The following is a 72089-nucleotide window of genomic DNA, read 5'->3' as shown; positions in this document are numbered from 1 at the left end:
CCAGGGGTGGGATTCTACTGGTTAGACCGGTTCAGGGGAACCGGTAGCTCCGACTATCAACTGGGAGTGAACTGGTTTGCTTTGACTTTGAAGTGGGCCTGTCAGCCCGCCCCTGCGCTATGCTCACCTACCGTATTTTTTGGAGTATAAGACGCACCGGAGTATAAGATGCACCAAGTTTTTGAAGAGGCAAATTAAAAAAAAGTTTTTTGCACTCTGCAGACCTCCCAAAACGGCCTGGTTTTTTTGCGAAAATGGGCCCATTTTTTGTCAAAAAAAGGGCATGCGTAGGCTTTAGGAGGCTTATAGAGTGCTCCTGTGGGGTGGGGGCCAAAATTGAGCAAACAATGGCCCATTTTCCGCTCATTTTTGCCCTCCCCAGCCCCCAGGAGCACTCTGGAAGCCTCGTGAGGCTCTGCAAGGCTATTTTGGTGAAGGGGTTTCAAGAGGCAAAAAAATGTTGTATTCAGTGTATAAGACGCACCCAGATTTTCAGCCTCATTTTTGAGGGGAAAATGTCCCTCTTATACTCCAAAAATACAGTATATTTCCTTTTCTGAAGCCCAGCTGATCGGCGTGGCAGAGTGGATTGAAACAGCCTCAGCTGTTTTCCTCACCAGCAGTAATGCAAAAGGTGAGTTTTTTTGTAAACTGTGCATGCAGCATGCGAAGCGAGTGATAAGTGAACGGGTGGTTAAACCGGTAGGATCCCACCCCTGCTGCGTAAGACCTTTTTTTGCCACAGTTGTTAAGTGAATTATGCAGCTATTAAGTGAATCTGCTTCCCCCATTAACTTGGCTTGTAGGAAGCCAGCAGGGAAAGTTGCAAGTGGCAATGATATGACCCCAACAAGCAGCAACTGTCATACAAGCCAATTGCCATGTGCCTGAATTTGGATCACATGATTGAATTGAATTGAATTTATTATATTTCTATGCCGCCCTATTCCCAGAAGAGACTCAGGGCGGCTCACAACCCAAGTCGGGTGGGGGGGGGGAGGGATACAAATGAAAAAAAGACATGGACAAAACAATACCACAATTTAAAAACACTCAACAGCCACACCATTCGAGCGGGGACAGGAACTCATCAGCCCCAGGCCCGTCGGAACAGCCAGGTTTTAAGGGCTTTGCGGAAAGCCTGAAGAGAGGTGAGGGTCCGAATCTCCACGGGGAGCTCGTTCCAGAGGGCCAGAGCAGCCACAGAGAAGGCCCTCCTCCGGGTGGTCGCCAGTCGGCATTGGCCAGTGGATGGAATTCGGAGGAGGCCTAGTCTGTGGGATCTAATCGGTCTATTGGAGGTAATTGGCAGCATGATCTTAGGGATGCTGTGACAGCTGTAAGTTTAAGGATTGGTTGCAAGTCACCTTTTTCAGTGCGGTTGTAACTTGGGTCACTAAACAAATGGTTGTTAAGTCGACAGCTACTAGCATACTGTTTTTAGCTTACAGGATGGAAACTACAACAGCGGTGTGCCGTCATTTCAATGCACAAGAAACTGAATGGCATTTGAATATTCAGCTCCATCCTCATTTGTGTCTGTGGCCAGCTATTCTTGTGTGTCAACTAGATTCAAGCACACGCACACACACAATTTAATACCAGTCGGCAGTTGAGAAATGAAAAGAATGCCATAGCTTGTTTTAAAGTCTTATTAAAAGATGCAGTGGTGGTGGCGCAGTGGTTAGAGTGCAGTACTGCAGGCTACTTCTGCTGACTGCTGGCTGCCTGCAATTTGGCAGTTCAAATCTCAGATTGACTCAGCCTTCCAGCCTTCCGAGGTGGGCAAAATGAGAACTCAAATTGTTGGGGGGCAATATGCTGACTCTGTAAACTGCTTAGAGAGGGGTGTAAAGCAATATGTAAGTCTAAATGCTATTGCTATTAGTGCATTGTTAGCTGTTGTATAAATATAATGGGAAAGTCAACAGTTAATGTATCTTGCAAGCTATTTAACTGAAACCTGAATCATGATAGCCACCAAATGCTGATAAAACCTTTGCAATGGACATCTGGAATTGCCTAACTTTCAGGTTTTTTTTTTAAATGACCACCCGTGACTAAAAGAACATCTGGTGTAGAAACAGTTTGCAAATTGCTTTTTTCTGAAACCAAATATTTGAACATATTGCTGTATATTATAAAAGGGGCATCCACCTTCGTATCCTCCATTCCTGTAATCTCCAGCCAGCATAGCCACTGAAGGATTATAGGCGTGAAAATAAAATGAACAGGGGCACAAAGCTGAGGAAAGATGGCTTAAGAGAATTTTAGGTTTAAAATTTGAAAATACTGGTGAAGTACATATAATGCAGGGGTGAAATTCAGCAGGTTCTGGAGAACCGGTAGTGGAAATTTTGAGTAGTTTGGAGAACCGGCAAATACCACCTCTGGCTGGCCCCAAAATGGGGAGGGAATGAGGATTTTGCAGTATCCTTCCCCTGCCACGCCCACCAAGCCACGCCCACAGAACCAGTTAGTAAAAAAAATTGAATTTCACCACTGATATAATGTAACCCTAAATTTGAATTGGCTGAAAAAAAATCCTGTTGGACCTGGGTACTTGAGAGACCGCCTGCTGCCAATTACCTCCCAAAGACCCATTAGATCACACAGATTAGGCCTCCTCCGGGTTCCGTCTACTAGCCAATGTCATCTGGCTATTACCCGGGGGAGGGTCTTCTCTGTGGCGGCTCCGGCCCTTTGGAACGAGCTCCCCACAGAGATTTGGACCCTCACCTCTTTCCAGGCCTTCCGAAAAGCCATTAAAACCTGGCTGTGTCGGCAGGCCTGGGGTCGATGAGTTCCCTTCCCCTCTCGAATCGTGTGGCTGTTGGTTGTTTTTAAATGCCCTGTATTTTTTGTTGTAGTTTTTGTGTTTCCCTTCCCCTCCTTTGGGTTTGTGTGCCACCCTGAGTCCCGCTGGGAATAGGGTGGCATATAAATAAAATGAACCTTGAACCTTGAACCTTGAACCTGTGCTCAGATAATGAATTATATCTGAGAAAACCATGAGGTCATCTTTATTATGCTTGGAAGTCCAGAATCTTGGAAAGAAGGAATCAAAGCAGTGGTGAGTTGCTCTTACTGTCGCTACCCGTGTACATTGCAGTCTGTTGATGCATGTGCTGGATGTGCACTGTGCATGCATGTACAATCCACTGCCCCTGGGACAACCAGCTGCTTGTTGGGGCTTCTGCACGCTGTGCACGTACATCAGGGGTGGGTTTCTCGCCCCGTTCAAACCGGTTCGGTTGGAACGGGGCCGGCGGCGTCCTCGTGCACGCGCGCAGTGCACGCATGCGTACTAGTGCCTGTGCAATGCTCCAGCTGCTCCTGGAGGATCGCACAGGCACTGTATGCGTCCTGCGCATGCGTGGAAGCGCAGAACTCGTCAAAACCGGGTAAGAAACACGGGCGGGCGGGTGGACCCTTCGGCGTTCCCGGAAGTTACTTACTTCCGGGTTCGCCGACCAACCGGTTCGTGGGGACTGCCGCGAACCGCCTGAAACCCACCCCTGGCGTACACACACTTTGCTGTTTGCCATAAAACAGCTCTAGAGCGTGGGCGAGTGGGCCAAATGAGCCACCGTACCGGTACGCTCTCAGCTGCGCCCGGCCACTACCGGTATGGCTGTACCAGGCCGTACCGGCAGCAACCCACTTCTGAATCAAACCAAGTTTATCTAACCTGGTTCCTTTTTTTTTTAACCAATCTGGTTGAAATCATGGAGCTGATTTCCTGTGTTTGACCCTTGGCCTCGGTGAAGGTATTGATCTGTTGCACTCATGAGCCCATGAAGCAGGCAGGAAAATATTGATTTGGTCTTATTTTGCTATCTTCTAACAGTTTGCAGCTATAGAAGTGTGTAAATATGAAATAGAATGCATTTTAACCACTTGACCTGGTACGATGGTTGCATTGTGGATTTAGGAAGCCAGGTTAGATGATCCTCTAAGTATAATGGAGTTAGGGATGGCAAGGTAGGTTAGGTCTAAACAGTCAAGATGGCGGCCACAACCATGTGACTGAAGCCCCACCCCTATTTTACTGATCCCTGAAGGACCAGCCTCTCTTTGGCTGTTTTAGCCAATAGGAACGATGGGGCGGGATTCCTATTTCACAGTTGCAGCCACCATCTTGATATTTTTTTTCTCCCTTCCGTAGATGCCCTTGGATGCAACCACTCTAACTAATGCTTCTCTTGTTGAATTGACATTGGAATGCTGAGACACACTCACATTTGCAATTGTTCCCAAAGCTAGCCTTTGAAATGCATCTGGATTTGTCTACATTGTGTGTGTGTGTGTGTGTGTGTGTGTGTGTGTGTGTGTGTGTGTGTGTGTGTGTGTGATGTCAAAGCACTTGGTATGCCCAAATATGGGAGGCAGCATACTGCTTCCCTTTTTGCCTTTCAGCTCCATTCTAGGAGCCTTCCAGGCAGGAAACCCTATAACAGGCATACCAGGTGCTTTGACATAACACTTACTTGTTTCCTTGGCTCAGCTGATAAGGGAGGAGAGCTTGTGGCTTAGTGGCTAATACAACTGCCTAACATGTAAAAACTGCCCAGGTTCAAATCCCAGTAAGGGTATGGCTAGCTGATGAGAGCTAAATAGCTTGAAATAGATCTATACTAGTCTCCCTTTATTTATTTATCATCACAAATGCAACACACACATACACACATTGTCCATCCTGCAATATTTACACCACCCTGGATTGCATATGGTAAGTAATGGTGGGGCCTCTTAGCAAAATGACGTTGTGGCTGTTGCTTAAGCTCTTAACAGCAAAATGATTGCCTGTATGAATAAAAAGGAATGTTTATGTGGTTTTTCAGGAGCTTTTAGCTTAGCCAATGAGTTTGGCTATCCACTGCATGGCTTCCCAATGGATTCTTAAAATAACAGCTAGGTTTTTCTATTTTCTGTTAAGGATATTTTCTTAGCAAAGCATAAGAATAGCCAGGGGTGGGCTGCTACAGGTTCGCCCGGGTTTGGGGGAACCCATAGCTAACGTTATGGCCAGTTTGGAGAACCTCCAAATCTCACCCCTGGCTTCCATCTCTCCCACCCTATTCCGCTCCTCTCAGGAGTCTCCACGCAGCCCATTTTGGATGCAAGTTATCCAAAGGTGGCGCAGTGGTTAAATGCAGCACTGCAGGCTACTTCAGCTGACTGCAGTTCTGCAGTTCGGCTGTTCAAATCTCACCGGCTCAGGGTTGACTCAGCCTTCCATCCTTCCGAGGTGGGTAAAATGAGGACCTGGATTGTTGTTGGGGGCAATATGCTGACTCTGTAAACCGCTTAGAGAGGGCTGAAAGCCCTATGAAGTGGTATATAAGTCTAACTGCTATTGCTATTTCAGGGGCCGCACAGAAGCTCAGGGAGGGGGGAAAACTGGCCTCCCGGAAGGCCTCCAGAGCCCGGGGAGGAAGTTTTTGCCCATCCAGAGGCTGAAAGAAAGCCTTCAGAGCCTGGGGAAGGTAAAAACATCCTCCTCCCCGCCAAAGTGCAGGAGGCCGACTAGGCCATGCCCCACCATGGCCACGCCCACCCAGCAACCAGGCAGAGAACCCGTTGCTGAAATTTTTTGAAGCCCACCCCTGATAATAGCCCAGAGACTTTGAGCCAAAGGTCAGACATGGCGGGAAGCATGCAATTGAGACAGCCCAGGTGAGATGATCAAGAATGGGAATTACCTGTATTAGCCTGACTGGGTTTTGCATCAAGTCTTCCCCCCCAAACAGGTAGATTCTTTGGTCTTTGGCAGATACAGCAGGATGCAGCGTCGCAGTGGGAATATTCGCCATGGCTTCCCAAACGTTGTAGATGCTGTCGTACCTCTCCATGGAATTTAAGATTTCCTGGTTCACGCCGATGCCCCCGATGGCAAAGATATAGTTTTTGTAGGCCACACTTCTATGGGAATAGCGTGCCATGAACATGGGCTCTATCGGCCTCCATTGATTCAGTTTGAGAGAGAAGATGTAAACGTTGTTACTGGCTTGGTTCCTCCCATTACCTACAGGAATTCCCCCCAGAAGATAGACATTACTGTGCAGACTGACCGCCGAGGCCTTGTAGAGACGGGTTGGATACTTGGCAAGCCTCAACCATTGATTTGTTTTCTCATCATACAGCAAGACGTCCCTGGTCGTTTGTTGATTGTCTTTGCGACCGCCGATTAAGAGGAGGAATTCCCGACATGAATAGCGCCGCGGAACATGCCAGAAGGGTTTGACGTCAGGGGCACTGACACTATACAGCGAGAACATCTGCTTATTTGCAAGTTCTAGGATATTTTGACAGGCGGGGGATGACTGAATGAGGGAGTCGTTGGCTATGAAGCGGAAGAAGAAGGTTGGGTGGACATACTGAAGCCTCACCTTTTGGAACAAGTCTTGAATATAGCCTTGTCGCGCTTGAAGGTCATGCCTTACCCAGACCATGATAGCCTCAAAAACCTGTTCCTCCTCTCCGCAAAGCTCGTCATTCCCAAGGTAGTCTATCAACTCTAACACACAAAGTTCTTTCAGATCTTCAGAAGTGGCTACTTCAGGGAAATACCTTAGAGCCATCTCTTTCGCTTTCTGATTAAGATCCCGACAATGGAGGATTTCAGAAAGCCTGCTGAGACTGAGGCAATTTTCTGGAGACAGCTGATCCTGGAGATAAGCTGAACAAGCTTCGAAGAGTTTCATGTACTGGAGCATGGATGCCGTCTCCATGAGACTCAGGATGTTCTCGGGGGTCATGAGAATCTCTCCCGTGTAGACATAAAGGATAATCGAATGCAGAATGCTGGAGTCCATTCCTTGGAGGTTGACTTTTTCCTGGATGCTCTCCTTAAAGTTGTCACAGAACATGGCCTTGAAATAGGGGCTGCTTGAGACAAGGACATTCTTGTGACAGGGAATTTCAATGTCATTGGTGCACAGGAGGATGTCGGTTAGGATTCTGTTTTGTCTCAAGACGTTCAGCTGCTTTAGGAGATCCGACGAGAAATCTTGGTCTCTGAAGAGCAGGCCTTGGAGATGGTCTTCTTCCATGATGTAAACAGGAGAATCCAAAGGAGAATTCTTAGGATGACAGTATCAAAAATTCTTTGGGGTGCAATGCAAAAGTCCCCTTGAAATATTGTCCATCTGTTACAGAAAAGGGATATGGTGGCTCAGTGGCTAAGACACTAAGCTTGTCAATCAGAATCAGGTTGGTAGTTCGAATCCCTAGCACCGCGTAACGGAGTGAGCTCCTGTTACTTGTCCCAGCTTCTGCCAACCTAGCAGTTCGATAGGATGTACAAATGCAAGTAGAAAAATGGGGACCACGTTTGATGGGAAGGTAAACAGCGTTCCATGCGCCTTTGGCATTTAGTCATGCCGGCCACATGACCACAGAGACATCTTTGGACAGCGCTGGCTCTTCAGCTTTGAAATGGAGATGAGCACCGTCCCCTAGAGTCAGGAACAACTAGCACATATGTGTGAGGGGAACCTTTACCTATTACAGAATGGAGAAAACAGTTGCTTACACCAACAAAGAAGGTATATATATATATGTAGTCCTTGACTTACACTAAACAACTAAGTTCATTTAGTGACTGTTCAAAATTACAATGGCACTGAAAAAAGAGACTTATGGCTGTTTTCCACATTCATGACCACTGCAGCATCATCCCATGGTCACGTGATTGAAATTAAGACACTTGGCAACTGACTCATATTTATGATGTTTGTAGTCTCCAGGTGTCACGTGATCCCCCTTTTGTGACCTTCTGACAGGCAAATGCAATCGGGGAGCCAGATTTACTTAACAGCCATGTTCCTCACTGAATAATTGCAGCAATTCGCTTAATAACTGAGGCAAGAAAGGTCATAAAATGGAGCAAAACTTACAGTATTTTTTGGAGTATAAGATGCACCCTTTTCCCTCAAAAAAGAGGGTGAAAATCTGGGTGCATCTTATACACTGAATTTTTAGCCTCCTGAAACCTCTCCCCCTTCACCAAAATGGCCGTGCATAGCCTTTAGGAGCTTTGCAGAGTGCTCCTGGGGACTGGGGAGGGCAGAAACAAGTGAAAAATGGGAATTTTTTGCTCGTTTTTCCCTCCCCAAACCCCAGGAGCACTCTATACACCTTCTAAAGGCTATGCATGCCCTTTTTTGAGAAAAAATGAGCCCATTTTTGTGAAAAACAGGCTGTTTTGGGGAGGTCTGTGGAGTGCAAAAAGTTTTTTTTTATTTGCCTCTTCAAAATCTTGGTGCGTCTTATACTCCGAAAAATACGTTACCTAACAGCTACCTCGCTGGATCAACAAAATAGGGCCTAATGAATCAGTGGTTCATTTAACCGTGGTTTTGCTTAACAATCAAGTGTGGCCGTAAGTCGAGAACTATCTGTATCACATTCCTCGTGCTAAATAAACCTGATATTCAATTCCTGTTTTAGGCTTCTAATAGCCCAATGAGTTAAAAATATTTTTCTTAACGTTTCAAATGCTTTCAATAATCAGGGATTCAAGACCAAAGAAAAATTGTTCATAAGGAGGAAACTCTCTAAAAATTCTAGGCTATTTAGCATCCCCACCACCAAAAAAGTAACCTTAGTCATTTCTAAAGAATGTAACTTTGCCGAACAACACAATAAATTAAACTAACTGCGTCTAGGAATCTTTTTTTTTAACTGTGAGTTGCTTTGCTTTCAGAAGAACAGAGTTGGAAGGGACCTTGTAGGTCATCTAGTCCAACCCCCCGCCCAAGCAGGAGACCTTACACCATTTCCGACAGATGGCTGTCCAGTCTCTTCTTGAAATCCTCCAGTGATGATTTCAGATAAGTCCCAAACAGGATTTGTTTTCTTTGCATGATTTCAAAGTCTGCTAAAACATTGTCCCCAACTCTATAATTATATTCAGTTCTACTGTACACCCACGATAAGATGCAGCCAATGCTTAGCTTTTCTTTCTCAATGCAACAGTTTTGGTTCTGACTGCACCACAAAACAACAATAGATCGTAAAAAAAAGCCCTCTGCTTTTTAAAGAGGACAACAGCTGCTAGCCCACCTCCACCCCATCATCCAATTCTTCAACGAAATGTACAAAATATAACCGGCATATATTGCACGGAGAGGTTTAAAACCCCAACAATCCCAAAGCAATTTTCTCCAAGATCTAATGGCTTTTGCTTGTAGTTTAAAAAAAAATATATGGGGGCAGATCTGTTTACCTTAATCCTTTCCCAAACCTTCAGTGTCTCTGGCTTGTTTATCCTCTGCTGAAACTTTCCATGCTTATAACTTGCCTCGGAAGATTAATGTTTGAAAAGCAGAGGGAGAGGAGAAGCCATGATGAAACCTCCCCATATTATTCTTTCGCCGTTTGAAGGATTCATTGGGGATGGTTTCTAGGTTTGTTTAACATCACGGAGCTGTCCTTGTTTTTCCAAGGGTGGTTAGCGAGGTACCACAACAGGGCACTGTGTGCATTCCTGAGCTAAGAATAGCGAAGCCGGTTGCTTTTCCCCGCAATGTTGCTACGTGTGACTTTCCAATTGCCTTCTCTAGCAACCAAGGGGACGCATCTCTGCTTTGCCAAGGAGTGCTCTTGTGCCAAAGGGCTTGCAAATGAAAATAGAAGGGGAGATTAGGGATGGGATACTGGCCAAAGTCTTGGCTAAGAGGAGGAAGAGGGCCCAGAGGTTAGTAACGCTAAAGGGCATAAACAATATGAAGCTTCTAGAAAGTTCTTCACACTGTTTGTTCCATCTTAATCCATCTTTCCTCTAACTAGGGAGGAGGTTTACCAGGGGTGAAATGCTACTGGTTTGGGCCGATTCGCCCGAACCAGTAGTAAAAAATGCTTTAAAAAGTGAAGAAAAAAAAACATTCCGACAATCAGCTGTGCAACAATCAGCTGTGCTGGGCAATCGTGGGAACTTTTTTTAAACTTTTTTTTTACCATTTTTTAACTACCAAATAGCTGTGCGTCAGTCAGTTGTGTGCCTGATTGTGAGGTTCCTGCTTGTTGCCGGGGCCATTTTGTGTGAAGTCCAGCTGCTTTTATACTGTGTGTGAGTCAGTTGTGCAGCCACGCCCACCCGGTCACATGACCACCAAGCCAAACCCACTCGGTCACATGACCACCAAGCCACACACACAGAGAACCGGTAGGGTAGTGGTGGGTTCCGGATCACATTCGAACCGGTACGATTGGAATGGGCTCGGCGTCGTCGTCCACGTGGATGTGCGCAGTGCGTGCACATATGCGCACAGCACACACATGCATCTTACCGCCTCCGTGATGCTCCAGCTGCTCAGCAGAGCATTGCACAGGCACTGTACACGCCATGCGCATGCGCAGAAGCAAGGAAGCCTTAAAACACAGTAAGGAGCTTGGGCGGGTGGGCCCTCTGGAGCACCGTAGCGGAATGGTATCCGATGCTCCGGGCAGGCTCAGAGCAGGCTCCGGTATGCCCGTACCAGGACGTACCCACCACTGCGGTAGGGAAAACTTTTGAATTTCACCAGTGAGGTTAATTAACTTAGCTGATCAGGGGAATGACGTAGATTTTATATACTTAGATCTCAGCAAAGTCACGAAATTCTCTTTGATAAAAGCGTAAAACACGGACTAGATCAGTGTTTTTCAAATTTGACAACTTTAAGATGTGTGGACTTCAACTCCCAGAATTCCCCAGTTGGTCATAAGGCACCTTTTTTTCCAGTATATTGTAACTTCAAATGGTCACTAAATGAACCGTTGGAAATCAAGGACTACCAGTATATTTAACTACCAAAGGGAAAATTGAATATGAACGCTGTTTCAAACATCTGAATTGTCACATGGAGAAGTGAACAGACTTATTTTCTATTTGTCTTATTGAGTTTTTTTTCCTTTGCTGTTTCTTTCCTATTGTTTTTAAAGATCAAAACATTTAATAAAAATTATTTTAAAAGGCTTATTTTCTATTGCTCCAGAGGACAATCCCAGAACTAAGGGATTAAAACTACAAAAGGTTCCAGTTAGACATCAGGAGGGATATCCTGACTGGTCAATCCGAAACATATTGACACATGAAATGCTAAAATGTCCTTCACTGGAATCTTCAAACAGAGGCCAGATGGAAACCTGTCAGAGATGCTCTGAAGGATTCTTCAAAAAGTGGGAAGTTCTTTGTATCCCCCCACCTCTGTGATTCAAATGTGTGAATTACTACTCCAGAGGAAACCTTTAGTAGTAAATTCCTGTGCTAGTAAGGATTGGAATAAATGATTTTCAAAGTTCTTTCCAACCTCTACATTCCAGACTAGGATGGTTATCAAAGAAACATCAACTGTTTGGGATTCTAATTATGTTAGAAGCATCCTAATTCAAAATAAGCAGAGTTTTAAAGACAGTTTTATTAGTCTCTAAGGTACAGGTACATGGTGACTCAGTGGCTAAGACACTGAGTTTGTCAATCAGAAAGGTCGGTAGTTCGGCAGTTTGAATCCCTAGCGCCACGTAACGGAGTGAGCTCCCATTACTTGTCCCAGCTTCTGCCAACCTAGCAGTTGGAAAGCATGTAAAAATGCAAGTAGAAAAAATAGGAACCATCTTTGGTGGGAAGGTAACAATGTTCCGTGCGCTTTCGGCGTTTAGTCATGCTGGCCACATGACCATGGAGACGTCTTCGGACAGCACTGGCTCTTCGGCTTTGAAACTGAGATGAGCATCGCCCCCTAGAGTTGAGAACTAGCACATATGTGTGAGGGGAACCTTTACCTTTAGAAATAGGTAAGTCAAACAATTCATAAATGGGAAAGAACTGTTATCTCTACATCATATTAAACCGAAGTATCTCTTTAATACCCGTGGCAAGGGAATTTTTTTCCCAAGGCAAACCAACAGGGATATTTTGGAGTGCTTGGATGATGCAAAAAAGCTATTTGTTTTTTCAGACTGTAATGTGCTATAAATCAGTGATCCCCAACCCCCGGTCCGCGGACCGGTGCCGGGCCGTGGAGTACCTGGCACCGGGCCGCGCAGCGGCCGGGGGCCATGATCGCTGCAGCGGCCGGAGGCCATAGTTTCTTTCTGTATGCAAATTAGGGCTAACTGGCACAAGGGGTGTTACTGGACCGCTGGTGGCACTCTGACGTCACCAGCGGCCCACCGCCCCCCTGTGTCCAGCGCCGCCCTTCTCATTCCTTTTCAGCGCTTCAGCGCTGGCCGATTCCTGAAAAAAACCTAAGAGCGCCTGCGCAGCTACGTAGGGCTAGCGTAGACAGCGCTAGTAGCGTAGCCTTGCACTTTATATTTATGTAATTGTATTTTATTTTGTAAGGCATGTTTAAATACAATACAATAAAAGTTGTTTAATCAAAACAATCTGATATATAAACAATCAATGTGTCGTCGCGAACAACGCCCCCCCACCCCTGCGCGCGCTCAGCAGGCCACGGTAAAATTATCAAAGGCTGACTGGTCCGCGGCGATAAAAAGGTTGGGGACCACTGCTATAAATGATATATCACGGGTAAGCAAGCTGGCCCAAAACATTGTGGCATAACATTTTTTGTGCTGTGTTTTTTTTTTACAGCAAGGCTATATTAAGCAAATGATTGTAGGAAAAACATCACATGGAGAATGTAAGCTGCAGCTACTGCACTAGATTCATTAGCGAGATGACATTCATATTGATGCTACATAGACGATCCGCAACATTAGACCGTATCTAATGTACTTTCACATCAGATCTGTTCTGCGTGGACATCACGTTGTCCTTCTTGATTCAGATTCAAGTCTGCTAAACCCCAACTGACCTCTGAGCCACGTGGATAAACAAGTCTGCTCGAGTCCCCCTGATAGCAATTCCTGCCAACCTCCCACAGAAGGTCCTTCTAATTATGGATCTGCCTCCAATGGAATGAAGATGCTGGAGGGACATTGGTTTCTTTTCAGCTACTTGTGTTCGAGGGGGCTAATTTCTAGTAAGGATTATTGGTTCATGGGTAACGGTCTCAGTATGGGAAAAAAAAAGCAAAATATAAACCAAGGAGATAAATTCGCCTTTTTTCAGTAACTCTCAGTATCTTCCATTCATAAATTCAGTTCAGTTCATCCCGTTCAAGGTTTTCTACAGGTTGTCCCCAACTTACAACAGCTTGTTTAGTGACCATTCAAAGATGCAACAGCACTGAAAAATGTGACTTTTTTGCTTTTTCAGTTACGACCTTTGCAGCATCCCCATGAAAACAAAATTCAGATGCTAGGCAACTCATATTTATGACAGCTGAGTGTCCCAGAGTAACAGCTGTGTTACTCACTTAACAACTGCAGTAGTTCCCTTACCAACTGTGGAAATAAAGGTTGTAAAATGGGGCAAAACTCACTTAACATATGTCTCACTTTACAACAAAAAATTTAGGTTCAATTGTGGTCATTAGTTGACAACTACCTGTGCTTTGTGATTTTTCTAAAAATGTTTTCCACTAATAGTGTTTTGTGCACTTTTCTTCCATTCTCTGTGTGTTTTGTTTTACCCTATATGAATGTTTCACAATATTCTGAAATATAATACATTTGTGTGTGTGTGTGTGTGTGTGTGTGTGTGTGTGTTTGGAAAATCGGGAGACATGGATTTAGAGCAGGGATGGCTAATCTTTTTGTTGTTGGATGCCAAAAATGCAAGGGCGCACACACGGTAGTATGCGCGTGTGCCAGCACCCATAATGCAAAGCGCCCCCCACATGTGCATGTGCGTACAACGCCCCCTCAACACGGGCCGCACTTCGCCTCCAAGTTGAGCTTGGTATATTTCCTCCAGGGCGCCGTGGGAAGCCATTTTCACCCTCCCAAGGCTCCAGGAAAGTCTCCGGAACCTGGGGAGGGTGAAAAATGGGCTCAGCGGGCCAACTGGAAGTTCCATTGGCCTGTTGGGCCAGTTCTTCGCCCCCTCCAGGTTCCAGAGTCTTTCCTGGAGCCTTGGGAGGGTGAAAATGGCCTCTCTCGGCCCTCCGGAAGGCTGAAAATCAGCTGGCTAGTGTGCGCATGTGCGCTGGAGCTGACAACTCGTGTGCCAGCACATAGTGCCATAGGTTCGCTGTTGTGACTCAGCAGCAGTCTTCTGTGAGTCTTTTCGGAATGCAAGATTAACGATGCAGCTGGGGTTCATTAGTGGGGTTTTGGAGATAAAAGGACAGATGCTGCCACGCCCTAGTTGCAGGAGTCAATGTTCCTTCGTGCGTTCCTTGGTTCGTACAACATTGATTAATCAGCAGTCGTGGTTTACACTTGGAAAAGTGCTTGGTTTTATGTAACCCTGATTCAAGGATACACTTGGAGAAGTGCATTGCGTTGTAAGAGTTTTTGTTTAGTATTATATTATCTTGTTAGAGACTGTATTTATGTTATTTTTGGGCTTGAAGCCAGTCTGAGCCGAGAACTGATAAAAAGACTTCCTTTTAAGTTTATTTGTCTGCCGTTTGTTAAGAGCCGTGAAGGGGGGACAGAACAGTTCGCCATCACGGACTTAGAGCATATATGAATTTTTATTGGCCTGTTGGATGGAGTGCACAAAACTAAAGTATTTCTTTATTAGATTTTTTATTACCTTTATAGGTAACTCAAGGTGGAGAACAGACATAATATTCCTTCCTTCTCCTATTTTCCTCACAAAAACTTTAAGATGAGGTGAGTTGGGCTGGGAGTGAGTCACCCAGCTGGCTCTCATGCCTAAGGCAGAACTAGAAATTCACAGTTTCCTAGTGATTGGCCCACCCAGTTGACTTTCATGCCAAAAGTGGGACTAGACCTCACTGTTTTCTGGTGATTGGCCCAAAGACACCCAGATGGCTTTCAGGCCTAAAATGGAACTAGAACTTTCATCAATTGTATTGGAGATATTTCACTTCTATTGTGAGACGTTGGTAGCAACAAAGCTCTTGGCTATTGGCCTTACAGAACCATTTGAGCAAGATATACTGTATTTTTCGTAGTATAAGATGTACTGGAGTATAAGACGCACCAAGATTTTGAAGAGGCAAATTTTAAAAAAAAGTTTTTGCACTCTGCAGACCTCCACAGAATGCCCCATTTTTCGCAAATACAGGCCCAGGTTTTGTCAAAAAAAAAAAGGCCTTGCATAGCCTTTAGGAGGCTTCCAGAGTGGTCCTGGGGGCTGCAGGGGGCAAAAATGAGCAAAATACGGCCCATTTTTCACTCACTTTTGCCCTCCCCATCCCCCAGGACCACTCTGGAAGCCTCCTAAAGGCTATGCAATGCCATTTTTGCAAAGGGGGCAGGGTTTCAGGAGGCCAAAAATGCTGTATTCAGTGTATAAGACGCACCCAGATTTTCACCCTCTTTTTTTTGGGGGGGAAAGGTGCGTGTTATACTCTGAAAAATACAGTAGTTTGCTTAGTGCTCTTATTTTCCTTGGGAAATGTGGGTATAAAGGAAATTTAAAAATGGAAATGAAACTTCAAAGAATTTTCTAAACACATGATTTATAAACAATATCTCTGGGATTTGTCAGGCAAAAAACATCAGAGCCAAGGAAGAAAATGAGGGGTAGTACTTCAATTTTCAAAGCAATCATGGATTCCTCTGAGTCTGTTTGTATATAAATAAGCTAGATTCCTACAGAAGTCTAGCATGCTGTTCCAAATGAGACTCCCTTGACTTCTACTGCCATCAGGATGACAGTGAAATGCAAAACGTTTGCATAACATCAGGATTGAATTCCTGGTTTGTTACTCTGAAAAATTCTGCTCAGATCCTAACTTTAGGTTACAAGTTCTTAGAGGAATAATCAATCAAGAGTCATAATTAGCTTGTGGAATTCGTGAAGCTGCCAAAGCCTTGGACAAATGTCAAGCCCATCTTTGCGTTCTTGCATCCAATTGTGATGAACCTATGTATGTGAATGTTGTAGCATAAGTGTAGGCATACATAGCTATGCTGGAACACGTATACAACAGCAGTAATCATTTACCATAAGACCAGAGGTCACAACCTGTTAACTCTCAGCACTAAGTAGGTCAAAGGTCACAACTGGTTAACTCTCAGCATTAACTAGGGGTCAAAAGTTTGTGTGCTGATTCTGCAGTATCAACTAGGGGTCAGAAGTTTGCATGCTAGTAAAAGATTTATTTGCTGACTATGGGCATTCTTTAGGTTCAGAGGTCTACATGGAAGTAAATGAGTTACCATATACCATAGACTTGTACAACCATGATTGGTCCACATAGACCATGTGACTCCACTCTTTCTTTGTGTATGCTCAATAAAAGAGTCATCCAGACTATGCTCTGGGTCGTCTCATCCCGGAGAAAGACCTGTGTCCGAGTCTTCCTTCATCATTGGCCTCATGGGCGACCCGCGGAGAAATCGCATGTGAAGCTGGTTGAAGCTCTTTGTGCTGAACATCAAATCAATCTGATAAAGGTTGATGATAATAAGAAGCTTGGTGAGTGGGTAGGTCTCTGCAAGATCGACAGAGAAGGAAAACCTTGTAAAGTTGTGGGCTGCAGGTGTGCGGTTGTTAAAGACTATGGCAAAGAATCTCAGGCCAAAGATGTCATTGAAGAATACTTCAAGTGCAAGAAATGAACAAATAAAAACACATTTGAGCTGACAGTTTAAGAAAAAAAAAAGGGTCATAATTTTGATGTAATTTTTATTAGAGTGAAGGAATATGCAGGAACAGTTAGGAATGTTGCCCATGGACAAACAAGTTCTTAAAAATTTTGAATTATGATCTAAATACCCTCAGGGATTTTAATCATTTTTGTTTCCTGTTACAGCACGAATGTACTCCCCTAAATACAATTATTATCAGTTAGAATTTTCATCATATTTTGGGTGCAATCCATAGCCACAAAACGTCTTGGGTGTCCAAAGGGGAAGGTTGATAGAAATAAAACTGTGCTCAAGCTCTTGAAATCAGCCAGGAAAAGAAATTTATGTAAATGCCTAAAATAAACACACCTGGAGACATTAATCTCCCAGATGTATCTTTACAAGTTTGGGTTTTCCCAGATGATTTAAAGCACCTCTACATAAATGAGCAGGCTTTTTAGATTTTTTGAAGTCCCAAATATGTTAATGATAACACATGGTTGTCGTCTTCATTTTAGATTGTGGGGAGTAACTGGGAGTTCTCAGACAGCCAGGCTCAAAAAAAAAAAATCAAACTAATTGAATTGAATTGAATTTTATTATTTATATGCCGCCCTTCTCCGGGAGGACTCAGGGCGGCGAACAATTCAAAAGCGGAAGAAGGGGAACATAAAACGAATACAAATAATTAAAATAAGCAAGAGTCACATAATCATACAAGTCGAGAGGGGAGGGAACTCATCACCCCCAGGCCTGCCGGCAAAGCCAGGTTTTGACGGCTTTTCGGAAGGCCTGGAGAGAGATGAGGGTCCGAATCCCTGCAGGGAGTTCATTCTAGAGGGCCGGAGCTGCCACAGAGAAGGCCCTCCCCCGGGTTGTAGCCAGATGGCATTGGCTGGTAGATGGAACCCGGAGGAGGCCAACCCTGTGAGATCTAATGGGTCTGTGGGAGGTAATTGGCAGCAGGCGGTCTCTCAAGTACCCAGATCCAATACCATGAAGGGCTTTATAAGTTACGACTAGCACCTTGAAGCGTATCCAGAGACTGATCGGTAACCAGTGCAGCTCGCGGAGGATAGGTGTAACGTGGGTGTACCGAGGTGCACCCACAATCGCTCGCGTGGCTGCGTTCTGGACGAGTTGAAGTCTCCAAATACTCTTCAAGGGCTGCCCCATGTAGAGCGCATTGCAGTAGTGCAGTCTTGAGGTCACAAGGGCGTGAGTGACTGTTGCGAGCGCCTCCCGGTCCAGGTAGGGACGCAACTGGTGCACCAACTAAGACACAAATAACTAAGTACATGAAATTTAATGTGGAGAAAAGCAAGGTTTTATACTGAGGCAGGAAAAGGTACAAGTACAGATTAGATTAAACCTGGCTCAAAAACAGTCACTATGAGAGGGACTGTTAGGAATATAATTCTAACGGTTGGGTTGGCAATATATAAATCATGTAACAATGCTATACCTGTTTCTTTAAATCATACTGTAAAATGTGATTGGTTGCTGCTTTCCTCAATTGGCCATAAGAGGGAGCCAGAATGACTGTTTGTTAGATGCTGGGCTGATCTGATCTGAGTGTTTTGGAAGCTGGCTGTTAGAAAGTGCCGTGAGCTGTTGTAAGTTTTGCAACTGTTAGCAAACTTTGAGTATTGAACTGATTATATGATTACTGGACTATGTTATTTGGATTGTCCCTTAACTGAAAGACATTGATGACTGACTGTCTTATCCGTGTATGACTTATCCGTGTTTGATGGACTCTGATACCTCTATTTCCATGAAAGTAAAAGCCTATTTAAACTGCAGTGTCTCTGTATGCTGGTTTGTGTGTTCTCCAACACCACACTCACAACGTTTCTCTGAATGTACTCGCTCTCCCAATGGGGAGCTTACCTAACAGGGACCTTGGAGTTCTTGTGGACAATCACTTAAACATGAGCCAGCAGTGCGCTGCAGCATCCAAAAAAGTGTATACAATCCTTGATTGTATAAACAGAGGCATAGAATCAAAATCACGTGAAGTATTGGTACCGCTTTATAAAGCTTTAATAAGACCATGCTTGGAATACTGCATCCAGTTTTGGTCACCATATTACAAAAAAAGATGTTGAGACTTTGGAGAAAGTGCAAAGAAGAGCAGCTAAGACAGGGGTGGGTCGACTGCCGGCATTACTGCCAGTTCAGCGGGCATGCACCTTTGCATCAAAAATTGTCTGTGCATGCTCAAAAAGTTAAAAAAGGGGGAAAAATACATTTCTGCAATGAAAATTGTTTTGCGCAGAACCAAAAATCAAGTTGGCGCCACCGTAGGAGAACCAATTTGTGTGTGGCAGGCCTGGGTCGCTACCAGTTCCAGTGATTCAGGCTGCCAAGTTACTACCTACCGGTCCGAACTGGTTAGGAACCCACCTCTGAGCTAAGATGATCAAGGGCCCTGAAGACAAAAGCATATGAAGAACGGTTGCAAGATTTGGGTTTGACTAGAGAAAAAAAGGACTTGGGTTGACATGACAGCAGCATTCCAGTATTCGAGGGGCTGCCACAGAGAAGAGGAGGTCAACTTATTTTCCAAAGCACCAGAAGGCAAGACAAGAAACAATGGCTGGAAACTAATTCAAGAGGAGAAGCATCCTGGAATTAAGGAGAAATTTCCTAACAGTGAGAACAATTGACCAGTGGAACAGCTTGCCTTCAGAAGATGTAGGTGCTTCATCATTGGAGGCTTTTAAGAAGGGATTGGACAACCACCTATCTGAAATGGTAGGGTCTCCTGCTTGAGCAGGGGTTGGACTAGAAAACCTCCGTGATCCCTTCCAGCTCTATTCCGATTGATAGTGGGATCATTGCTTGTCATCATGTCCTCCGTCCTTTGCTGGGAGCAGCCCCTGATGGGTTATTCAAAGGTTCAAAGCACCCTTGGCTCAATTAAAATCCCACAGCTTTGTTCTTGGCGCTTTCCTTGCTTGATTTTAAGCTATTCTTCTTGTATTTTATCTTTCCTCCCTTTGGCCACGCTACTAATTACAATCTGGCAGCAACTACTGGAAGGCCTCTATGAACCGCTGGTCAACTATCTGAAGGCCTGAATTTGCAATCTCCTAATTGAAAGGACAGCAGAATCTAGCCTGAAGGAGAATTTATGAAATGTGTATTGCATAAGCAAGACTCAATGGGTCAAGAGAATGTACCATTCCTGCTTCACTGATATGGCTGCAAAGAGAAAATAGAATCCCTTTCCTTCCTTTCCCAACTGTAATGTGCAGTAGTAGGAATGACCTTGATGGACAGGAAGAAAGAAACCCGAGCATGAGGCAGAATTATAATCTGAGAAAATGTCTTAAGACAACACACTAGAGCAATTTCAAACAGACTTGGTACACAGATGACTTACCCTCTGGAGAAAAATACTGTGGGGGTAAGACACCCCTAACACCCCTTGTGGTATGTGTTCTGTTAAGATACAGCCTGTTGTGCCTTTAAATGGCTTCTACTGTACTGCCGTAAAATGGCTTCTACTGTGCACCGCAGTGGAGTTGCCATGGTAATGACTTCACAATACTCCACAGGGGGGCTCCCTCTGGCAAGGAGGAAAATGCAACATTCGAAATTACATTTGGTCCCGACATTTCCCCCCTATAAATAACTACCTGGGCAACGCCGGTTGATCATCTAGTTTTATAATAAAAGTATTCTTGGCCTTCATTATTATGATTTCCTCATCTGATATGCCCTGAAGGGCTGATACGACTTTGGCACTCTATAGCAGAATTTATCTGCCTTGATTTGATGCCGTCCAACAAAGCATCTTTCTTTGTGAACTTCAAGAACCCATAAATGTGATAGAATCTGAATATATAAATCATAACTGTGTTATTCAGAGATGTTATATTCATTTTCATTGGTAGTAACAATGGCACAGAAGTCCAGTATGGAGTAGAGATTGGGCTCTGGAGCAGGAGCAATGATTTATTTAATGTGTATGTTTGTCTTTCCTTTCCTCTGTGTCTTTCCTCCGTGTATTTGCCATAGGCAAGTGGGTTGGACTAGAAGACCTCCAAGGTCCCTTCCGACTCTATTATTCTATGTTCTGTGTCTGTGTGCATTAAAGAAATATCAAACTGCTCAGAATGCAGAAATCCAACCGGTAGCTTCTTAAAAAGTGCTGAAGACTGGAGTACATACTTGGAGCAAAGATCCACTTGTTTCAGCGTTTATTTTCTATACTTGCTCCATGCTTTGCTTGAAGGTCAATCTATATCAGGAAGACCAAAATCGGACCTGGGAAATTTCCAACCTTGGGATACCCGAGAATTCTCTTAGGGATAAATGTGAGAAAATAGAACAAGCTTATTTTTTCCATGCCTCTGGGTGTCATTTAGGAAACTGAAAACCTGCACCCTCGTAGGCAGAAGTTGGAGCCAACCAAACCAGAGATAGAACAGGGGATTTTCCCAAATGTGGGTGACAATTTTTTCTCCCGCTTCCTAACAGACCAGCAAATGTGGCAGTACAGGAAAAGTTTGCATTCTGAGACAACAGAGCAGCCTTATTTTCCAACACCTGCATTTTCCCCACGTGGGAAGAAATATGAGTAAGCTATTTGGGCCTTAGAACTAGCTTACAGGATTTTATCCCGAGGCTACAGCATCAGGCTTAAGGTAGCTCTGTGAATCCTCTCATCCATTTGGTACGTTATATCTGTTCCAGAGAATGCTTTTAATAGGTGGTGAACAATTAATTAAGTCATTTTTTTGACTCCGAGGGACCCAGTTTTTCTCCATGACAATCTGACCATAACCTAGTTTTCAAGTAGTGCAAAGTAATTGTCAGGCCTGCAATTATATTCCTTTTAGAATTTTGGCCTGCCACACTTTCTCTTATTTCATTATGCCCATGTTCCTCCCCAAACTTCTCACTGTCTGAATCTGCTGCCAGCTCCACTGGCTCCTGGCAGGACACAATAAGCATAGTCTGGAGATCCAAATGTACCAAAATGATTTAGTTCACTTTCAGATCCATAAAAGAAAGCTACAGGGAAGATGGTCACGGATGGCTTTCTATGACCAGAGAAATGAGAAATTCAGTAATAGGTATAAAGTGCAACAGTATAAATAGGTATAAATTTCATTCCACACAAGGAAAAGCCTGATGATACAATTTGTACAAATCTCTTTGGAGGTTTTTAAGAAGAGGATGGAATGTCACCTCTGATAAATAGTCTAATGCAGCATTTTCAACTTTGGGAACTTTAAGAGGTGTGGACTTTAAATCCAGAATTCCCCAGCCAGCTGGGAGTTGGCAGTCCACACCTCTTAAAGTTCCCAAGGTTAAGAACCACTGGTTTAGTGGGTTGTCTTGTATGTTACAGAGGGTTGGATTAGTTGATCTTTGAGGTTCAATTCTACAATTCTCTATACGATCAAGGTAGGGTGTGATCCTACTTCAGAGGTGGGTTCCTACCAGTTCGCATCTATTCGGTAGAACTGGTTTATCAAATCTACCGAACCAGTTAGAAGAGGTTCCACCAGTGGACCCGGAAAGCAGGCCACACCTACAGAAGAGGTTCCAAAAAATTTTGAAACCCACCACTGGCAAGGATCTTGTAACTTGACAGCTTTAAGACTTGCATGCTTCAATGCCGGAGTTTCTGAATAGCTACTTGGACCTACTTAAGTATTAATTCATAATTTCATATCTGGTCACATGGGCGGCAAGCCACTCCCATCTGGTCACATGGGTGGTAAGCCACTCCCACAAAGGAGGCCACACCCACAAAGTAGCTTCCGACAATTTTTGAAACCCACCACTGTCTTATATCTTTAGCCATCATTTGGGATACTTGTGAAGAGAGCATCTAACTAGATTTGTATCTTTGTGCATAAAGGACTTTTATACTGATATCGATGGGACCTCAGTACGAAATCTGCTAAGCATTAAAGATTTAAGAGCAATCTTCTCTTGTGTCCTGCTTTCCCATTCTTAAGATTAAACGGCTTTTCCTTTCCAGGAATTTTACAGACATTGGGGGGGGGGGGATTAGGGAAAGGAGTTACTGTAAAAAAATAATAATCAGATACTATAAATAAGGATTAATTGGCAATGGGAGAATTCTGGCTGAAGATATATACATAACTCTTTCAAGCACAGAAGAAATAATTGTAAAAGAGGAGGAGATGTAGGCCAGGAAATAGATTTATTGTACTCAATAATAATATTTCTCATCACCATTCATTTTGATGTAGAATCCTGTCTGGATTGCTGCATTGTTGTGGAAAGGAAGGGAAAAAGGAAGGGAAGAGAAGAGAAGGGAAAAGATAAGAGAAGGGAAAGGACAAGAGACGAGAAGAGAAGAAAGGGGAAGAGGAGAGAGAAGAGAAGGGAAAAGACAAAAGAAGGGAAGAGAGAAGGAAAGAGGGAAAGGAAGAAGGAAGGGAAGAGAAGACAAGAGAAAAGAGTTAGGGATGGGAAAAGAGAAGGGAAGGGAAAAGGGACGGGAAGGGAGGAGAAGAGAGAAGGGAAGGAAAAAGAGAAGAGAAGGGAGAAGACAAGGGAAGGGAAGAGAAGAGAAAAGGGAAGAGAAAAGAGAAGGAAATGCAAGAAGGGAGAGGAAGGGAGAAAAGACAAGGGAAGGGAAGAGAAGAGAAAAGAGAAGGGAAGGGAAGGGAAGAGAAAAGAGAAAGGAACAGAAAAGAAGGGAGGGGAAGGGAAAAGAGGAGAAGAGACAAGAGAAGGGAAGAGAGGAAAGAAGAGAATTTCATATAGAAATCATAGTTAAAATACTTGTAAGTTAAGAGTTAATAGCACAGTAATATTCGACACGACTACAGTTGGGACAGAATATTGCTAAGGAAAGTGGTTGTTAAGTAAGCCATGATCAATTTTATGACCTTTTTCACCACGGTTGTTAAGCAAACCACGGCAGTTGTTAAGTGATTCACTTGATCGTTAAGTGAATCCAGCTTGCTCTTTGGCTTCGCTTATCAGAAGCCAGCTGGGAAGGTGGTTAAATGGCGAACACATAACACAGGGCTGGCAACCATATGATTTTTGATCATGTCACCATAGAGATGCCGGCGTGGTCGTAAGTGTGAGGACTGGTTGTAAATCACTTTTCCAATGCCATTGCAGCTTCAAACGATTACTAAATGAACGGTTGAACGTCAAGGACTATCTGTAACTACAACACAGGCAGGTTAGGAACTGTGGGATGGCTGTTGTAGGCTTTTGTTTGTGGTGTTTGGAGAGTCTTTCTTGGCTTAATTAGCTTTAAAATCTTCGTTATCGGATGTTTAGCACACCAGATCAATAGCAGACAGTTCCTTCTAGGTGCAGGACCCCAGAGTATTGCGTTTCAGTCCGATGAGTCACATCGAGCCCAGAGAAAGCTGCATTTAGCTGATTTAACTGTTGCTATTCTAGCAATTGAGTCCAAATTTTCATAAGCCCCTCAATATGCCTGGGCAAGGTCCTCACAGCTGCTTAAGGCGAACACAAATCATATGCAATCCAAGGCAAGACAGACTGGATTTCCCTCTCCTGCATACAGAGAGTCCTCAACTTACAACATTCATTTGTATAGGTGGTACCTTGCTCAATTGTAGTGACTGTGAGAGGGATCTTGGAGTCCTAGTGGACAACCATTTAAATATGAGCCAGCAGTGTGCAGCAGCTGCCAAAAAAGTCAACACAGTTCTAGGCTAAAGAAACAGAGGGATAGAATCAAGATCACGTGAAGTGTTAATACCACTTTATAAGGCCTTGGTAAGGCCACACTTGGAATACTGCATTCAGTTTTGGTCACCACGATGTAGAAAAGATGTGGAGACTCTAGAAAGAGTGCAGAGAAGAGCAACAAGGATGATTGGGGGACTGGAGACTAAAACGTATGAAGAACAGTTGCAGGAACTGGGTATGTCTAGTTTAAAAGAAAGAAACAGAGGGATAGAATCAAGATCACGTGAAGTGTTAGTACCACTTTATAAGGCCTTGGTAAGGCCACACTTGGAATACTGCATTCAGTTTTGGTCACCACGATGTAGGAAAGATGTGGAGACTCTAGAAAGAGTGCAGAGAAGAGCAACAAAGGTGATTAGGGGACTGGAGACTAAAACATATGAAGAACGGTTGCAGGAACTGGGTATGTCTAGTTTAATGAAAAGAAGGACTAGGGGAGACATGATAACAGTGTTCCAACTGTTTTGCCACAAAGAAGAAGGTTTTGCCACAAAGAAGAGAGAGTCAAAATATTCTCCAAGGCATCTGAGGGCAGAACAAGAAGCAATGGGTGGAAACTAATCCAGGAGAGAAGCAACTTAGAACTGAGGAGAAATTTCCTGACAGTTAGAACAATTAATCAGTGGAACAACTTGCCTCCAGAAGTTGTGAATGCCCCAACACTGGAAGTCTTTAAGAGGATGTTGGATAGCCATTTGTCTGGAACGATATAGGGTTTCCTGCCTAGGCAGTGGGTTGCACTAGAAGACGTTCAAGGTCCCTTCCAACTCTGCTATTGTATTGTATTGTATTGTATTGTGTTGTATTGTATTGTATTATATTGTATTGTATTTAGACCACAGGTGGGGGGAACTATGGCCTTTGATGACCTGTGGACTTCAACTCCCAGAATTCCTGAGCCAGTTGGGCCATAATTCCCCACCCCTGGTTTAGACCTTCAAAGTAACTTACAACCAATCTTTGCTGTGACCAAACACAGCATCCTCAGTCACTTGATCCAAATCTGGATGTTTGGCAACCGGCGTGTATTCACAAGAATTGCAACTTCCAGGGGTCATTTGAATAGAATAGAATAACAGAGTTGGAAGGGACCTTGGAGGTCTTCTACTCCAACCCCCTGCTTAGGCAGGAAACCCTGGCCTATGCCATTTCAGACAAATGGTTATCCAATCTCTCCTTAAAAACCTCAAGTGTTGGAGCATTCACAACTTCGGGAGGCAAGTTGTTCCACTGATTGTTGTCAGGAAATGTCTTAGTTCTTGGTTGCTTCTCTCCTTGATTAGTTTCCACTCATTGCTTCTTGTTCTACCCTCAGGTGCTTCGGAGAATAGCTTGACTCCCTCTTCTTTGTGACAGCGCCTGGGATATTGGAACACTGCTATCACGTCTTCCCTAGTCCTTCTTTTAATTCCTGCAACCGTTCTTCATATGGTTTAGTCTCCAGTCCCCTAATCATCTTTGTTGCTCTTCTCTGCACTCTTTCGAGAGTCTCAACATCTTTTTTACATCATGGTGACCAAAATTGGATGCAGTATTCCAAGTGTGGCCTTACCAAGGCATTATAAAGTGGCATTAACACTTTACACTGATCACCATTTGCGATCGTCTGACTTCCAACAAGCAAAGTCAATAGGGAAAGCTTGATTTTCTAATGACCGTGTGATTCAATTAACAACTGGCAGAGATCCACTTAACAACCACAGAAAGAGAAAGTGTAAAATCAGGTATATCTCACTTAAAAACCGCATTGCTTAGCAATGGAATTGCTGGTCCCAACTATGTCGTTAACACAAGTACCACCTGTTATTAAAGGGTTAGTTTAAGAGGGTAAGTTAAGGGTAAGTTAAGAGATAACTAAATTCTCTTTCTCCAGCATCCTGGCACTGAATGCATTTGTGATGACTATCTTTATGATTTATCACATATATTTTAAGTGCACTGAGAGCTTATGAACCGAAGACAAATTCCTTGTGTGTCCAATCACAGTTGGCCAATAAAGTCTATTCTATTCTATTCTACTCTATTCTACTAGTTCACCTCCACACAGTCTGACCCATAACTTAAACCGTGTTACATTTATTTTGGCCTTGTATGTCTCTCAACCCTAAAAGTAATTAAAATTATGCACCTCAAAAACTAGGTCAGGGATAGCAGTCTGGCTTTGACTAATAGCATCAAGCTGCAAATTCAGGGGAAAAAGAAATCTATATTTAACTCAAGTTCTCACATCTCCAAGTTGAACAGCCAAGCTTCACGTGGGAGAACATTGGCAGATTCCAGAAATCCTGAAGTTCCAAGATATTTGGGGAAAAAATCTCTTATGAATTCACCCAAAAGGAATGTCGAGAGGGAGAAAAAAGCAACTTGAGATGAAGAGGGGATGAAATGAGAGAAATCAGGAGATGCACTGGAGAACAAAAGCTATCTCATCCCAGTGACCCTGGTCCCTTCCTTTTCAATAGCAATGATGGCTAAATCAAACATTTTAGCGCAGATTTCCACTTGGGTGACATACCACACACACACACACACACACACACAAAGATTGATGATATCCAGGGAAGCATGGAATAGAAATGGATAGGCAAATACTACAGATGTCTTGCTGATTCAGAAACTGTATTTCATAAAAAAACACCCCCCAAAAACAAAATCTCCAAGCCTTTATAGCGAGGAAAAATATTTGGAGGGATAAGGAGATCTAAAGATTTTGTGTTCTGCATGTTCCTGTCCATATCAAATAAATTTAGATTATTTATTTAATATATAGCCTCCCTTCATGTATAAAATCTAGGTGGCTTCCGTGTTCCCAGAGGTAATCATATGGAAAAGTGTTCAACTTTGTTTTTCCAGGGAGATCCATTTCTTATTTATATGTAAATGTCCTGGAAATCTGTCAAATAGTGTGAATAAAAATTCAGATGGATCACATAAAAAAAAATCCAGGCTGGCATTGCGTAACATGCTTATTGTAGTGTTCATATTGCAGTACAAATAATATGCACACAGTAGTAACTAGAACAGTGTTTCTCAACCTTGGCAATTTTGAGACGTGTGGACTTCAACTCCCAGCATTCCTCAGCCAACCTTCTGTTGGCTGGGGAATTCTGGGAATTGAAGTCAACGCATCTGAAAGCTGCAAGGTGGAAACCAACTGAACTAGACATTTAGCCAAAATCAACAGGACTACTCCTTTACTTGTGCAGTACTCTATTCCAGTGTTTCTCAACCTTGGCAACTTGAAGTCCTGTGGACTTCAAGTTGTCAAGGTTGAGAAACACTGCTCTATTCAACCCTTTTTTCCCCCAGTGAAGTCAATTGACAGCTTCACAACCGTAGAATGTGCACCCCCAATTTATTTCATTTATTTGACTGTGATTAATAAACTCGTGTCAAATACCTCAGCAACAGAAATCCACACTGGAGAGAAAAAAATAAAAATCTGCTTAAAAAGTAGAGACAGAAATAAAACACACATTCGCATTTGCGGTATACACGAAGTGTGGCAATTGAGATAAAATATAAAGTCTGCCCACCTTTGGTGGTTTGTGGTTCAAGCCTCTGTGGCGTTTTTCTATTTTAACCAGAGAATCTTGTTTTGTCCATCTACATCTCAATTGTTATCCAAAGCTAACGTAGATAAGAAGTTCCTCATTTTTAAGCTTGAGATTCAATCCCATAAATCAGGGGTGTCGAACCACATCTGGCCCACGGGGTGTTTAGATCTGGCTTGTGGGGCCGTCCTGGAAATAGCAAAGAACCTGACCGTGATGCCTCTGGCAGAGAAAATGGAGCTCATGAGGGTTGCACATGGCCCTCCCGACCGCCATTTTCGCTGGCAGAGAATTGCAGAGGCCGTTCCAGCCAAAAATGGAGCTTGCGAGGGCTGTGAGCTCAATTTTCGCTGGCAGAGGGTTGCAGGAGGCCATTGCAGTCACAAATGGAACTCGGGAACCTGTTTTTCCTGGCAGAGCACTTGGGCCACCACAGGCGCCCTCGACCCAAGTGATGTTGAGCTCAGCATGCCCCCCTAGGCTCCCCCACCCCGCGAGGTTAAACACAATTTGACATTCCTGCTATACGTGAAAAAACCCTATCTCTGATAAGCCTTAGATTAGCTGTTTAGTAATCTATAGAAACTAGACATAGAGCGAGCTTTTGACTTACCACCACAATCCAGCCCAAATTTTTGTTGCTAAGCAAGACGGAAATTGAGTTTTATCCCCTTTTACCACTTTTCTTTTCACTGTTGTTAAGTGAATCACTGCAGTTGTTAAGTCAGTAAGGCAATTGTTAAGTGAGTCTGGCTTCCCCACTGACTTTGCTTGTCAGGGGGTCGCAGATAAGATTATTGTTATGCAACCGTCATAAATACGTGCCAGGCATCTGAATTTCAATCCTGTGACCATGGAGGGGGGGGGATGGGATGCTGCAATGGTTGTAAGTGTGAAAAACGGTTGTGTCACTTTTTTCAGTGTCTTTGTAACTTCAAATGGTCACTAAATGAATGGCTGTGAATTGAAGACTACTTGTACATGTAAATTCATCTCCCGTCAAAATGCTTAAACTTCGGAATAAGGCAACCGCAAAAGTTCCAGACTAGCAACACAATTTTATTTGTAAACATTTATGTTACATGTTCCAATAAGTTAACTGAATTCCAGTATTTGTACATTTCACTGTATATGGTCAAAATTGGGTTAAGAAGAAAGAAACTGGATTGCTTCATTGGTTGTTACTGTCCCGTGTTTTAAAACCTTCTAAAATACAAGCAGCATTAAAAACAGTGAGGAAATGCAAAGAAAAGTAACAGGATTATCGAAAGGAACAATTTAGATGATTAGGTAGCTGAGAGAAAGGGGGGGGCGGTGTATAAAAAAAAAAAGAACCACAGAAATAAAACACATTCCGGAGAAACTCACAGAGCAAATCCAATAAAAATATTGTTTCTGGATGCCTCGTTTACTCTAAATTCAAAAAGCAGATTACATCTTAATAATGAAGCACAAAGACAAACCATGAAATGTTATGGCCTAAAATATTACTAACTTGATTCTGGACGAGTAAAAGCTGCTGAGAAAAAAAAACCAGATTAAAAAAAAATTAATGGATTCCACAGATGTTAAAATTTTGCCTTTGTTCACAGTATATTTAAATCACCATTCAAACCCCCCCCGCCCCAAAATATAGAATAAGCACATATTTAAAAAAATACACACACAAAATGACAAATTAAGGCTCTGCTTTGTATATCTCTGTTTTCTGTTATAGAAGGTGGTGTTTGTCAGTGAAGCAAAGGCCTGGCTTAGAATAACCCATCCAGGACCCCTTATAATTGTTCACCATTCTGCACCTCCTTCATATCTAGTTTAAATGTTACCTTTCTGGAGTCTCATGCCTTGCATAACCGCATCCAAAAAGATACCTGGCCTACCAGTAATTTTATGGAAGCTTTAAGGTTAGTTATAGGACTTTAAAAATATAATAATTAGGGAATGCATTATCTGACATCCTGAATCAAGGAGAGATGGGAGTCCATCTCTTGAATAGCTCTGAAATTTAAGGATTTTCTGCTGAATGTCTAGGTACTGAATTTCCATCCTACATTTAAGAAAAACAAGATGACAACTGGGCTGTCATTCCTGTCCCACCTCCGAGAAATTTCTAACATGTGGGAAATCCACTAGGTTGTCAATATACAAACATATATACAGGGTGTGGGAAAACGCCAGAATTTTGTCATAGCGTGGGGAGTGTGTGTTGGGGGAAACTGAATCTTCTACACCTTAAAAGAGAATTGTTGGTAGTTCAGGATTGAAATGAAGGGTCCTTGGTGGTCTCTGAGCTTGCTGGTTTTCTTGCCGACGTTTCATTACCCAACTGGGTAACAGCATCAGTTACCTGGTTTGGATAATGAAACATCTGTAAGAAAACAAACAGGCTCAGAGAGGACCCCTCATTTCTACACATTGTAACTGTATATTGAAACCGAAATCAGCTGTCTTTTAGGGTGGCATATAGGGTTCACAGGAGCCCTGAAGGGGGGCAATTCAGAGTGGGCAAGTCACTAGGGATGGTTCAGTGGTGGGTTCCGGATCCCGTTGCAACCGGTACACTGCAACGGGGCAGGGCATCCACCATGTGCATGCACGCATGCGTACCAACCGCCCATGACGCTCCAGCTGTTCGGCGGGGCAGCGCGCAGCTGCTGTATATTCCGTGTGCATGAGCAAATGGCCCGGTTTGGTCAAATACAGGTAAGGAGAGTGGACGGGCGGGTGGGCCCTCCAGAGCAGCGTACCCGAACGGTACCTGGTGCTTCCAGCAGGCACTGGTACGCCCGTACTGAGGCGTACCGGTCGTAACCCACAACTAGGATGGTTGTAATCGAATCTGGAAGGAACCCAGAAGATATCTTCATTATCTTCATGAGAGGGCCTTCAGCCTGAAGATTTCAACATCATAAGCTGATGTTTATGCCCAGAAATGGGGCCTGCTTCCTAAATAATTTGGCTTCCCAACATAACTGGCCAATAACTGGCTTCTGAACTATAATCAATCTTCATATTTACCCTCTTCCTATTTGTTTCCTTCTCGGTTACAAGGCTCTTAAGTAACAGCTGTGGCATTTGAAGTACTGACATGGTGGGTGATAAATTACATTTTTAGGTGAAGCTGCATGTTAACTATAATCTTAAAGGTCCATCCTAATATAAAGAGGGAAAGGAAGGTATAAAATGCTGACAAATGAGAGAAAGGCTGATAAAAATAGGGGTCTTTATACAAATTTTGTCTGTGCTTGCTCTTCAGAAGAATAGAATCAGAATTGGCGGATAGAAATGGAAGGGGATTATGTGGTGTGTTTGTGTGTGTCTGTGCGAGGGAGGGAGGGAAGGAAAGAAAATGAAACAATATCCAATGACTTAAGTTCTAATTTTTAAAATATGGACAGCAAATCCTTTAAAAAAAACAAAAAACATTTCCTGCTATATCCTCCTGGAATGTCAAATAAGTGCTCTCTAAATTCTTGGTCCCTCCAACATTTTCACCATTCGAGCCAGCTGATTTGCATTAAAAAGAAAGAAAGAAAGAAAAAAAATCCAGTTAAAGAAACCAGCCAGGCTTCCTGCAAAGTCCTGGGATCGTTCAACTTTTAGGCCACAATGATTTTAGGAAACAATTCCAATTCCTAACTTCTTACAGCTGCGTTTTTTAAGACTCGGCAACTGCCGAGATCATCCTGAAGCGAGCAGAACTGCATTTACAGAATGTGTTACCGACCCTACCGAACTAATTATTAAACAACACTGTGCACGTTTTCATCTTGCCCTTCTAGGAAGGGAACACTGATATATTCTAGAAAGACTCCAGCACGAATCATTTCCATTAACGTTTTAAATAGCGAACAAAGCACCTCAACTGTAGTGGCCATTCACTAAAACGCCCCTCTCCATCTATTCCTCTGAAACGAGTGAAAGCCGTAGAGGAAGGCAACCTGTACGACAGTTTGTTCGGGAGCATTAGGAAATTCCCTGGAGGGTTTATCCTCAAAGCTTCCCCATTCTAAACCGGACTTACCTTTTTAATACCTTGCTTATAATCCGAGTATCTCCCTTTATCTGCCTATTCCTACATGGTAGGTAAATGTTTTCTTGAGGCTGGCCTTTTCCTTGAGTCTCGGTTACCCCTGAACAGAATTGACTGAAAACTTTCCTATGACGCCTTTGAAAACACAGAACACCGTTGGTATGTTTGCAAAGGTTTTGTGGACCATGTCCACAGTCAAAAAAAGCTTGTTGTCACCTATGTTCATCAAGTCAGATCTTTTCACCTAACACCCCCCCCCCCAAGCTGCCCGAAGAAATGTGCTTGGAAACCCAAGGGAACAGAATCAATTTTTCCAGGTTCAGCTTTTGGGATGCTTGTTGGCGCTTTCCAAAGACAAATTCCACACAGGACATTGAATTTGCACTAAAGGAGGACTTATAGATTGAAATCCATTACATGTAAAACTTTTGCATAGCTAACTCTACAATGATGTGCCCGTGGGGCGAGCAGATTTTTTTAGTTAGAAAGGAGAATATTAATCAAATCTCTTAATGCATCGGCAGATGTTTACAAAATTTCAGATTAAAACCCAGTACAAAATAGCATCAATGTTTCGGTGCCAAAATCTTCCTACCGTTGTTTTTAATCAGGTAGTTAAATTAGACTAGATTGGCAACAGTCCCTCGTACTGCTAGTCCTCAAGAGTGTTGCCAGAACCACCGACACAGACATGGAGCATTATTTGAGTATAATTTGTGCCTTTCTAACATCAAAAACTGTTTTAGCTGTTTAGGTATTATTGTAATACAAAAGAACCAGGCAAATTTAAGGTCAGCATTACTAATATATATATACTAATATATAAAATTGCTATTATCCCTTGCGACAGCGTAGAAATTCAATCAATGATCAGAAAGCTTCGGAAGGGGACGGTCTGTTAAAAAATAATAATGAAAGATCGATTGTCTTGAGATAAAGAGACAGGCCAACAATGAACCAAAGCTTTTTCGTTATGTCAGAACATGCAAGAAACTGGGAGACCGAATGCCTCTTCTTCCTCCTCCCCCTCCCCCCATTGAAATGTAACATCGCACCCTTTATTAACACCTTCACTGCAGGGGAACGTGTTGTGACGGCATCACAAGTTTCAGAAGGTTGGCACTGTGAGTTGAATGCAGTTGGTTACCAGGAGTCCAAAGGCAAGTTGTGAAGGCTGCACTACTTTACGTGTTCTGGGGGCATGGCTGCAATTAGGACCGAGGAAGGAGAACGTCCACTCCATTCCGATAACACACCATCCTTAAACATGAGGTTCTTGGCAGGCAGCGGGACCCCAGCGTCGGCAGAGGTCAGAGGAGAAAGTAAACTGGACGCAGAAGAAGAAGAACTGGCCTCTGAAAGCAACTCCATGGTCGAAATATTTTCCTAAATGAGAAGAAAGGGGTTCAATAGGATTCCAGTTTTGACTAGAGGTGGTCCTCATCTTACAACCATTCACGTGATGACTGTTGTATGCAGGAGTGGGATTCAAAAATTTTATCAACCGGTTCTCTGCTTGGTTGCTGGGTGGGCGTGGCCATGGTGGGTGTGGCTTACTCGGCCTCCTGCACCATGGCGAGAGTGGTGGTTTCCGCTCTCCCCTGGGCTCCGGAGGCCCTCCAGAGGCCGGAAAGAGGCCCATTTTCAGAGAAGACCCGTTTTTTGCCCCCCCAGAGCCTCCATGCGGGCCCTGCACTTACCTAGCATCCAAAATGGGCCGCGTGGAGACTCCTGGGATGGGCAGGGAGGGGTGGGCCCGTCCTTGCAACTACTGGCTTGGCGAACCAGATGAAAAATTAGCATCTGGTTTGCCCGAACCAATCCGAACTGGCTGAATCCCACCCCTGGTTGTATGCCGTATGCTTCCCCCTCTGTAGAGAGGGGGCTGTTCAACTTTGACATAGATGGCCTCTTTGACAGAGGGGGAGACATCATCTGTCTCCAGTCTAAAACACAGTCCTTTCAGCAGTTCCAAGAAGGCTCCACACCCACTTGCAGCACTCAGGTAACCCTGAGGGCACAGATAAACCTCCAGGTGGCCTTAACAATTCTCTAAAATAATGCAAATGACCAGCTATCTGCAAGCAGCATCAATCATTCCATTCCCCACCCTCCAGTCAGAGCTAAAGAAGCTTCTTGGATGAGAAGCAAAACACCTTCAAAGAAAAACAAGAAAAGTCCAGTTGCCTCTTGAAAAACACGACCTTTGGGACAACCTGGATGACTAGGAATCTCGAGTCAAAAGATCATGAGATACATGCTCCCATTTTGACTCCTGACAAAGACTCTCCATCAGCTCAGATGCAAATCCTGACAGAAATGTGTGAACTGCCCAGAGTGGCTGGGAGTTGATCGGCATGTAAATAAATAAATGAATATTGTTCTTAGTGCATTTACCTGGAATGAATGAACAAAACTAAGGACCTGCAGGGAAAGTTTTCTGCTGGAATGTAACAGTTTTTGAAGGCTGCCAAAAGACAACAGAAAAAGCGACAAGGGTCATGGGCCGTATCTGATAACTGTGAACATTTTATTTTTTCGCTTTCTTTTTTTCTTCGGCATCATCCAACCAAAGCCTCACCTGTCTCTGCTGCATAATCCATGGCTGGCGATCTTTCGACAGACTTTTCGGTTGAGGTCCGAGCTGAACAGTGGGATTCCGAAGCTCAGTTCCAAGGGAACCCACTCCAGTTCTGTGGTAGGGACTGAAAAGATACCAAGGAAGGGCAAAGTGGAAGGGGCTTCAGCTGCCAATTTTTATGACTTTTTAAACACCTCTGTGAATTTAGGAACTTTCAAAAATTACATTGTTAGTAATAGCAACAGCACTTAGACTTCTATACCGCTTTACAGCCGTCTCTAAACAGTTTTACAGAGTCAGCCTATTGCCCTCAACAATTTGGGTCCTCATTTTACCCACCTCAGAAGGATGGAAGGCTGACTCAGCCTTGAGCCTGGTGGGATTTGAACTGCCATTCGCAGACAGTCAGCAGAAGTAGCCTAACCACTGCGCCAATGAAGCTAATGAATGACGACTGTACAACAACAGTAATAATAATAATAATAATAATAATAATAATAATAATAATAATAATAATAATGCAAAAAGCCGCACTGCTTGGATCTGCACGCATATTACGAAAATACGTTACGACGTCCTAGGCCCCTGGGTGGGGCCCGACTAGTAACCAATGCCAAATCCGGCGAAACAACTGGCCGCTGTGATACAATTGTATAATAATAATGCAATGATCTCTTCCTCTTGTACAAGTAGTCCTTGACTTACGACAGTTCACTTAGTGGCCATTCAAAGTTACACTGAAAAAGGGACTTATGACCATTTTCAGACTTATGACCGTCACAGCATCCCTGTGGTCACGTGATTTACATTTGGATGCCTGACAACCGATTCATATTTAACGACGGTTACAATGTTCCCGGGAGTCATGGGATCCCCTTTTGAGAAACCTCTGACAAGCAAAGTCAAGGGGGAAACCGGATTCACTTAACAATTGGGTTACTAATTTAACAACTGTGGTGATTCACTTAACAAATGTGGCGAGAGAAGTCGTAAAACGGGGCAAAACTCGCTTGACAAATTTCTCGCTGAGCCACATAAAAATGTTGGGCTCAACTGTGGTCGTAAATCGAGGACTACCTGTACCTTCAAGAGGTTGAACTGCTTAGGCCAAGCAATAAACTCCACTCAAATGAACAGTGGAAAAACAGCCGTCAAGACCCTTGTCTATTTTTCTTCTGGTTGATGGTTCATCCATAACCATCAGTCCAACCATTTGGGCAACTGAGCAAATCTGGAAAGGAATGCATTTTCTGATTATTTCCCCAAAACCAGCATCTGGGAATCACCCTTCAAAGCAGATTTATAATTCACTCTCTGCATTCAGAAAATTCATCATAGACAATAAAAATAATTTATCCTCTGCGCTTTTTTGTTAGGGAGGTAGTCCTCGGCTTACGACCACAATGGAGCCAAACATTTCTGTGGCTAACTGAGACATTTGTTAATTGGGTTTTGGCCCATTGAACGACCTTTCTTGCCAGTATTATTAAATGAATCACTGCGGCTGTTAAATTAGTAGCATGGTTGTTAAGTGAATCTGCTTTCCCGTTGATTTTGCTGGTAAGGAGGTCGCAAAAGGGGATCACAGGACCCTGGGATGCTGCAACCGTCATAAGTACGAGTCAGTTGGCAGGTGTCTCAATTTTGATCACACGATCATGGGGATGCTGCAAAAGTCATAAGCGTGAAAAACAACCCTGGTGACTTTGAATGGTCATTAAAAGAACTGTTGTAAGTCGAGGACTAACTGTTCAATGTAGCCCTTCCTCCTTCTGCCAGTTGTTCTACCACAAAGCCCAACCAATCTACGACTGGAACTTCTGCTTCTTGTTATAGGTCGGGGTCCCCAATTCCTGGTCCGGCAACGCCCTGCGGCATGCAAGCAACCACGTTGTGCAAACAAGTGAAGTCCCATCTGTGGGATGCAGGCAACATGCAAAACCACACCCTCTTTGTGGTCCATGGAAAAACCTCTCTCCACGGAACTGGTCCCTGGTGCCCCAGAAGTTGAGGGCCACTGTTATGAGTTACCCAGAGATTGCAGAGAACATCATGGACTACAGTGTAATGCAGGGGTCCACAAACCTGGCAAGTTTAAGACTAGTGGACTTCAACTCCCAGAATTCTGGGAGTTGAAGTCCACAAGTCTTAAAGTTGCCAAGTTTGAAGACCTCTGGTGTCATGCCATTTAAGGTTCTCCATGTCCTAATAATACAATCTTCTCCATTTCCATGAGGTTACCTTCTGGGCCTTGTTTAGCAGCAGGATCTACGTAAGGCTCTTCAATGACCATTTCAAAGGACTCTGTGCTTCCGTTTACATCTGAGCCCAGGGCAAGCTCTGGCTCACCTGAAGAGGAAATTCAATACTTAAAATTATACGCATATACCTTGTTTCCCCGAAAATGGGCATCCAACAACTGAAAGATGCTGTGATTGACCACTTAGCACGGAGAGCACTTGCCTATAAAGTTGGCAAGAGTTGGACACGATTGAATGGTTAAAACAGGGGTGTCAAACTCAAGGCCGGTGAGCCACACCCAGCCTGTGGGGTGCTTAGATCTGGCCCATAAGGACAGTCCTGGAAACCTCTGCCAGCGAAAACAGAGCTTGGGAGGGTGGTGCCCAGCCCTCCTGGACTTCGTTTTTGCCCGTGCTGGCCCCTCTGGGCTCTGTTTTCACTGGTAGAGGGCTGCAGGAGGCCATAGAGTTGTCCATGCCCACCCTGGCCACACACACCCCAGCCACACACCTTTCCTGCCACTCCCTCCCCAAGTCAAATACAACCCTGATGCAACCTTCATTGAAATTGAGTTTGACACCCCTGGGTTAAAAACAACAACATACAGATGAACTGCATTTGCTTTACCTAAAGGTTATACCTGGATATAAGATTCTAGAATATGCTTCTTAGCTGCATACATCTTAACGAATGCAGAAGAATCTTGCAACCATTCCGATATCTTTCTACCACTTGCAAGAATGCACACAAATTCAAATAAAAACAACAACCCTACTAGTTTGACAACCCAGGACCAGAGGTGGCATTCAGCCAGTTCTGACAGGTTCTGGAGAACCAGTAGCGGAAATTCTGAGTAAATAGGCTGGCCCACCCGCACTGCCTCCCAGCTGATCTTTTTTTTAAAAAAATATTTTAAAACAAACATAAAAACCATCCTCCAGTTACATACAGTGTGTTGATTGGTTACAAAACTTCTATGCCTCCTCACCACAGTCCTCACTTACAATTATCAATCCAATATATATGCATACAATTATTATCATCATGAAACATTTATTTGACTGCAAACATTAATACTTCCTTTTATGTGAAATATTCTAAGTTTAAAATAAATTTACATTATGGCATTTCATCACATCATCCCCAAACCATCCAGTAATATTACATCTTTAAATGGTATTCTGTATAAAATTGTTTATCTTTGGTTACAAAACTTTTGTGTATCCTCCCCATAGTTCTCACTTACAATTTATATAAAATTTAATATATATATATATATATATATATATATATATATATATATATATATATATATATATATATATATATATATATATATATATATATATATATATATATATGAATATATATATATATATATATATATATATGTGTGTGTGTGTGTGTGTGTGTGTGTGTGTGTGTGTGTGTGTGTGTGTTTATTTGTGCTGATAAATAAATAAAGGGAGACTAGTATAGATCTATTTCAAGCTATTTAGCTCTCATCAGCTAGCCATACCCTTACTGGGATTCGAACCTGTGCTGTATTGCATCTTAGGCAAACGTCTTAGCCATCAAGCCACAGGTCTCCTCCTTATCAGCTGAAGCCTATATATATTCCATTCATTATTATCTTTGTTAATAATTTATTTGACTATAACTATTATTACTTCATTTTATGCGTAATATTCCAACTAAATTTAAATTAATTTTTATTATAGCATTTCATTACATCATCCTGTATCCATCCAATAGTAGTGCAATCTTATATCTCTTGCCATTTGTAGTATTTGTGTTCTAATTGCTTTCTTGGTAAATCTTATATAGACTTCTCTTGGCAACTTGTTTTTCACTGCATATCTTTTAAGACTCGAAACCCCTCGTCTTCCATCCCTTCCTTCCCTCAACTTCCCTCTGGTTATCACCGGTGCTTCTGCCAGAATTTCTATCATTACTTCTACCAAATTTCCTCCCTTTTCTTCTTCTATATTCTGGAATCTGAGGTAAAATTCTGATCTGCCGCTCTCCCATTCCAATATTCCACTCTGTCTTTTTCAACCACGCTCAATCTGCTGTCAATATCTCCAATTTTCTTATCTCTTTGTTCATCTTTTTCTTCAATTTTTTGAAATCTGTGCTCGTATTTCATCATCGTTTGGTGAATATTCTCAATTTTTTCATCTATTTTTACTGTTCTTTGTTCAATACCCTCCATTCTCTTTTCAATGATCTCTGTTCTTATATTTTTTGAATTTCTTGCATATCATCTGCAATGTCACTTCCTTTTCTTTTTCGTGCTGCGACATCATCTATATTGATCTTTTCTTCCAGATAGTAAACACTGCCACTATATAGAATCCAGGCTTTTTTATTAAGTTCCAAACAAGTTCACTGCAATCTTCTCTCTTTCAAGTCAAGCTTTCTTTTCACTCCAGTCCAGCTCCTCAGAGGAGCACCTCTATAAACAATCTGTGCTCATCCGCTATCATTTTCAATAAACAAGCTCAGAGACCTTGAAATGTAGATCAAATGCTCAAAGGAAGAAAATAAAAACAATATTTCCAAGCCTCCAAGTCTCTAAATGTTACTTCTTTTCCTCTACTTTTACTCCCCTCTTTATATTCCAAATTTAGGGGAAAAAATAAAAATTCTTAAAAGGAAAATGCAATACAGCGTTGAACAAAGAAAAAGAAAAAAAGTCTTAGTCAATAAGTATTATTTAAAAAAGGAGAAATAGAAGAAGAAAACTAGTCCAGTTTAAACAATAAGAAGCATTTGTAAAAATTCCATCAATAAAAAGATTAAAGAAAAGTAACACACTAAGTTGATTCAGGCTTAATCTTGCCGCTTAACCTCTTCTGTCTTCAATTTTAACTTTATTTTTGATCTTTTTGGGTGTTCTCTTCTCTAATAATAAAATTTATCTCACCAATTCGACACACTTTCTCTCCCGCTTTCCTTCCGTTCTGGAGCTGTCCCAACTTTCAGCAGCTTTAATGGCTGCTTCTCTGTCGCCGGAAAAAAGGACTTCTCCTGGATCTACCAGGGACTTTGCGATGTCCCTGGGATCAGCAGGGTGTGCCATTTTCTATCACTGTCTCTATGGGGCCGTTTAGGTCCAAAAGGACCGTCCAGCGGCAGAGATATCGATGGCAATCTTGGAGGTTCAAGATCACACGTTGTATCGTTGCTACATCAGCCCCGCTTCCCCCCACAGCTGATCTTCTTTTGTTGTCCTGAATGGGAGAATGGAGCTGGAAAGCAGGTTAGTGGGGTGGGGAGGGAATGGGGATTTTGCAGTAACCTTTCCCTGCCATGTCCACCAAGCCATGCCCTGCCCACAGAACCGGTGGGCGTGACATGGCTTAAAACGTTTTAAATCCCACCACTGCCAGGACCAACCTTTTTCCTCAGACGCATCACTCAGCTTCCTCTTCACGGGGTGACTGAAAGGGTTCAACATAGTGATGTAGCCGCAGAAGTGCTGCAGGTCCATCTTTTCCCTCAACATCTTCATTGCTTTATGGACACCCATGTTGAGACGGGAAAAATCTAGACATAACCCCACCCCCAAAGAGTATATTAAATAAATGTATTAAATTAAACCACCGCCGATAACAGGAAAAATATAAAGAAGATTTGGAGAATTACTGAATGTTGATATAATGTCCAAGTTTGGGATTTGATGTGCTCACAGTGTATTTTCACATTTGAGATTTCTGTTTTAGTTTTTTTCAGTTTACAGTGTTTTCATAGGGAAAGAAAATGTGCAGTCAAAACTTTTAATAATTAAAAAAACCCGATTATTGATGGTGAGCAGACTTTCCTCTCAGGATACAAGACTTTGCAGGAGTCTCTAGACTTGAAGTCTAAGGCTGCTTCCTAGAAACATGAAGCGGGAAGTGACAAGAACAAAATTCTCTCTTGATTTAATGACGTATGAACTATTAATAAATAAATAAATCCACCATACCTCCTTGCTGTTCTGCTTCATCAAGTGGAAATGGAATATGGATTGTTTCCCCCATGCCATGTATGCCGTGTCCCTAAATGCCAAGATAAAGAGGTACAGTAAGGTAAAAAATTGGCAGCCTTCTGACAACTTTCGGTTCTGAGTTTTCCACCCCTCTGCGATTTTGGAATATTGGTAAGAGTTGTTGGGTTAAGAGAGTCCAGGGACAACTCTCTCAGGGCCCCTAAATTTCCCAAGGACCCTGGGCCTGTCACTCTGCCTCTCAGCGCTATTTTACAAAGTGGTGTCAGGTTCTGAAGGGTTAATGAAACCAGCCAAAAACAGAAACGGTTTGTAAATGAAGTTTGTATTCTTCCTTTGGCACGAACTGACCAACAAAGCACTAAGGGAATGAATATATTCTCAGAGCTGTCACTCTGTGCTTCCCACCACCTTTTATAGCTACATTGGTAATTAAGATAAGCTGCACCTGCACATGTGCACACCCATCACGTGACCCAGAGCGAAACCACCCGGCAATTAATCATGGATTGTTAGCAGGAGTTTCTTCAGCTTGTGTAGGTGGGATGGTGAGTCTTGGCAGCTGGCCCAGTCTTCTCCCCTGAATGGCAGCTCCAAGCCTCTGAGCTCCGGCTGACAGTGGTTGTCAGTATAAAATACAGGTAGGATAGGAACGTCTAGGACAGGGATGTCAAACTCAAGGCCTGGGGGCCGGATCTGGCTTGCAGGATGCTTAGTCCTGGCCCATGCGGCTGTCCTGGAAACAGCAAAGGACCGGACTGTGGTGCTTCTGCCAGTGAAAACAGAGTTTGAGAGGCCTGCAGGCAGAGGGTTGCTGGAGGCTGTCACAGCGGAAAATGGCGCTCGCGAAGGCTGTGGGCAGTCCTCTCAAACTCTGTTTTCACTGGCAGAGGGTTGCAGGAAGCTGTCGCATCCAAAAACAGAGCTCGGGAGCCCATTTTTGCTGGCAGAGCGCTTGGGCCACCACAGCCACCCCTGACATGAGTGATGTGGAACTGGCCATGCCCCCCCCCCCCGTGTGAAACATAATCCTGATGTGGCCTTCAATGAAATTGAGTTTGGCACCCCTGCTCCAGGACATCTTAGAAAAACAGGTAATCCTCGAATGATGACCCCAGTTGGGACTGGACATTCCATCATTAAGCAAGGCGGTTGCTGAGTGAGTTGAGTCCAATTTTGTAACCTCTTTTGCTGTTGTGGTTAGGTGAATCCCCACGTTCTTTAAGTGAATCTGGCTACCCCAGTTGACTTTGCTTGCTGGAAGTTGGCTAGGAAAGTCACAGATGGCGATCACATGACCCTGGGACAGTGCAGCCATCATATGTGCTGTTTGCCAAGTGCCCAATTTCTGATCATATGATTATGGGAATGTTGCAATAATCGTCTATGAGGACTGGTTCTAAGCCCCTTTTTTCAATGCCATTGTAATCTCCAATGGTCACTAAGTGAGTGGTCATAGGTTGAGGACTACCTATACAAATGAAACAAATGTTTGTCTGTATCCTGGTTTCTAAGCCATTTTAAAGATCCAGCACTTCTAAGATATCCTGTCCTGCAACTGCTGAGCACCAGGACCTGCAGAGCTCCTAAAATTAGATTTATATCTAGTCACCTTAGAGTTGTGAGTTCAACTCCAGTAGAGCCTCACAGAATAACATCTAGCTACACACATCTGACAATTTCCAATAAAAACATGGTCATGCAGCATCACTTGGTGGTTCATGTCATACAAAACAATGTGATGATTTTTCAAATTGAACTTTATGGAAGAGATTATTATTGGCTGAGTTGATGTATTTTGTGTCTAATCCAACACAGTTGGAAGATGTCAGCTTCTGCTTTGCTGTTGCTTCAGCTGCCATGAAACGGGGAGGGAGGGCATGGTATTTTGGGTGGGGTTACTCGTTGTGCTGGAGGAATGTTCTGGAGGTCTTTGGATGGACAGACTACGCATGCGTGGGTGTTTCCCGCCTGGACTAACGGCACCGACATTCCATCTTCGTGATGCCTTTTGAAGTTATCTCACACCTGACACTTGAAGGACTTATGATTGGACTAGGCCTATGATGCCAGGGGGTGTGGAATGGACTATTCTATATATCAACTGCTTTCGCGCCTAATTAACCAGACTTCGCTATGCAATCGCTCTTTAACCATTTTTAATTAGTAAAAGTACATTTGATTTTCCACAAATGGAGTCTCATGGTTTTCTTTCCTAATTATTAAATGGAGAGGTGCTCACAGAAGGTGTCCTTTGTATCCTATGATAATAAATGACCAGGAAATTCTAATAAGCTACACTTAAATGAACAGCCTACCAGCCACCCATTGCCTATTCATATTTCTGCTTCTACCTTGGCCAAAATAGAAAAAATATTATCAAATTCAGTTATTTAGTCTATTTTTGTATAAGTCTTTGTACCTGAATCAGGACAGCAGAATGGGTTAAAGCATCATTCAACATAGTAAGCACATTCGAAGTGGGGACTACTCCTGGATCGTGACCCCAAGATGTTATTAATAAACGGTCATAGCCCTGGGAATCAAATGCAAAGAGACAAATTAAGACCCAATTAACAAGACATTTATTTATCTATTTATTTATATTACATCTATAGTAGTGTAATTCAGGGTCCCGTCCCCCCCACATTTTCCCATTAAAATTTTACTTTTTCTTTTCTTTTCAGCCTGGTCACCTGGCTTAAATCTTTTTCTGCAAAACCTGATCTGTATTTATTTAATATACTTTTTCAAGTAATATATTTGTTAATGCTATATTTATAATTGCTGGAGGCATTATCTTTGGTGGAAAGGTTTAATATAGTAATACAGAAATGGTGGTTTTTTTTTGGTAGTTAATCTATTATCAACTAGCCAATAACCCGGCGTTGCACGGATATTTATTTATAGGGGGAAAAATTCCGGACCAAACGTAATTTCTAATGTTGGATTTTCCTGCTTACCAGAGGGAGCCCCCTTGTGGAGTACTGTGACGCCATTACCAGCTCCACTGCACTGTACAGTAGAAGCCATTTTACAGCAGTACAACAGAAGCCATTTTATGGCACAACAGGCTGTATCTTAACAGAACACACACCCCTAGGTAAATTGCTGGAGGTATTCCAAAGTTATGCTGGAAAACACACATACACTTTACACACACACACACACAAACACACACTTGTAATATAAAGAATTAGAGGTATATTCTCTAGAAAACAGGAAAGGGTCTTAACTTTTGTTGCAAGTGTTTCAGTGGATCTCAAATTATGGCTAATGTAACCAAAAATAATATTTAGAAGGTATTGGACTCCATTACATTTGGATATAAAAGGACTGTCAAAAACAGTAAATGGAGATGTAATAAGGATCATGCTTCTTTAAAACACACATTTTTACAATAATCCTCTGCTTAACAAGTTTTGGGAGAAAGTAGCTGATTGTGTGTCAGAAGCTAAAATTCTCAGAGGATAATATTTTCTTGAACTGCATACCTAATACATGGAATTTAATAACTGGGCAATGTAAAGAGATTCTCCATGGTCAAAAAACTGAAATTGCAGCACTGGAAAAATAAATGTATGCCACCCCTACACTCAATGAAGACCTGATTGCATTTACCTCCAAGGAGTTTATGACATTTATGTTTCTTGACATATTATTTCATTTTATTATATAACATTTTGATGTGTTTTTTTCAATTCTTGAACAATGAATGTATATTTTATCACTGTTAGCTTTGTGTTTTGCCTTTTCTTCTTTTTATTAATTAAAAAGCAGTAACAATAAATATAAAAAGTGTATATTATCTAATAAAACCACTAAAGAGTCTGATTCAACCCATTTTCAAAGTTCTCTAAACGCAATGTTTTCAACAGTCTTCTTTTGCCAAATGATAAATGGCTTAGATTAATTATATTGATTTATCTCTGGAATCACCTCTCTTCTACCATAAATTAAAAATCCTCTAGATTTCAAACACCAATAACTTCTCAAAGGGGTGCAAAATATTTTGAATTCCCACCAGGTTATTTTGGTAAGAAGTAACGGAATAAGTAAGGGACTAATGAAGGATGCGGTGGCTCAGTGGCTAAGACGCTGAGCTTATTGATCAAAAAGATTGGCAGTTCGAATCCCTAGCACCACGTAACAGAGTGAGCTCCCGTTACTTGTCCCAGCTTCTGCCAATCTAGTAGTTCGAAAGCACGTAAAAATGCAAGTAGAAAAATAGGGACCACTTTGGTGGGAAGGTAACAGTGTTCCATACGCCTTTGGCGCCAGATGACCACGGAGATGTCTTTGGACAGCGCTGGCTCTTCGGCTTTGAAACAGAGATGAACAACTAGCACATATGTGCTAGGGGAACCTTTACGTTTAAGGGAGTAAGCAAGAATTAAAAAGAGCCCAATTTTAACTCAAAAAGGGGTTGATTTGGAAATAATTTTGTCATTACAATGAAGGAGAATATTTGTAGCTCAGGGCTGCATTTTTTACTTTATCTTGTTTGGAGAATGAAACATCTGCAAGAAAACAACCAAGCTCAGAGTTGTTTCAAACTTTTACAGTTTCCCTCAGTATGCAACTGTTGTTGAGTTGTTCTGAAGTTGAGGCCCAATTTCAGAAGACTCTCAGACCCTGAAAGTGTGGAACACCCACCTGAAATATATCTGGAAGTTTTCGAAGCCTTGTGCCTTTAGATAATAACAGGGATGGAGGTCCCTGTCCGGTTATGTGGTAAATATAGAGCTTGAACCACACAGAGCTCACTTCTGGAATAGCTGGCCCAATATGCTGTGAAAAGATGGAAAAGTCAGAAGGGAAGCAGGCAGGGCAGCTAATTGGGGCTCAGCAGGAAGAACAGAGCAACTGCCATCAGCATTTGCAGTGGTCCTCAGACAATTTCATGTGTTTTTTATTGTTAATTATAAGATAAAAATATAGATGTTAGAAAGGGGAAAGAAGGAAGGAAGAGATGGGAGGGAGGGAGGAGAGAAGAAGAAAGGAGATGGGAGGGAGGGGGAGGAAGGAAGGAGATGGCAGGGAGGGGGAGGAAGGGAAGAAGAAAGCAGATGGGAGGGAGGGAGGGAGGGAGGGAGGGAGGGAGGGAGGAAGGAAGGAAGGAAGGAAGGAAAGAAGTAAATTTTCTCAGTGCAGTAGAATATTAAAAAGTTACAACCTTAACCTTTTCCTTTACATTTCTACACATTTCAAGCGATTTCTATAACAACAAAATCATTCTAATCACAAACACCTAAAATCAAAGTTTCACACCCCTTCCTAATTTAAATCAAAAAAATCCAGAAGTGGTTTCCAAGTAGAAACAAAACTAGGTAAGATTCTTCTCTTGGATTAACAAAAGTAAGTATAATCTTTATTGTCATTGTATTTAAAAATACAACGAAATTGGTTGTCAGTTTCACATCTCTGACAACTGCATTATCTTTTAACATCAATTCTTCCACTGTGGGAATTAGTCCTATATTCCAACATGTTTTTTTTTTCCAGAATGACTTTTGGAACTGTTATCTATTAAAGAACAGAAAATATGCTCATTTTGAAACATTTTTAAAAACACTTAAAAACAAATCTGATTAGGGCTTCCAAGCAGAAAAAAAAACCACTCAAGAGATACTAAAAGATCTCTCATAATAAATACACAGGGAGTGTAAATTCCTGGGTATTTATTATGAGAGATCTTTTGGTATCTCTTGGCTGAATTTTTTTCTATTGGAAGCTCTAATCAGATTTTTTAAAGTGTGCATGTTTGTTAAAAATAGAAACACTGCAGATCTTTATAAATGGCTATGAATAGTTGTGGGGGATTTTTTTTTTTAAAAAAAAGGCAGGATAGGCATTTAAATAAATACATAATAAAAAATGTTTAAGGTCCAGCTAGAAGTACAGCATAACACAATGCTATGTAAATTTAAAAAGTGTTTTGTTTCTCAACCCGTTCAGACTTTCGTGAGATGTTCTGAACGAGTTGAGAAGCAAAACACTTTTTAAATTTACATAGCATTGTGTTGTGCTGTACTTCTAGCTTGACCTTGCCATTTAAAAAATGTGTTTGTTTAAAGGATCTTGCTTACCTGGGGGGTGCAGCTGCTGGTAGGTCGGATTTCATTGGTGAGAGGTGCCATGGAGACAAGCAGTGTGTAGTTTTTGTTCAAAACTCTGCTGCAGGTGGCAGGATCCAAGCCAAGCAAGCTTTCGCAGCGTAGTAAATCCAGAGGGAAACCTACATTAACAAAGACACTTGGAATACAGATAGCAAACGAACATGTATACAAGTGAAAGGGGCAGAGGGAAAGGGGAAGGAAAAATCTTAGTTAGGGATTGCAATTTACTCTTAAAATTAAATAAAGTTCTCAGAGTATTTGCACAAACATCTTCCTGTCGTTAGAAATGCTGTCGGTCAATATATGGACAAACCCTAAGCTAAACTTTATGGAAGTGCCTGCATCAATAAAGGAGAATATTTGTAGCTCAGGGTTGAAATGAGGGGTCCTTGGTGCTCTCTGAACTTGCTTGTTTTCTCACAGAAGTTTCATGACCCTAGGTAGGTACTGATGATGTTACCTAGTTAGGTTAATGAAATGTCTGCAGGAAAACAAGCAAGCTCAGAGAGCACCAAGGACCCCTCAGTTGTTGTGGCCCGCCAGCTGCCAGTGGAGCTGGCAGCAGACTCAGATAATGAGGAGGTTGGAGAGGAACTTGGGCCAGTTCTGGAGTCTGGGGAAGGCTCTGCTGGATGCTCTGCGTCGGACGCAGAGATAGAGCCAGGCCCGTTCAACATTTCCCAGCCACTGGAGAGATAGCTGAGATAAGTGGAGAAGAAGAACAGATGGAGCCTGTTCCAGATGCATATATGCGCAGAGCTGTTAGGAGAGGAGAATAACTGAGGACAAGGAGTCGACTCGGGAAGCAAGGCGCACGTGGATGCTGAATGGCCCCTCTCTGACTGGGGAATAAATAGAAGGAAAGGGGAGTGGTGATTGTAGGAGACAACCAGTTCAGATTTCTGAAGATTTGGCTCATGGTGTTTCATGCCTCAGAGACTGCTTGCCAGAATTTAATTTACAGTTTTGGCTCCGGCCTGCCAATTATCTCAAGGAACTGATAAGGTCTGTTACTACAATTACCTCTTTGAAGGATTATTGCCTGGATTTTTCTATGTGTGAATGCCATTAATTCACAGGAGATTAATAAAGAGGGTTTTTTCGGGACAAGGAGTCTGTTTCTTGTTTCTGCTAAGGCTGGGTCAGAACATCAGTGTCTATATATCGTGTTGATTTTTTTCCTACATCTTAGTGCTTGAATTCTTTTCTGGCCTTAGTTAGATTCTATTCCACTTCTCCTGCAATTTTAATACCACACAAAAATTAATCTTTAGAGGAGAAAAACCACATCAGCAATTCTCTGCTCCCAAATGATATTACCACGTATTTGGAACAGAGTTGCCCAACAAGAAAGCAAGCACTGAGCAGATAAAATAACAGCTTTCTACTAAAACAGATGTTTTCACTGTACCATTAGTGGGTTGCTCAGCCTGCGAAACCTGAGCCACGAGGTCCTTATTGTGTCTCAGGAACAGGATAGTGTTTCTGAGGGTAAGAGCATGATCAAAGTATCGTTGAGCTTCACCCTCTCCTGTACTCTGAACCTGAATAAGAGAAGACAAATATGTACTGTCTACGCAAATACGGTTGCCACAACAAATTGAATTAAGGCTATTACACAACATTCCCAACGCAGGGATTAGGAATGTGTCACAGCTGCTATGACGCTCTATAAAGAAAAAAATAACATCTATTACATTCGAAGCTATTATATTCCTAGTACTTGGGCAACCTGTACCATATGAAAAATGGAAGGCCAAATTCAGTACTTTAGTTAATGCTGCTGGATCCATTTTTGTGGGTTAGCTTTGGATCCACCTAAATAGCGACACTATATTGCCAAAAGTATTCGCTCACCTGCCTTTACTCGCATATGAACTTACTGTAAGTGACATCCCATTCCTAATTCATAGGGTTCAATATGACATCGTTCCCCCTTTGCAGCTATAACAGCTTCAACTCTTCTGGGAAGGCTGTCCACAAGGTTCAGGAGTCTGTTTATGGGAATTTTTAACCATTCTTCCAGAAGCGCATTTGTGAGGTCACACACTGATGTTGGATGAGTTTACATGGCCCACCACTTCGTGGCTGAGTTGCTGTCGTTCCTAAACACGTCCACATTCTTATAATACAGCTGAGAGTTGACTGTGGAATATTTAGGAGCGAGGAAATTTCACGACTGGATTTGTTGCACAGGTGGCATCCTATCACAGTTCCACGCTGAAATTCACTGAGCTCCTGAGAGCAACCCATTCTTTCACAAATGTTTGAAAAAACAGTCTGCATGCCTAGGTACTTGATTTTATACACCTGTGGCCATGGAAGTGATTGGAACACCTGATTCTGATTATTTGGATGGGTGAGCGGAATACTTTTGGCAATATAGTGTATATATGACCATGGACAGAAAGCTTACCTATATAAATGGATCTGGATAGAGGTGGTGTGCAAACCTTTTCAGCCTAATTTCAAAGCCCCTCACCAAGTGATCTGTTCAGCACAGTGGCACAGTGGTTAGAGTGCAGTACTGCAGGCTACTTCTGCTGACTGCCAGCTGTCTGCAATTTGGCAGTTCAAATCCCACCAGGCTCAAGGTTGACTCAACCTTCCATCCTTCCGAGGTGGGTAAACTGAGGACCCAGATTATTGGGGGCAATAGGTTGACTCTGAATACCGCTTAGAGAGGGCTGTAAAGCGGTATATAAGTTGCTTTATTATATAATTGCTATTGCTAATATGTAAACAGCCCAGGTTTTAATCCTAGAAAGGTATGGCTAGCTGATGAGAGCTAAATAGCTTGAAATCTATACTATTCTACACTAGAGATCTACACTAGTCTCCCTTTATTTCTTTGTTAGTAAAACATAAATTTAACACAATCACAGGGGTCAGGTTTTTTGTTTTTTGTTTACCTTTTCAAGTTCCACCAGAAAACTATCCAGTGATTCATCGGACAGTTTTCCCACTTCGAACATGGTGACTGCATGACTTTTCAAATTCTGCAAGGCCAAAATGCGCCGTTACTCATTTTCAGATATAATTCGAGGTAAAAAGCACCAGGAAGAAGAACACAAGATTTAAAAACTCCTCTTGAATGCTGTTTGTGAAAAACCAGTGCTTTAAAACTGACTTCTATTTAAAATAAAAGCAATCCAAGAACACTTTCAACATGTTGAGTTCAATCAAGACTGAGCAAGTTAACTTACCGGCGAAAGATTCCCCATCATTAAAAAGGCAGTCAGAGTTGAATCAAAGAGGAATGCTATCCTCTTCGTGTGTGCGGTAGACAGACTTAAGCTGTTCACGCTGGCTGTGTCACCTTGGAAAGCAAAACCAAAAAAAACCGATCAAACCAATCGAAACGGAATTCTACTAATCAGAACTGCTCGTACTAGTGTTGGACTCACCACCTAGTTGGGGTGGCGTCAAAGAGTGTGACGGACAGCTTGCCAAACTGAGTGAACCGCCCTCTACTGCCCTCACCCACCAGCCATTGGGACACGCTCTAAATCAGGGGTCTCCAATCTTGTCAACTTTAAGACTTGTGGACCTCAACTCCCAGAATTTCTCAGCCAGCAAGGAACTCTGGGAGTTGAAGTCCACAAGTCTTAAAAGTTGACAAGGTTGGAGACCCCTGTTCTAAATCAGCCGATGTGCTAGGTTGTCACTGTAGGTATGTGTCATTCTTGCAATTAAAGCCTGAAATACTACAGATAGCTTACAACTTACTTACTTACCCGTGTTTCCCCGAAAATAAGACAGGGTATTATTTTCTTTTTACCCCCCTTATGGTCAAGAGGCTGATCCAACCGACAATCAGCTCCTTGTGTTAATCAGGCTAAGCTGAAACGGGCTGTTTGTGGTTTCTGCAAGGAGGCAAATTGTTGGGGGGCAGAGGCAAAGGGTGGGGGCTGGTGGGTGGGGCTACATTCAGTGTATAAGACACACCCAAATTTTCACCCTCTTTTAGCAGAGATTACATTGAGTGTTATCTTATTTGGGTAAGGTGATTTGAATAACCTAGCACACTCCCAGAAAAGCCGCATTTCCTTTGGCTTTCAGCTGGAGATAAGACAAGACACATCTTTCAGGCAGAGTTCTACGAACGTAGTGGTGTACCATGAGATAAAGAAGAATACATCTTCACCTTAAAATAATTCAGGGAGATTCATCCACAAAATATAATCAATTGCCTGATTTTTCCCCTCAAACAACAATGGCTCCCCCTTCACTGCTAGTTTTCCCCCCTCGTTGAATGTCTCTTGAATCTAGAGACTAGCACGTTTGAAACAAATCCTTGCAATTCCTGGAGTAAGTGAAAAGAATCCCTGCAATATGTTGCTAGCAGAGATCAGGAGATGCCAGGCCTATTAATGAGAGGCATGGGATGATATGAACTGCAACTGATAAACTAGCGGTCAGCACTTAAATTGCTCACCTTGGTCATCTTGACTGTTGGTATCTGTATCGGTGGCAGAAGAGCCTGCCTCTTGTACTGGACTCCTGCTTTCTCCACTCTCCCAGGACAACAGCATCTTCTGTGGGTCCAAAGTTGTTCTGACGAGGGGGAAAAACGTGTCATAGAAGAGCCTTATTGGATCAGATCAAAATCTGGAATCTTGTAAGACAAGCAACTGCCTCCCGAGGAGTCTACAAGCAGGATCTCAGGACAGCAGATCCCTCCCAGCAACTGATCTGAGTAACTGAGGTTGTGAAACTGGCCAGAACGGTCATCTCAAAATAGCATCCCATTCTAGGAGTCCACAGCCTCTCGGCAAAGATTTGAGTTACATTTTTAGGCTTTACAGTTCCAGGGTTCACTACCCAAGCTTCTAGCTTACTATCACTGAACCCACAGATTAAATTAAGACTTCTCTGGAGAACTGGTTTTAATCGGTGAAAAGAGAAGCTTTATTTGTTTTCTGAAGCAGTTCTGACTCCTATAGTGAAACAAAAAATTTGGAAAGGGAAATATTTAAAGGAGCCTTTTCTTTGTGACAATGAGTAGCCTTTTTAGCTGTGTGCTTGAAAGTTTAATGAGGCTCCGTTGAATTCAAAGGCTTTTATTTGTGGCCATGGAGGGAGGGAGGGAGGGAGAGAGGGAGGGAGGGAGGGACGAAGGAAGGAAGGAAGGAAGGAAGGAAGGAAGGAAGGAAGGAAGGAAGGAAGAAAGAGATACCATATTTAGTATTTGTTTCTTAGCACATGTCACAATTATATTTCAATGGCATTGTGTTTAACTTTTATCAACTAGTTTGTGGGCTGCCTTGAACACCATCTACTGATCAGTTGGTGGAAAAGCAAAATATCCATCCACTTTTTAGAAATATTTCAATTCCATAAAGATCAAGAGCTTTTAGAAGAATATAAAGCTACCACCTGACTGCAATTTAAGGCAACGGTGTCTTTTTCTGGAATCACTACAGGGCCACTGTGCAATCCGGGCGAAAGATACAGCTCATTTTAAAAGTTGGAAACGAGAGTTACTTTTCTACCTCAAGGTTTCCTGAAGCAGCTTTTTGCAACTGAATCTAAAACATCGTACACAATCCTCCACACCAGTATTTCTCAACTTTAGCAACTTTAAGACACCTGGACTTCCACTCCCAGAATTCTCCAGCCAGCCATCTTAAAATTGCCAAGTTGAGAAGCCTTGCTCTATGCATATTATTGAGTATTATCTACTGTTATTGAGTATTATCAAATGCTTCAGAACAGCATTTGAATAAATGCTCAAACAAACACAGAGTAAAACTGAGGTAGGAAGCTGAGGAAATCGTCCTCTTCTGCTTTCAGTGTAAAATTGTATTTTTATACTTACTTTAGCCTGTTTATGGAGGGAACGTTCCGCCATGATGAATGAAGATTCTCCAGGTTTATTACTTGACCCTTTTTATGGGCAAACCCTAGCCGGCAATACATGGAAACAGCATTCTGGAAAAGAAAACACGATCCTTTTATCAGCATGTTGTATTTTAATAATTTTAAGAAAGAGAAAAAGAGAGACGTTGAGCAATAGAACAATTAATCTTTCGCTCATACAAGTGAATGGAGTTGAGGCCTACCTTCACAAGTGACAAATCAATCTCAAGGACATTTGCTAGCTGAAAAATACACAAAATAAGTAAAGGTTACTGATGATAATGTGTGTTCATTTACATCAGCCCCACGACAACAAAATTACAATTTGCTCAACAGCTGTCTAACAATTTTGACATCAACCCACAATGGAAAGCCAAATGGGCTGCTGAACGCCCAGAAACTGGCAGCTACGTAGATGACCCTACACAAAATGTGCCAGGTTTTGACCTTCCTCACCAGCATTGGTCAACTCGGAACAGGATCCGTACCCAACATGGTGTCTCCCAGGACTCATTGTTTAAGTGGGGTCTTGCCTCTACCCCTCAGTGTGACCATGGTGCTCTTTGACAAAATATCCAACACATTGTGTCCGATGGCCCATCAAGAGGTCACATTGGTCCAAGGTCTGATTTTTTTTCAACATAGAATGGCTGGGTGGACTGGACATTAACATTTGAACTACTATGTCCATGTATTTGCCATACACTAAATAAATAAAGCTCCATTAAAAATGTCACACTTATTCAGTACTGACCATTTAAGAGAGCCAAATGACTGAATTATATAGTGTTTTCTTGGAATATTTAACAACATTTCATCATGGTGAAATAAAAGCAACCAATGAACTGGCTAGAGTTCTAATACTACAGTAAATACATTTCAAGTATTTAGCAGAGGCTTAAGATATCAATACACTCCACAATGGTAAATCTGCATCACCTTATGGAAAATGCATTCTTATGCAATTTCACAATCTCAGCGGTTTTCATGGAATTGGAATACAGCCACAGTTCAGCAGCACAATATATACTTTGGAATCTAAGGTCCCTTGGCCCAAAGTTTGATTGATAGTCTGATCCAGCATAAATCAGCTTTGTTTGTAAATGTGAAGGCAGATTTCAGAGGAGAAAGTTGAAGTACTTTCAGAGCTACAATTCATTTCACTGTCATTTCAAGGATTTATGATATGTAGCTAGGAATCTGAGTTAATCCTACATTCTATTGGAAAGTGTTTTCCACTAGTACAAAAAGGAAAAAGAAAAGCAGCACGTTCTTCTGGTTATTTCTCCCATTTAGAACAGCAAGTATAATCACCTCCATAATAGAGATTGCGTGGAAGATGATGGGAAGTATTGTGGCCCACTAGTGGCCTGGAGAACTGTTGCCAACCCACAACAACAACCAATTGTTTATTAGCTTGTTTATATTTTTACAATTTATATTTGTACAGTTGCTCATTTCATCCATAGGATTCGGGGCAGCTACAGAAATTAAAATTCACTACAATATAAATGAAAGGAAAATTGAATTAAAATCTAAATAAATAAAAGCTTCCAAGCAGGTGTTGATATATAGCCTCAGAGGAATATTTAAAAAAATGCCTTACCTCTGCGACATTTGTGTGTTCATCTATGGAAACAAATATCTTGTACAGCAGCGTTTCAAAATAATCTCCCTGAACTCTGTTCATGACAAACCCTTCCAGTGGCGGCACTGAAAAGAAAAGCTATGTTTTTAAGGATATTGTTAGGTAGAAAAAGAAATGCCATTTATCGAAATAAGAAAATACAATATCACCTCTGCTTCTCCTGTCTCAGGAGAGAAATTTTTCGGAGTATAAGACGCACCAAGATTTTGAAGAGGCAAATTAAAAAAAATGTTTTTGTACTCTGTAAACCTCCCCAAAACTGGCCATTTTTCGCAAAAATGGGCCCGTTTCTTTTTTTAAAAAGGGCATGAATAGCCTTTAGGAGGCTCGTAGAGTGCTTCTGGGGCCTCCCAAAATGAGCAAAAACCACGAAAGCTAGCCCATTTTTTGTCAAAAAAGGGGCATGAATAGCCTTTAGGAACCTTATAGAGTGTTCCTAGGGCCTGGGGAGGGGGGGCAAAATTGAGCAAAAATTGGTGTGTTTTTCGCTCATTTCTGCCTTTCCCAGCCCCCAGGAGCACTCTATAAGCCTCCTAAAGGCTCTGCATGGCCATTTTGGTGAAGGGGGCGGGGTTTCGGGAGGCAAAAAAATGCTGTATTCAGTGTATAAGACGGACCCAGATTTTCAGCTTCTTTTTTGAGGGAAAAAGGTGCATCTTATACTCTGAGAAATATGGTAGCTTTTGATAAGTGAATGAGATACAGTCACAGACTTATTCTTCTACTTTCCCAAACACAGGTAGTCCTTGACTTCTGATCATAGTGGAGCCCAACATTTCTGTTTGCCAAGTTGAGACAATTAATTAAGTTTCGCCCCATTTTACGGACTTTGTGGCCACGATTGTTAAGTGAATCATTGCACTTGTTAAGTTACTAACATGGGTGTTAAGTGAGTCTGGCTTCCCCAATGACTCTCTTGTCAGAAAGTCACAATAGGTGACCTTGGGACACCAGGAGTGGAACGGTCATAAATATATGCTGGTTGCCAGTTGTCTAAATTTTGATCACGTGACCATGGGGATGCTACAATGGTCATTAAGTGTGAAAAACGGTCTAGGAGAAAAGACTTATATCCATTGGAAAGTTGCAGGTAATAGGCCTAGGAGTGAGCTTGCAGGCCTCATTGAACCAAAGTTTTAAATTACCGTATTTTTCGGACTATAAGACGCACCGGTGTATAAGACGCACCAAGATTTCGAAGAGGTAAGTAAGAAAAAAGTTTTTGCCTTCCCTCAGCCCCCAGCAGCATTCTGAAGGCTTCAGCAGACCTGCGGCAAGGCAAAAAAGCCCCCGTTTTTGCGAAAAACTGTCTGTTTCTCGTAAAAATGGGATGCGGAGGTGGGGCTTTAGGAGGCCCAAAATGGCTGTATTCGGTGTATAAGGCGCACCAACATTTCCACGCTCTTTTAGGGGGGGGGGGAAGGTGCGTCTTACACTCTGAAAAATACGGTAACATAATGGAAAAATGTACCCAGAGGTGGGTTCCTACCAGTTCGCACCTATTCGGTAGAACCGGTTCGTCAAATCTACCGAACCGGTTAGAAGAGGTTCCACCAGTGGACCCGGAAAGCAGGCCACACCTACAGAAGAGGTTCCAAATTTTTTTGAAACCCACCACTGGTCCTTGGATATGATTATTCTACACTATCATGCTCATATTTATAAAACTCAGTGCCTCTGTGAAAGGTAAGGATGACTACTGCCTTTGCGGTGCAATCAGAACATTGCGTGTGTTGAAGTTGTTTTAACGCAAACCAAAGATGACTTTTAAAAAACAAGTTTACATCATATTCTTATGCATGCCAGTGCTGTGTTTGAGGTAATTTAAGGTGGTGCTGACAAGTGTCGTCGGCATCTTCATATCCGGTCACATGGGCGGCAAGCCACTCCCATCCGGTCACATGGGCGGCAAGCCACTCCCACAAAGGAGGCCACACCCACAGAGTAGGTTTGAACAATTTTTGAAACCCACCACTGAATGTACCAGACATATTTCTAATGTGCTGACTTGTGTGCTGCATTTTCTGCAAAGCAGGTACTTGTATGGATATATTTACAGCAGGAAAAAAAACGAGACTGTGGGAAATGAGGAACTGAAAGTCATGAATGGCTGAGAGTTTCAAATGTACACAGGTGTTTGCAGAGTGACGGTCAGTAAGAATGCAAGAAACAAGGGAGTGAACCTATGGAATGTGCATGTTATTAAAAAAAAGAAAGCATAAGAAATGTGAATTGAGATGAGAATGGTGTCCTTTGTCCAATAGCAGTCCTTGTAGGACCTGCTATGTGTCATTGGACCCCTTTGCAATGGTTTAATAATGTAAGTTTTGTTGTGAAATTACATTGCTATGTTGGCTATTCATGTTCCAAACTGCTCATGAAATAAACATCTGAATCTTAAAGTAAGATTTGTTGCTTGTGGTTTATCTGTGTTCCTCCTTATTGGGACATTTTTATAACAGGTCATAATTTACTTTTTTCAGTGCTGTTGTAACTTTGGTCACTAGGCAAATGACCGTAAGTTGAGGACTACCTGTAGCAATATTCATCACACACATACCGTAAACAAACCACACACACACACGTACCTGCTATGCAACTGTCATCGGATATTGGTACATCCAGGTAGATAAACCCCTTATTATATAAGCCTAGGGATACATAAAAGAACCCTATTATCGTAACAGTTTTTCATGCAGTGTCTTCAATCAATTTGTTGTGCCGAGGAACAAAGAATGTGAGACAGAGTTCAGAAAATGGTACATGGAATACTGACAGTTATGTCCACATTTTTCTCTAATTCAAATTAAATCCAGTTGCTGTTTTGAAAATTAACCCAAATTACTGCACTCATGGCATAGTATTGGATAGAGATGCTGGTAAGACAGGATACATCTGTGGCACAGACCTAAGAGACACATAACTCATTCTCTAAAGCAGTCTTCTCAAACTTGGCAACTTTAGGATGTCTGGGTTCTAAGACCTCTTAAAAGTTAACTTTAAGAATGCTTTGAATTGAAATCCAAACATCTTAAAGTGTCAAGGTTGAGAAACACGGCTCTAAAGTATCTTTCCTTAATGATTCTTTCAAGATTGAAATTAAGACTAGGAAACATGTGCACACACAGACACAATCATACACTCACACACAATGTAAGTATGTTGCTTTTTTGATGAGAGATTTCCTTTGAACATATTCAGATGACCCCTCCCCAAAAAGCGGGTGAAAGTTTATAATTACAACTTTATCCTTATGCATATTTGCTTAAAATAGGATTCACCAAAATCCAAATCCAAATCCAAATCCAACTCTGAACAAGAATTAAAAGTACATGTATGTAATGAATTACATGTACTTTTAATGTACATTAAATGTACATTTCATAACCGTGTTCTCTAAGCTTGAAAAAAGACATTTTAGCTGAAAAAGTGTCTGCAGTGAAACCTTGCTGTAACAGACCGATAGAAAGGGGTTATGTCCATTATTTCCAAATGCCTGTTAAATTTTTCAATTATGTTATTTGCAGCAATTTACAATCTTATGTTCATTTGCATAATGATGTCATTTAGGGTTAATTATATCATTATGCCAATTGCCAGAAATGCTGTAAAATTAATATCAATTTAATTTCCTTCAGGAGGATGCCTGGACAGAAATCTGGTTAACTGCATTCAAAATCCACTAAATTTGTTTTGTTAAATTGTGGTTTCACTGTTTATCAATAGTCACACATAATTATGTCAAAAGCTCAAGTGTTAAACAAATAATTTATTGGTTCTGTGCCATGCTCAAATATTTCCAATAGATTAAATTTTGCAAGTAAATTCCATCAGCATGATTCAGATGACTGAGACACTCATTCTATGTGATGGAAGAGTTTTTAATTATTAAGGCTATTTGCAAATATGACACAGCAAAACCATTTTCTAAATTGAAGGGAAATAATACCTAATTCAGCCATTGGGATCAGCTGTTCTAACAAAGATACAGAATAACAGAATTGAAAGAGACCTCAGAGGTCTTCTAGTCCAACCCACTGCTCAGGCAGAAAACCCTATACCATTTCAGACAAACGGTTGTCCAGTCTCTTCTTTAAAACCTCCAGTGTTGGAGCACCCACAACTTCTGGAGGCAAGTCGTTGATTAATTGTTCTGTCAGGAAATTTCTCCTTAGTTCTCTCTTTGTTCAGTTTCCATCCACTGCTTCTTGTTGGCATTCAGGTGGTTTGGAGAATAGGATGACCATCACTTCTTTGTGGCAACCCCTGAGATATTGGAACAATGCTATCATGTCACCCCTATTCCTTGTTTTCATTAAAGTAGACATAACCAGTTCCTGAAACCGTTCTTCATATATTTTAGCCTCCAGTCTCATAATCATTTTTGTTGCTCTTCTCTGCACTCTTTCTAGAGTTTCAACATATTTTTTACATCATGGCGACCAAAACTGGATGCAATATATCTGGATGCAGATGTTGAGACAGTACAGAGAAGAGCAACGAAGATGATTAGGTGGTCTTACCAAGTCATTATAAAGTGGTATTAGTGCTTCATATAATCTTGATAAAAAAGGGGGGAAATCATACAGCAAAAGGTAAATGCCCAAATTATTCTCTACTCATTGATTCTAATATGGATGCTTTCCAATATTTTAACTTAAATCTGTAACAAAAATAATATGCAAAAATTATTCTTTTGTTTGGAAGAATTAAAACATGTAACTCACTGTGAACAACATTGTAGTCTAGGACTCCAGCAAGCTGAGGACCTGAATCAATGATTTTATCAATTGCAGTTTTTTCACAGGGTGTGCATATCTAATGAGAAAAGGATGTATTAAATAATGTATGCATAACACGTTAAAAATTATTTGATGTAGAGTGGTCAACGAAGAACACAATCTATGCCTATGCTGAAAACCCACTGTTGAATTCAATGCTGGAATAAATTTCCCATTAGAAAAAGACGCATATTTTCTATCACCTTAATTCAGGATCACTTAATGAAATTGTCAGTTGGTCTTATCTGAACGGCATGTCTCGAAGGATGGCGTGGGAGCAGTCACAGCTGGGTATTGTCACGGCCCATCTGCCCGAAGACTGAGGTAAATCTTGAGGCCACACCTCTACCCCTCCTCTGACTCTCCCAGATTAACCAATGATCCAGTCAAGGCGACTCTAGAAAGAAGGGAACAGGGTAACTCCCCCCTCCTGGTCCCTGACTGATCGTTAATACTCTACTCAGGCCCACCCTGCATGGGGTGCACTATGGGTGGGAAGTGACTGCTCCCACGCCATCCTTCGAGACAGGCAGTTCAGGTAAGACCAACTGACACTCCAAAGTGGGGTGTGGGAGGAGTCACAGCTGGGACCTACCAAAGCTAGGTATCTCTGGGAGGGACCATAGGGCCTGAGTCCCCCCGAGTATCCAGCACTCTATGGAGGACTCTCCTCCCAAAGGATGCCTCCGCAGAGGCGAAGGCGTCCAGTCTATAGTGTCTGATGAGCGGAGAGGGCGAAGTCCATGCTGCCGCCCTGCAAATGTCTTCGATGGGGGCCCCTCGGACACTTGAAGTCCCTGTGCCTCGTAGGCTTTGGAGATGGCTAGCCTGATCCATCTACTGATGGTGGCTGGGGAGACTTTTGCTCCCTTGGTTGCCGGGTGGTAGGAGACAAAAAGGGCCTCCGACCGCCTGATGGGCAACGTGCGCTTCAAATAGATGCGCAGCGCCCTCCTGACATCCAGGCAATGCCAGGACCTCTCCTTTAATCTCCTGAGCCCTATGAAAGGGAGAATTGATCTTTGGCATGAAGGCAGGGTCAAGTCTTAGGACCACCCTGTTTCTGTGGAAGATGCAGAGATCCGCCATGGCTGACAGTGCATTAATCTCTGAGGCCCTCCTGGCTGAGGTAATCGCCACGAGGAACATTACCTTGAGTGTGAGCAGCTGAAGACTCACCTCCCTTAGAGGTTCGAAGGGTGCTTCCAGAAGTGCCTGGAGCACTGTGGGCAGGTCCCACGAGGGAAAACGGTGAATCATCGGGGGTCTGAGGTTGGTTGCTCCCCTGAGGAACCGTTTGATGATGGGAAGTTGGGACAAGGACTATGTGCCCCCTCCCCCCAGGACAGTGGCCAAGGCTGAGACCTGCCTTCTGAGGGTGCTAGGGGCCAGGCCCTTCTCCAGGCCATCCTGGAGGAAGTCCAGGACCTGCGGAACCGTGGCTGCTGTCAGTTCTACCTGAGCCAAGTGGCACCAGGCCGGGAAGGAGACCCAGGTCGCGTCATAGATGCGAGTGGTGGATCTCCTCCTGGCTACCTCTATGGTCCCTATGACCTTGGTGGAAATCTGGGCCTCCCTTAATTGTGTCCGCTCAATCTCCAGATGGTCAATTGGAGCCAGTGGGTGAAGCAGACTTCCCTGGGTAAGGGTTACCTCCTCCTGAGGGATCCTCCAATGGGGGGTGATAGACAGCTCTATCAGATCTGCGAACCAGGGGTGTCGGGGCCAGTATGGTGCCACCAGAATGACCTCTGCCCTCTCTAGTACTAGTTTTCTGAGCACCCCGGGTAGGAGAGGAAGAGGGGAAAGGCATAGAGAAGACCTGATGACCACTGGCTGATTGCGGAGCGCATGAGAGGAGGTTCGTCCGACGGAAAAAAATTCTTGAGGTAAAAACTCCAAAGGGAAAAAGGCAAAAAGCAAAAAAGGGAAAAAAAATTGTGCCAAGGACAGCCAGGTATTTAGCTCCTTCTGGGCCGAAGACTAAGGTTAATCTGGAGAGTCAGAGGAGGGGTAGATGTGTGGCCTCAAGATTTACCTTAGTCTCTGGGCAGATGGGCCGTGACAATACCCAGCTGTGACTCCTCCCACGCCCCACTTTGGAGACTGTACTTAGTAGGAAGGTATAGATAGATAAAAGTTTTTTTTTTGCAAACACTACATAATTAGTTTATGAAATTAAGCACAAACCACAGCTTGTTACTGTTGCAATTTTCAAGCAACTTTATCAAACATAATTAACCAAAAAATAGTTTCTGATCATAACAGCTCAGGTTTTTAGGTTTTTCCACTTCCAGTGGAAGTAATCTTTTAGCAGCCCGCCTACAAAGTGTAAATCTAACTGAGCTGGAAAAAAATAATTTCATTTATACCTTAATGTCGTCCTCTGTGATGTAACCGGCTTGTACTACCCACCAAGCTTCAATGGCAATTTCTACTGGTTTCATGGGTAGCAGGTCCCGGGCAGTTTTCCTTCTAAAAAATTTCTGAAATGGTTTAAGAAGAAATTAGGTTCTCAAATACAGAACACTCAGATTTTTAAGCATACCACTCCTTCCCCCTGATAAGATTGTCCTTATCATACAGCTGGGGAATTCTCGGAGTTAAAGTCCGCAAGTATTATGGTTGCAAAGTTTGGAGACCTCAAATGTAGACTGAAAGTGAGCAACTGTAATAGGTTCTGGTCCATATGTAATTGAAAAATGCAAAGAAAGATTTCCATGTGCTGAGACTTATAAGAAAACTTTTTCCAGGGAAATTGAGCAAGCAACTGGCTTCAGAAATTTCTCACATCATTTTCCAAGCTGTCTCTGAAGGCTGAGATCTTTTTGATTTCCCAAGACTTTAAAACTTTTCAGCCAAATTGAACCCATCGTCCTATTGGAGCACTTTCATTTCTGGGAATATCATTCAGTCGCACATTTATAATATTGTCCGATCAGTGCTACAGTGCTCTTTTTTATTTTCAGTGCGTTCTGTTGGAGGGCAGGGTATATTTTTTAAATTCAAAAAAGTGTATCGATTCTGTGGCAGGATGATGATGGCAGGATATTTGTTGCCATATTTACTTTCCCTACAGAAATTGAAGGAAAATCATAGACTAAAAAAAAAAATGGCCCTTGTAACTTGGCAAAGACTACAGATGACCAGATGCAAACAGTGGCAAGCCAGTAACTCATAAACTGCCAACTGTAACCTGCCAAAACAAACTGTCCTTGTGAGCAGCCTCGTAACTCATCAAGCCAAAGAACTGGAAATCTGAAAACACTCCTTTTAGGTTATTTTTTTCCAAAAACTGGCTAGGCACAATATGAGTGCTCAAAACTATGAACATACGGTGTTTCCCCGAAAATAAGACATTATTATCCGGGGAGGTCTTATTTTCAGGGAAACTGGGTATTTGTTTTTATATCAACCTCTAAACAAGAGGCCAATAGTAGATCAAATGGAGAAAGCAGAATACATACTTTTGATGACCTACATTGGTTCATCAGATCAATATACTGGTTTCTTCCTATGCCAAGAAGTCTTAAACCTGGGGAGGGAAGATAAATCTCTTAAAAACAGAATTCTATTTTGAGAGAAAGTATGACCCCCTTTTTGCTCTATAACCCAAAAAGGCACCCTTAAATGGGCAAAAACAGTAGATTTATCTGAACAACGTCATTTGTCATTAAAATAACATTCAGTTGAAGATAGTCATTATATTCTGGTTGGTTGAAAAAAAACATTTTGTCTGGAATTATGCATTTTTCTAAATCTAATAATCTAAACATCATCGTTGATGCAAAAGTTATGTAAAAACTTTATCTGAAAGACATCTACGTTTGAAAGCAGTCATTTTTAAGTTGGAACAAAGAAGGCCTCCTTAATTCTCCTAACAACTTGAAGATTTCAAACAGGATATATATCCTTTGTAGCAGCTTTTTATCAAAGACAACCATTGTTTTAAAAGTTTGTCCTGGAATTCTGAGCTTTTAATCCAAGATCTGTATTTGTGCAATGGAAAAGAGAACGGGTATACCTGCAAAAGACATTTATTACAAGTTATAGCAATCTAACTAAAACATTAGATAATCAGAAAACTAAACAAAGATAGAAACATTACTCAGAGCAGTTGCTTCAATGACTAACTGCAAAGTGACTGATTGAATGGCCTAAATAATTCTAAATAGAAATTTTGGCTTACAGCTAAGACAATAAACAACCCTTTAACAGTCATATGATCATGCAGAAAATTTATTTTGTTAACTTTCTCAATGTTATTCTCTTATCACTGTCTCTTTTGTTCTGTTTTCAGATGGGAGAGATTTACTTTTAACTTCAAAAGCTTTCTTAAACAAGGATTGCAACTTCAAAAATAGGAACTATCAGGCAGCTGGACTTTCAAAACTAAGAAATTCTTTTTTAAAAACTAGGCACTTATTTAACATACGTAAACAGAATGTAAGTTTATACTTACAGTCTGCAGCAGTAAAATTAGGCAATGAGTCATAACTTTTTTCGCTGTTCATTATGTCCTTTGTGAAAAGAAAAAGAAAAGTGCAAGGTCAATTCAAACCAATTACTGTACTTTTAAAGTTCCATTGCTGTATGCTGATGCTACATCAGTATGCAATGCAAATCCTAAATCTTGTATTTCAGAAAACTACTGATCATCATCGGAAGTTTTAAAGAAAAAACTGGACAGCCACCTGTCTGAAATGGTAAAGGGTTTCCTGCTTGAGCAAGGGGTTGGACTAGAAGATCTCCAAGGTCCCTTCCACCTCTATTCTGATTAAAGACTGATTATTGTCACTAAAAAAAATCCTGGGAATTAACTGCCAATTCAATTTCTTCCCCATTATACATGTTAATTCCTTCAAAGCAGCTTCTTTGATTGGAGAAATTGAATGGAAAGCCCCAAATGGAATACAAGTAATGCTCAATTTATGACCACTGGCGACCAGTCCAAACTCATGACTTACCTAAACAAGGTAAGGGGGTTGCAACTCGGCTATGAAGTTCCTACAGTTGGGTACCTTACTGCAGTCATGTGACTGCATTTCAGACACTCACCAACCTGGCCACATTTAGGGCAGTCTGCAATGTCCGCATGTCACATGACTTCATTTTACAAGTGTTTTGCTGAAAACTGGAAATTACTTCTGATTTTTGACAAAACCAGATCATAGTGAATAACGGGCTTGCTTAACAGCCAATATAAAACAGGTTGAAAAAAATTACGTGATGTGACTGACCCATTTTACAACCGTCACGACATATGACTATAATGGATAGGCTCCATTATGGTCTTATGTCGAGCACCATCTGTACTAATGCAGCTCAAGGGATATAATGTTTCCCAATGTGTAACAGCCTAAGAAAAAGCAAACACTAGACACGTGTTTCCAGTAGGTAAATATTACAGGGCAATAGAAGGAAACAGTGCAGTTCTTTTTAAGTATTTATCTAAACTTACCTCCATTATTCCTGTGTAATATGAAAAAGGTGTTATCCTCAAACCCTTCACCATGATGTCAGACAAATGGTAGGGGTACAGGATAAGATGATCTCTGCTATATTTTAACAGATCCTCATAGTATTTGCGTTCATCTTTCTTGATGTGCTTAACTGGGGAAGAAATGAAATGTTAGAACAGCTGTCTTCTTAAATTAGTTAATAACAGAATCCCATTTTTAAATGGGGTACTAATGGGGTATAAATATGTCAATGCAAACTATTTTACTTGCACACAAATCTGAACAATACCTTATGCATCTGTATAAGTAAGAAAGACAAGACAGAATTATTATTATACTGAAATCTGGGGCCCAGCGGGAGAAAAATTATATTCTTAATTTATTACTGAATTGTTTTTTATGCTTCATCTATATGAACTGCCCATCTCCCTCAAAGAGAGACTCTAATACCTTACCTCTGCCTATAGCAAGATTATTTTTGGCAATACTAAAAAGGCAGAGTATAATGACAAGGGGAATGCAATGATGGCTAACCTTTCCGGACCCGGTGCCCAAAGCGTGCACACATGTTCGAGCGTGCCCAAACCCCCTCAAATGCAATGCGCGCGTGCCTGCCAAATGCCCCCCGCATGCACAACAGAGACTCGACAACCAGCTGGCCAGAGTGCGTGCATGTATGTCAAAGCTGAACTGGGGTGACAGCTCACCAGTGGTGGGTTCCGGATCCCGTTCCAACCGGTATGGTTGGAACAGGCCCGGCTCGCCTACAGTGCGCGCATGCATCATACCTGCCAGCGACGCCTCTGCAAGCCTCCGTGATACTCCAGCTGCTCGGTGGAGCGTCGCACAGGCGCTGTACGCCCCAAAGGCTTAAAGGACAGGTAAGGAGCTTGGGCAGGTGGGCTCTCTGGAGCACAGTACCGGAACGGTACCTGGTACTCCGAGCAGGCCCCGTTACGCCCGTACCGGGGCGTACTGCCTGCAACCCACCACTGCGGCTTGCGTGCCTACAGAGAGGGTGCTGCGTACCACCTGTGGCACATGTGCCATAGGTTCGCCATCACTGATCTAAGATGTGTCCATACTCATGGGTGCAAAAGAGGGAGAGAATGGTTTAAAGTTTCTAGATTTTTGACATATATGACCTTTCTTTCTCCTATAAATAATCAATAGAGAAGTAACTGAAAAGCCTTAGTAAATAATTTTTTGCTGGTATTCAGATACTAGCATCTCATCCATTTTGCTCAGATTCGAGACTGCTTACAAACACAAGTGTTGGGTTTATTTCTATCTACATTTGTCAAATTCTAACAAAACACCTTGTCTTTAGTTGCTGTCTTTGTTTATAATGTTTTACAGAAAATCATAAGAATTGGTGTAATTTCTTGATTTTCCTTCATAAATTGGTCAATGTACTTCAGCAACAAAAAAAAATCTATTAGGGATCTTTTTTTCCAGCATGACCAGCATTGATAGCATAGTTGCAAAATATTTTCCCTTTCCCAAATTTCTTTTTTTTTAACTCACCTAAGTTATTTCGGTACCGAAGTTGATTGCGGATACTGTACAGTATAACCTGCTTTTCATAGTCTCGTTGTGAGTTTCCAAGACTCTGTGAAGCAAATAAATTGCATTTATTAAGATAAGCTAATAAAAATTTGATGAACATTTGGATCTTCAGAGATTAACATCCACTCTTTCAACTTGAAAAAATCACTCATCTTAATGGATTACTTTTCAAGAAGATGCATGATGGACTTGTAATAAAATGAATGTATTTTTACCTAAAGGAATTGTTATAAAATGTGATGATAAAAAGTAGTTGGACATTTTTCTCCAAATACAACCAATTTCCAGAATAAATGTGCATATAATTTGGGGGGAAAAAACATCTGCAGGAAAAATTACTGGAAATACTGTTGATTTTATTGAGGCTGGCTGTGATTCAATTACTTCCCATTAGTCTTATGAGGGTAAAAACTGTAAGGACTAAGTACAGAACTTGTTATGTGCACAGATACAATTTTGAGAATGGAATCAGCATGAATCTCAAAACTGTAGCAGTTTCTAACATTCAAATATCACATGATTTTTATACATATTCAATTTCTATAGCCAGCCATCTCAACCAATGCCTTTATACAACATAAAGTATTAATGATATATCAAACGTATCATTGAAAATCATTTGAAACATATCCATGATTTTAAAGAACAATATTGCAGACCTATTTTTAAGAATGGTGTAAAAAAAAGGTCTTCACATGACCCTTTTAAATGCCACTACTAAATGTTGCCACTGTCTACCTATGGGTTCTTGAGAGCAGTCTGCATCTGAGATTGCAAAAGACAACATACCAATTATAATGCAATATTTAAACTTAAACCAATAATCAGATTTTTGTAAGAAGCCAAAAATGCAGAATGAAATTTATTATTCATTGTCCTGGAACCGAGGAATGAAAAAATGGAATATCCAATCTTGGAAAATCAATGGAGCCAGCTTTTAAAACACAAAATATGTATGATTTAAGAATGAAATTAACTCATTAGAAAGTATTCTTTCATAACTTTTGGAACTTTCAAAGAAAGTTTAGAAATTGTTGGGCATTTGGTCTTTTCTGTAAGAATTGTAACAAATTTGATATTCAACTTTATTTTTGTTTCAAATCATCGCATTTGTTTATATACTTTGGGAAAGAAATGCAATAGCTAAAGGTGTAAAGATGAACTTTGTCTGTATTCTGAAACATGGACTTTGCCACTTCATGAAGAACTTTGGCTATACCAAGTCTGGTGCTGACAAAGAATATAAACTTAAGTAAACGGAAATAAATGTCTTGATAATAAGAAGTGTATTCAAGATATGAGTTGAGTTTTCTAGTTTTTAGTCTTTATGTTCTTAAAAATGAAAATTCAGATCTTTTTAGTACTAAGTTTAAAAATCAAAATTAATTTTATCTCAATACAACATGGATATACACTTTTTTGTAAGTTTCCATGTTTTGGTATATTATTTTAATTACTATAATGTTCTTTTCTCACTGTATAGTCATGTTTTGTTGGTGTTGCCTTTGTTTCTATTGCAATGTAATAGAGGTATTCTATTCACTACTGAAAACATTAAGACAATTAAGTTTAACACTAACAATTAATTAGGATGTCAATATGGCACTGATACGGATGATATAAAGTTACCGGCTTGCAAAACAAACACATGCAATTCTGGCATAAAAAGATTATAACAGCATTGATTTTTAACTGTTTCACATCATGTGTGTTAGATTGTATACAAGAATGTTCCTCTCTTTTAATCTGTGATGCTGGGAAAGATGGTAGAAAAGAGAAGAGAATGACCAGTAATAAAGGGAATGGACCCAGTTACAGTGACGATGACCTGAATGACAGGTGACTGGAAGACCTGAAAGACCAGGTGAGGGACAGATCATGATGGAGGGACTCTTTCTATGTGGTCACTAGGAGTAAAAAATGACCTTATGGTATATAATCAGTAGCACTTCAATCTATCAAGCAGAATAGAGCTGGAAGCTCCCTGCTCAAACAGGAGACCATATACCATTTCAGACAGTCTTTTCTTAAAAAACCTCCAGTGATGGAGCACCTACAACTTCTGATTGGTTAACATTTAGTAATTTCAAGTTATGTCTGCTCAACTCCCTAAGCCATAATTGGCTTAACCATACTTTATTGAGCTAATCCAGTTCTTAAGTGATCTTAACTAATAAGGCTGTCCGCCCAAACTACTTAATCCAAGTGAGCTAATCACATTTTAATATAGAGCGGTTTTTGTGAACTCGTTTTAGACACGACTCTTAATATGCTCCTGTGGCAGAGCCAGAGGTAACCCGGAGCTGAGGAAACATCTGAGAGACTCTACAGAGATTCTCAGTCATCCAGGGCATGGTTGTCCCCAAGGTGCGTTTTCAGGAGGCAACTGGACTTTATTTTTATTTTATTTTTTTAAGAAAGAAGGAATTTATATTCCTTGCAGACAGCTGGTTATTTGCATCCTTTTCAAAGGTCGTTGAAGCACTTGGAGGTTTATGTATGTCTTCAGGATCACCTGAGTAGTTTTTGTAGTCTAACGAGCCTCTAAAACAGTGGTTCCCAACGTTTTTTTGGCTATGCCCCACCTAAGCATCTCTAAAATCATGATCCCCCCCCATATTTAATTCTTACTTTACTCAAAAAATGAACTCTACATATGGAGGAAGCCTAAAAGGTCATTAACGTAGTTTAAGCAAGGTTCAAATTGCCATTAAAAATCAATTTGTCCCCCCCCCCTCCCAGCGTGGAAACCACTGCTCTAAAAGGATGCAAATGACCAGCTGTCTGCAAAGGAATATAAATCCTTCCATTCCCCACTATCCTATCAGAGCTAAAGAAGCTTCTTGGAGAAGTGAACTGTCTTCAAAAGAAAAAAACAAGGAAGTGCAGTTGCCTCCTGGGGAAAAAACACCTTTGGGACACTTGAGAGACTGTCCTCCTGTCCACCTCATTAATGGCTCATGGAAGATCATTAGCTAATCCTTTGGAGTGCCTTAGGTTCAACCAATGCTCTTCCAGTAAAAGGGAACTGACTTTCAGGTTAACGAGGCCCTAAGGCAGGGGTCCCCAAACTTGGTAACTTTAAGACCTGTGGACTTCAACTCCCAGAATTCTAGGAATTGGGAGTCCACAAGTCTTAAAGTTGCCAAGTTTGAAGACCTCTGCCCTAAGGCAATGTGTCTCAGTAAACCTGGCAACTTTAAGACATGTGGACTTCAACTCCCAGAATTCCCCAGCCAGCAAGGAGGACGCAGGCGGCCACTTGCGGAACTGCCCTGGAACAAGGTTCATTGACCAGGATTGCCTTAACCCTCCTCGGACTGCGGCTCACCCCGTTCCCAGCCAACGGGAACCTATTGCTCAGGAGAAAGGGGAACTGCACCCCGGTGTGCTACATCGGGAAGGAAGGAAGGAAAGAGGACAAGAAGAGGAATTTCCAGCATGGACAAACGGGGGGGGGGAAACGACTTCTGCCTCAGCCTGAGTGGGCTACGAGCAGCCCGAGGGGTCAATTTCGCGGCAAGTCGGAGGGGCGTTGCTTGCGTATGGGTGCCGGAAGGGGTCAGTCAGTCGGTACCTGCTTAACGCTGGCGGGGAGACGGGCCCAGGGGTAGTTGTGGCGAATGTGGAACTCCACGTCCACATTCATGGCAGGTTCCCCGGGATGGGGGGGTGGAGCAAGCAAGGGAGGACGGACGGAGGGTTGGCGGGCCCCAGGTCTTCTTCGCGGCCGCCTCAGCCCCGCTTCTGAGGCGACTCCACGCAACTGCTCAAACTTGCCTTCCGCTCCCCCTTCGCCGCTTCCGCGTTGTGGAAGCCGGCGGGCCCCGCCCCTCCGTCTACGTCAGTTCCGGCTCTGAGGAGCGCTGGAAGGCGCGAGCGCGCGTGATGGTGGGGGAGAGAGGAGAAACGCTCGCGGCGGCTCGATGGGGTTCTCCTATCTAATGAATAGAAATAGGAATAGAATAGAATAGAATAGGAATAATAGGAATTGGAAGAATAGGAATAGAAATAGAATAGGATAAGTAGAAAGAATAGGAATAATAGGAATAGAAATAGAATAGAAATAATAGGAATAGAATAGAAATAGGAACAGAATAGGAATAAGGAATAGGAATAATAGAAATGGAATAGAATAGGAATAATAGGAATAGAATAGAATAGAAATAATAGAAATAGAATAGAATAGGAATAATAGGAATAGAAATAGAATAGAAATAGGAATAGAATAGCTTAGGAATAATAGGAATAGAATAGAATAGGAATAATAGGAATAGAATAGAATAGAAATAATAGGAATAGAATAGAATAGGAATAATAGGAATAGAAATAGAATAGGAATAATAGAAATAGAAATAGAATAGAAATAATAGGAATAGAATAGAATAGGAATAATAGGAATAGAAATAGAATAGGAATAGAATAGATTAGGAATAATAGGAATAGAATAGAATAGGAATAATAGGAATAGAATAGAATAGGAATAATAGGAATAGAATAGAATAGAAATAATAGGAATAGAATAGAAATAATAGGAATAGAAATAGAATAGAAATAGGAATAGAATAGATTAGGAATAATAGGAATAGAATAGAATAGGAATAATAGGAATAGAAATAGAATAGAAATAATAGGAATAGAATAGAATAGGAATAATAGGAATAGAAATAGAATAGGAATAGGAATAGAATAGCTTAGGAATAATAGGAATAGAATAGAAAAGGAATAATAGGAATAGAAATAGAATAGAAATAATAGGAATAGAATAGAATAGGAATAGAATAGGAATAATAGGAATAGAGTAGAATAGAATAGAATATGAAGAAGAAAGGTAACGTAAGGAATGGAATGGAATAGAATAAGAATAATAGAATAGGAAGAATAGGAATGGAACGGAACAGAACCTTGGAGGTCTTCTAGTCCAGCTCCCTGTTCAAGCAGGAGAACCTGAATAACGAACAAAAAATGCATACCCTTTAACTTTATGAGAATGAGAAGCCGAGAAATGGGACCGGTGGAACGTCTCTCAACATGATATCTGGGAAACTACGTTTCCCATGATGCTTGGGGCACCCTCCGCCCTTTTATTTGTGAAGTAGTAGAGAATGGAAGGAAGGTGGAATCTAAGGGCCTTATTTCACCTTTACAAGTAGTCCTTGTCTTACAACAGTTCATCTAGTGACTGTTCAAAGTTAACGACACTGAAAAAAGTGACATGAACATCTTTCAAACTTATGACCATTGCAGCTTCCCCGTAGGTCATGTTATTTGCCTTCTGATGCTTGACAACTGACTCACATTTATGATGGTTGCAGTGTCATTATGTGATGATCCCCTTTTGCGATCTCCTGACAAGCAAAAGTCAACAGGAAAACAGATTCACTTAACAACAGGGTTACTAATTTAAGAATTGAAGTGATTCATTTAACAAATCTGACAAGAAAAGTAATAAAATGGGGCTTAATTAAAAAAGCTCTCTTCATACGCTTCTCAGTTAGCAACATAAATTTTGGGCTCATTTGTGGCCGTAAATTGGGGACTACCTGTATTCTTTGGAGTACAAGTCCTGTCATGCTTGACTGAGGGCATTATGGTCTGTCAGGCTGTTGAAAACTGACAGGCTTATTGCTCTGTTTGCATATTATGTTTCTATGCCAATAGTTTAAAAAAACACACACCATGATTCTTAGTCATCCAGGTCATGATTGTCTCAAAGGTGCTTTTTCAAGAGGCATCTGGACTTTCTTGTTTTCCTTTAAAGACTTTGAAAGAAATGTTACAAATTCAAGGATGAGCTAGAGAACAAGTGTTCTGCTTCCTGCAGAAAGAGGCAAAGCAAATACAGGTGTTATTTTCTATAGTTGCATGTACAGAGAGAAGTGCAGAGATGCTGTTGTCCCTCA

At 41.9% G+C, this 72089-nt stretch overlaps 2 protein-coding genes across 3 annotated transcripts in view; both read right to left on the bottom strand.

Annotated features, from left to right (window-relative positions):
* Window positions 1–9554, bottom strand: part of KLHL38 (kelch like family member 38) — a 16357-nt gene extending 6803 nt beyond the window's left edge. Inside the window, exons 1-2 of the mRNA XM_087706713.1 lie at window positions 9233–9554; window positions 5706–7506 (exon numbers count right to left, since the gene is read on the bottom strand). Of these exons, the coding sequence (XP_087562839.1) occupies window positions 5706–7055 (1350 nt within the window). The 5' untranslated portion in view covers window positions 7056–7506; window positions 9233–9554. The remainder of the gene's footprint in view (window positions 1–5705; window positions 7507–9232) is intronic.
* Window positions 9555–28934: 19380 nt separating this feature from the next.
* On the bottom strand, window positions 28935–70129 carry FAM91A1 (family with sequence similarity 91 member A1). Of its 2 annotated transcripts, XR_015695598.1 has the most exons (25): window positions 69764–70129; window positions 66145–66229; window positions 64617–64768; window positions 63618–63675; window positions 62623–62690; window positions 61528–61641; window positions 59102–59192; window positions 56963–57025; window positions 54333–54439; window positions 52930–52968; window positions 52686–52798; window positions 51303–51421; window positions 50071–50183; window positions 49777–49863; window positions 48276–48408; window positions 46835–46983; window positions 45402–45536; window positions 43168–43281; window positions 40725–40797; window positions 40154–40303; window positions 36752–36859; window positions 34511–34634; window positions 34327–34396; window positions 32998–33315; window positions 28935–29412 (listed from the first exon to the last, which is right to left on the bottom strand). XR_015695598.1 is itself a non-coding variant. In XM_087706712.1 (24 exons), the coding sequence occupies exons 1-24, from the start codon at window positions 69833–69835 to the stop codon at window positions 33109–33111; spliced, it is 2544 nt and encodes an 847-aa protein (XP_087562838.1). In that variant the 5' UTR covers window positions 69836–70129; the 3' UTR covers window positions 28935–33108. The 2 variants fall into 2 exon arrangements, 1 of the variants encoding a protein (XP_087562838.1); XM_087706712.1 differs by having other exon boundaries at window positions 28935–33315.
* Window positions 70130–72089: the final 1960 nt, after the last annotated feature.

This window comes from Thamnophis sirtalis, unplaced genomic scaffold, assembly GCF_051295495.1.
Source record: "Thamnophis sirtalis isolate CommonGarterSnake01/CBP01778 unplaced genomic scaffold, rThaSir2_p1.2 scaffold_2, whole genome shotgun sequence".
Taxonomy (NCBI): domain Eukaryota; kingdom Metazoa; phylum Chordata; class Lepidosauria; order Squamata; family Natricidae; genus Thamnophis; species Thamnophis sirtalis.
This window is presented reverse-complemented; position numbering and strand designations above follow the sequence as displayed.

Coding starts and splice junctions, on each gene's coding strand:
- FAM91A1 (XM_087706712.1), bottom strand. CDS start 69,835: ATGAATGTGGACGTGGAGTTCCACATTCGCCACAACTACCCCTGGGCC. Junction 54,440..56,962: donor CGATGACAGTTGCATAGCAG/GTACGTGTGTGT, acceptor TTTTCTTTTCAG/TGCCGCCACTGGAAGGGTTT. Junction 50,184..51,302: donor CAACAGTCAAGATGACCAAG/GTGAGCAATTTA, acceptor TTGCTTTCCAAG/GTGACACAGCCAGCGTGAAC.